We start from the raw sequence: 55,290 nt of genomic DNA, 5'->3' as shown, positions 1-55,290 counted from the left end.
GACCAAATGTTTCCTCCTAAGGGGAAATCTAGGTCACAAGTATAGGTTGAGAGGTCGTAGATTTAAAGCTGAAATGATGAGGAACTACTTCTTGCAGAGAGTGGAGGATTTGTGGAACTCACTGCCCTATAGCACAGTGGAATCTGAATTGTTGAATGGTTTCAAGAAGTAGGTAGATATATTCCCCAATTTAAAAAACAGGATAAGGGGATATGGGGAACAGGTGGGGAAGTAGATTTAAGACCAGGGAGAGATCAGCCACGATCTGATTGAATGGTGGAGCAGGCTCGAAAGGCTGAATTTGCTGACTTCTGCTAATTCTGATGTTTGCTCCCATGCTTATGGGCCGTTTTCTCCTGCAGGTCGGTTGGGAGGATTGAAAGCCTGATAACTGGAAGGGCCATGGACGTCGGAGCGATCAGGTGGTGTATGTTGGCAAGCATGGGGGGTTATGATGGGGTTGTTAGAGCAGTTGGAGGCAGGCGCTGGGGGGTGGGTGGGGTCGGTTGCTGGGAGGTCACAGGGTGTCAGGATGTGGATCGACATGGAGATCCCAGGGGCAACAGACGTGCCTGATGCCAGGACAGGATGGACTCTCTTCCTTGCTGACCAAAGGAGGCATTCAGTTTCCTCCGGTACTGGATCCCGGTCCATCACACCAGTACGTAGGCACTCACTGTCATTGCCATGGCCTCCCAGGCCGCATTGCCGGCCTAGCCCCTGGGCTGTTCACCATCCAGCGGGAAGAAAATATCTCTCCTCCACGACGTCCAGCCACAGTCTCAGCTCTCCTTCTGTGAAGTGTGGTGTTGCTCTCTGCAGTGACATTTTCCTAGTGTGACTGACTGAGAGTTTATCATTCGCGTTTAAATGCAGCTTGGTCTTGTTAATGACGTATGGTCACTTTGGCCAGGTCATACACCTGGAAGGTCCAAAAGTGAGAATTGTAAGATGGCTCTTTCATTGCACTAAGTTGAAAGATTGCGATGCGGGAAACACCAAAAACAAACCAGTGCACTGGACTCCTGTTTTCTCACTGTTATGACACTTCGAAGCTTTTTTTGTAAGATCGTGCCCAAATTGTCATAGAAGTCTCGAAAAGTCTAAACCTAACCCTGACGTTCCACACTGGTTTTCTGGGCGAATTTGGCACTGCAATCTTCCCATACTCCATCCGTTTTTCTGACAGCAAGGAAATTTGCATCAGTGGGAGGGGGGTGGCGATGGGGTGTTGGGTGGACACAGCCTGAGTGACATCTACAGACTGCTCGGAGCGCCATTGCACAGAACTTCCCGATCTGCCAGTGAACTGGGAGACTTCTTCCCCATCATTGGTGGCATTGTTACTCCCATGATCATGGGGGCATAGTTTCCCCCCCCCCCGCAACCCCACTGACCAGTCGCTTTGCAGAACTACCCCCTGCATAAGCCATCCACTTTCATAGCCCTGCCCCCATCATCTCAGCACTGCCCTGGCTCACTTATGGTGCCCAACTGATGCTCAGTGACCATTGCCAGGCCATGCCCCCTACCACCCAGGAGCTTCGACGGCCTTCCCCTCACCGTTGAGGGGGAAGATTGCGGAAGGCTGGGAGAAGCCATGCGGGAGCAGGCAAGTGGTGTTAACTCTCGTTAGTTTTATGTTAATCAGAAGCTGATCCCACTGGCAAAACAGAGCCGGAAGCAAACCATCCTTGGCACTATCTTCCTGGCTCGCCACACATCTGGCGAGCTGGTAAGATCATGCTTTAAGTGTCTATTCAGTACCTTTCAATCATATAGACAACTGTCTTAGCGATTTCAAATTACACATGGACACGAGGGTGTAAGCAAATTTTTGTATGTCTTCATAAAGAAATGCATTTTCAAAATATTAAATTTGTTCTCACGATTTATAAGTCGTTTTTCTTTAAAACAATGTTGACAGTCTTATTTTGTATGCCGAGGAACCCTTGGAACTGCATCTTTTGAACTTCTCTCAACAGAAAAGTCTGCATTTAGCGAACTACTCGAGGATGGAGCTGTAATTACAACTGTAGGAGGTGTTAATTGTCTGTCTTTCTTGTCTTTATGTTTCTGGAGTTTACCTAAAGAGATTATTTTAAAAAAAAGTCATCAAAGCCCAAGTACCACCAAATAAAATGTTTAACAGAATTCCCTAATATAAGTAAGTGGTGTGGCCTTTGACTTTCTTTGCATTCTATGGTCTGTATTTCTTTCCCATTTTATTCAATGAACTGTGCTCTAATTCTTAAAATCAGATGAAATGGCAATTCCAAAACTATTCTGATTATTTACCCACTGGAAAATCTGAGGTGATGCTCCATCTACTTGAATTCTGCTGACCTAGCGACCAACAACATTGACAGCCTTAACTTGCTTCAAAAAAGTTACCCTTCATTGAGTGAAATATGACTTTCACTTGCACTTATAATCTCTACTTTTTAATACGAGTTACCAAAGTAGTTTGCATTATACTTTACAGTATGTTTAGTCCATCCAAAAGGTCCTGTTTAACAAACTTCACACTAGATTGAGGAGGTTATACATTTCCTGGATGCACGTCCCCCTGAGGACTAAGTTCTTATTCTTCTCTGCATTTTCTCCAGTATTTTTACATCTCTTTGTAGAATGAACAAAATAGTCCAAATGTAGTTCGATCCAGGCTCTGTATGATTTTGGTGCCACAGTGGTTAGCAATGCTGCCTCACAGTGTCAGGGACCCGTGTTCAATTCTGATCTTGGGAGAGTTTTCCGTGTCCGTGTGGAGTTTTCACATTCTCCCCGTGACTGCGTTGGTTTGTCCAGGCGCTCTGGTTTCCTCCCACACTCAAAGATGTGCAGGTGAGGTGGATTGGCCATGCTGAATTGACTCTTCGTGTCGGGGGTAGCAGGATAAATGTGTTGGGTTATATAGATAGGGCCTGGGTGGGATTGTCTTTGGTGCTGGTTCAATGAGCCAAATGGCCTCCTTCTGCACTGTAGGGATTCTATAATTGTGCACACATTTACTATACATGCAGTAAACTATTGTTCTATTATTCTGCCAATATTTTATTAGCTTTTATTAATTACTTCACCCTATTGTCCAAACATTGACAAAAGCACAATGACTTCAAGGTCCCTCTCATTTTTCCTGTGTTAATTTTCTTCTCTTCCTTCTGTACTTGTGTCTCATTATTTCGCCCATTGTGCAAAAGTTTGAGCCATAATATTTATTTTGCTCTTTGGTTGCAAATAAAACTAAGCAGCAATAGCAGTCCAAGTACTGACCTGTTGTGGAAATCCATTCTTCACTTTCTTTCTCGACTCCACTCTTCTCCAAGAAAACACATTTCACTAACATTTCTGGTTTCCAAATCTTCAAGGCACCTACCTTAACAGTCCCATAACCTACTCTGCATTCTCAAGGCTCAGTTTAATTGGAGGTTGGTCACACAGAAGCTGGTCAAAAGTCTCCTAAGGACAAATAAGTTGATAATTACCACTTTCCTAGTTTGGGTGACACTGATTCTGAGGCCACTATTTGAAAATGTCTGACGACCTGCTGGCTGGGAGAAGACTGGAGCAGGGAGGATAAAATATCAGGAAGAAACTACATTAAATTGTAATATGTAGAAATCAGGCCATGGACAAAGTTCACAAACGAGTGAAATGGGGGCCTGATTCATGCAAAGTTGTGACTGGATCACATCATGACTTAGTACATGAGGAGGCACAACCTATGGGAGTTCCAGGCAGCTGATTTGAGATGCAGATGCTGAGTATCCAAGCTAAATGGTTCTTTAAGCACACCTTGTGGGTCGAAAGAATAGGAGTGCCTCTCTTCCCACTGAAGAAGCAGTTGGCTTCTCCCAGTCTCATTCCATAGCACTCTACTTTCCCTTCTGATCACCAACCATCCCCAGCCCTCCAAACTGGAGGTGCTCCCCACCCCCACCCCAGCAACCTCCTGATAATCTGAAAAAGACGGATTCTGAGGGTCCTTGGCCATGCCTGCCTGCCACAAGTGTACTTCCCCTTTACATAAGAATATAAGAAATAGGAGCAGGAGTAGGCCATCTAGCCCTACGAGCCTGCCCCACCATTCAATAAGATCATGGCTAATCTTCCACTTACCCGCCTGCTCCCCATAACCCTTAATTCCCTTATCGATCAGAAATCTATCTACCTGTGACTTAAACATATTCAACAAGGTAGCTTCCACCGCTTCAATGGGCAGAGAATTCCAGCGATTCACTACTCTGAGAGAAGTTCCTCCTCGACTCTGTTCCAAACTGACCCCCCCCCCCTTATTTTGAGGCTACGTCCTCGAGTTCTTGTTTCCTTTCTAAGTGGAAAGAATCTCTCTGCCTCTACCCTATCTAGCCCTTCATTATCTTATATGTCTCTATAAGATCACCCCTCAGCCTTCTAAACTCTAACGAGTACAGGCCCAATCTACTCAATCTCTCCTCATAAGCTAACCCCCTCATCTCCAGTATCAATCTGGTGAACCTTCTCTGTACTCCCTCCAAGGCCAATATATCCTTTTGCAAATAAGGGGACCAAAAATTGCACACAGTACTCCAGGTGCAGCCTCACCAGTACCTTGTACAATTGCAGCAAGACCTCCCTGCTTTTATATTCCATCCCCGTCGCGATAAAGACCAACATTCCATTTGCCTTCTTGATCATCTGCAGACTGAGTTTTTGCAATTCGTGCACAAGGACCCCCAGGTCCCTCTGCACCGTAGCATGTTGTAATTTTTCACCGTTTAAATAATAGTCCATTTTACTATTATTCCTTCCAAAGTAGATAATCTCACACTTGCCAACATTATACTCCATCTGCCAGATCCTCACCAACTCACTCAGCCTCTCTGTAGACTTTCCACACCCTCTACGCAATTCGCTTTCCCACTCATCTTCCTGTCAAACTTTGTTACCCTACACTTGGTCCCCTCCTCCAGGTCGCCAACCTACTTAGTTACCTGTTGGGAGGGAGACGGTCCGACAAAATGCTAAGAATTGGCAGAGCCTCCACATCCCTGGTCTTCAAGTTGATTTCAGCTTTTCCTGCACCACCCCTAGCATGCCGGCAATATCCGGGCCCAAGTGTCTGTTTGGGACGCTTCATAGAAGAGAAACATACTGCCTCTGCTATAGGGAGACTTGATAAAAGGACTTTATACACTCTACTCACCATCCTAACCCCATTTCACTGTTGATGGCAGTGCCTTTGTTTGCTTAGGTCCTAAACTGCACAATTTTATCTCTATGCCTCTCCATCTCCATTAAGACACCCCTTAAAATCACAGATCTGAGGCCAGAATTGAACCCGTGTCCCTGGCGCTGTGAGACAGCAGTGCTAACCACTCTGCCACCGTGCCACCCATATAACCACCATCTCCCCAACTGGCTTCTGTGATGGTGTGGATTTCAAAAAAGGGCCCAGGTAGATCACACTTCTGGTTGAAGGTGGTTGCAAATGGCTTGTACTGTCTTCTGCACTTGTGATGGCCTCGCCCATCATTAAGAGTAGAATAATAATTTATCCTCCTCTATCTGCCAGTTGTTTAATTGTCCATCACCATTCACAACTGGATGTGGCAGAACTTTGATTATGGAATCACTTAATTCTATCTATAGCATGTTGCTTCCTCTCTTAATCATGTATATGGTGTTATAGCTTCACCTAGTTGGCATCTAAAATTTATGTACTGCTGGCCTGCTGTCAATATGAAGAAGTTGCAATTCATCAGCTGAAGTGGGTGCAATACGTAGCAATTAGAAGAGATCCTTGCCCAAATTAAACATGATGCCATAAAATTTCAGCATCTGTGGAGTCAATGTTGTCCACTCCTTGGGCCATTCCGTCACAATAGTACACTACTGTGCCACCACCATTGGTGGACTTGTTCTGAGAGTAGGAGTTGATGGAGGAATCTAACATATTGGCTGAAAGATATGATTCCGTGAATATTCATATGTAAAGTGCTGTTGGACTAGTCTGGTCAATATTACTAATGCTGGCTTTTTAATTCCAAATATTGACCAGACTAGTCCAGCAGCAGTTTGAATGGATGTTATGTTAAGATTTGAACTAATGTCTCTGGATCATCAGTCCAGTAATACAATCACTAGATCACGGTGTCTGTGCATGCCCTGTCTATTCAGAATCTATCTCTGCTTCTCTGCTTTCAATGAAATAAATAACCCAGCCCCCACTGCATTCTGGAGAACAGAATTCTTCAGACTAATGACCCACTGAGGAAAAAAAATCTCTGCCTTAAAGGGGAGACCCCTTATTTTAGAAGTAAGGGGAAGCATCCTCCCAGTATCCACTCTTATCAGGTCCCTTCAAGATGAACTTATATGTACTATAAGACCTCGGATATAAGATCACCTCTGATTCTTTAAACTCCAATGGACATCAGCCCAACCATTTCTTCATAAGACAAGGCCTTTATCCCAAGAATGAGTTAAATGAATCATCTTTTACTGCTTTTGATACAAGGAGCTTTGCTAAGAACATGGACCAATTGTGAGGATCCCTCTGCCTCAAGAGTTGAGAATGGCAAATTGATATAAGGGGAACTCTCCCACCATTTTCCCTTTTTGGCACAAATCCACCTTGGACCTCACATCAGCTGGAGGAAGCTAGCTCTGCCATTCACAAGAGACTGTGAACTATGAAGCAGAGCCTCTGCCTTTGAATCCCATCTATATTGCAAAACTATTATTCCCTTCTGTCCTGGTCATTTCCCAACTAACATTTTTTTATCCTATTCTATTGAGTACACACAGAATCCCACAGCAGGGAAGGGTGATGCTAACCTTCATCCCAATGGGACTAAAAGACACAGAGGTGAAGATTTTCCTATTGTTGAGTAAAGCTTTGGTCAGGCCACATCAAGGGAATTGCACTCAGGAATGATAGGTTGCTTTGGAGAGGCTGTAGTGTAGTCCTAGAATTCTCCAGAGAATTCTAGCACTAAAAGTGTTAAATTATGAGGACAGGCTGCATGAAGGGGAGCGGGAAGGGCAGGCAGAAAAGTGGACTTCAGATCACAATCTGGTCAGCCATGATCTTACTGAACAGCAGAGCAGGTTTGAAGGGCTGAAATGCCTACGCCCGTTCCTGAGTCCTTTGAATTGATTAATTATTGTCGCGTACTGGTATACATTGAAAAGTCTGGTTTCTTGCACCGCTATACAGACAAAACATTGTATTCATGAAGTACATACGGGAGGAAAGGACAGAGTGTAAAATACAGTGTTGCAGTTACAGATGGGGTGAAGAAAAAGATCAGCTTAATATATATGATAGGACCATTCAAAAGTCTGATGACAGCAGGGCAGAAGCTGTTCAAGTCTGTTGATCCATGATTTCAGACTTTTGAATCTTTTTCCTTACAGAAGAAGGTGGAAAACAGTATATCCAGAGCGGTTGGGATCCTCGTTAATGCTGGTTGCTTTCCTGAAATGTAGACAGAGTCAATGGATGGGAGGCTGGTTTGCATGATGGACTGGGCTACATTCACTATCCTTTGTAGTTTCTTGCAGTCTTGGTCAGAGCAGGAGCCATACCAAGCTGTGATACATCCAGATAGGATGCTTTCAATGGTGCATCTGTAAAAGTTGCTAAGAGTCATAGCAGACATGCCAAATTTCCTTAGCCTTCTGAGAAAGTAGTGGCATTGGTAAGCTTTCTTAACAATAGCATTGGTGTGGAGCCATCAGGACAAATTAGTGATCTGAACACCTAGAAATTTGAAGCTCTCAACCGTCTTCACTTCAGCACCGTTGATGTATACGGGGCATGTCCTCCATTACACTTTCTGAAGTCGATGACAATCTCCTTCATTTTATTGACATTGAGGAAGAAATTACTGTCATCACACCATTTCACCAAACTTCTTCACTCAAAGGGTGGTGAATCTCTGGAATTCTCTGCCCGTTGAAGTGGTGGAGGCTGCCTCGCTAAATATTTTTAAGAAGCGGGTTGATGGGTTTTTGATAAGAGAGGGGATTAAGGGTTATGGGGAGAGGGCGGGAAAGTGGAGCTGAGCCACGACAGATCAGCCATGATCTTATTGAATGGCGGGGCAGGCTCGAAGGGCCAGATGGCCTACTCCTGCTCCTATTTCTTATGTTCTTATGTTCTTATTTCCTGTACCCCATCCCATCGTTGTTTGAGATCCGACCCACTATAGTGGCATCATAAGCAAACTTGAAAATGGAGCAGAATTTGGCCAGTCATAAGTGTAAAAAGAGTATATTAAGGGGCTGAGTACATAGCCTTGCAGGACACCGGTGTTGAGGATAATCATGGAGGTGTCACTGCCTATCCTATAAAGACAAGAATCAGACCATTATTAAGCATTAATCCTGGTAAGTAGCTCTGGGCTGGATATCTGGGATTACAGGGTGACAATTACAATGCAGGATGCACTACACAGATGTTCTGCTACACTAAATATAAGATAGATGAGGAAACCTTTGAAACGTGGCATATTCCCAGGCAACTGGAGGCTTGGTACTAGGCTACCTAATCTTATATATTGTTTTGGTGTGTGTACATATTCAAGATGATGGTAGCAATGGTTATTATTATGTTGAATCATGCTGCTCTCAAGAAGATGCTATTTGTAAGAACTTCCTGCTATCTGGCCATCTTGAAGGACTCTAACATTTGCTTATTGGTTCTAAAGATAAGCTAGTAACTACCCTCTTGGTAGAGGGATAAGAGAAATCTTTTGGGTAAAGTTAACTCTCAGGAGGCATTCCCAGCAATACAAGACAAAAAGAGAAAATGCTGGTAAATCATAAAAATCCCACAGTGCAGAAGGAGGCCATTTGGCTCATCGAGTCTCAGTCAACATCAATCCCACCCAGGCCCTATCCAGAAACCCCACACATTTACCCCATGAACATATACATCCCAGGACACTAAGGGGCAATTTAGCATGGCCAATCAACCTAACCAGCACAACTTTGCACTGTAGGAAGAAACCAGAGCACCCGGAGGAAATCCACACAGACACGGTGAGAACATGCAAACTCCACACTGACAGAGAGTGACCCAAGCCGGTAATCAACCCCAGGTCCCTGGAGCTGTGAGGCAATAGTGCTAACCACTGTGCCACCCTGACAGCATCTGTAGGCAGAGAATGGAGCCAACGTTTCGAGTCTAGACGACCCTTCATTAGAGCTCTGCATTGCAAGATCGGAAGCAAGTTAAACCTCCCTAAGGTAAACTCAGTAATAATGCCGAAAGATCAGTGGCTTGAAACATTATTTCTCTCTCCACATATTCTGCTTGACCTGCTCAGTGTGCGTCCCAGAGCCGCTGGTTATTCGTCCCAAATTCTTTTGGGGTCTAACCCTAAGGATGAAGATTCATTAAAATATAGAAACCTTACAGTGCAGAAAGAGGCCATTTGGCCCATCAAATCTGCACCAATCACAATCCCACCTAGGCCCTACCCCCATATCCCTACATATTTACCTGTTAATCCCTCTGATTTACGCATCGTGGGACTCTTAAGGGGAAATTTTTAGCATGGCAAACCAACCTAACCTGTACATCTTTGGACTGTGGGAGGAAACCAGAGCACCCGGAGAAAACCCGCGCAAACACAGGGAGAAACTCCACACAGACAGTGACCCAAGCCAGGAATCGAACTCAGGTCCCTGGAGCTGCGAAGCAGCAGTGCTAACCACTGTGCCACCACGCCGCCTGATTGTAGGCATTGAATTCTTCACAAGACTACGATGATGAAAAATAATTCTGCTGAGGAAATCTTAGATTGAGTGTCTCTGAAAATGTCACTTGTGGAAGGTAAAAATTGTGCAAGAGACAAAAAGTACAGGTGAAAGAAAATTATATTAATCTGCAACACATTTTTTTAAAAAAATACTTGCCTTTCAGTTTACCCTTGCCGTGTTTCACATGGCTGACTGCACCGCCCATGGTGAGTGACCAGGGGAGTGCTGTCACCACACAGCCGACCCACCACCGCCGCCGCGCAGCACTGTCGCTGTGACGGAGCCCTCTGTTGCGCCATCGATGACGTCGGCCCGGGCAGGAGGGGGCGGGGTATTGACGTCATGCGCCGGGCGGCGCGGCGCCACCGCGCTGGTGGGCGGGGCATAGGCCGGGAGCGGCGGTGACGTTACACGGTCTCGCGAGAGCTGGGGGCTGGAGGAAGGAGGAAGCAGCAGCAGCTCTGGGCAACTGGTTCAGTCACTCAGACACCATGGATGGTAATGGGGAAGAGGGGTATGGAGTTAGGTTAATGTTCAAGCTGGGGTAGAGGGAGGGGTATGGGGTATGTATGTGGAGGGGGGAGGCTTGAGGGGTATGTATGTATGGATGGATGGATGGAGGGGAAATGGCTGGGGTGGGATAAAGGGAGGGAATGTGTTGGGGAGTAGGGAGTTAATTTAATATTGACGCTGGCCTGGGGAAGAGGGAGAGAGGGAGTGTGTATATATGTGTATATGTAAAGTGAGGGGGTGTGTATGTGGGGGGACCGTGGGTGGAGTGGGGTGGGCAGAGGGAGAGAGGGAGTGTGTATGTATGTGTTGACCATTCACCCTGTTGTGGCTGGTGGACTCTCCTGTCACTGTGTTTATTTAATCAGCCAGCTTTGCGTTCTGGGGTTAATAGTCAATTGTCAGGGGGTGGATGGGAGACAACATCTGCCCTTGTACTCCATGAGTGAGGGAGGTAAACCAACATCTGCCCTTGTGCACCATGTACTCCATGAGTAAGGGGGGGAAATAAGAACAATATCTGCCCCTGTACACTATGTACCCCCTGAGTGAGGGGTGGGAGACAACATCGGCCCTTGTACATCATGTACTCCCTGAGTGAGGGGACAGGGGTAGAACAACATCTGCCCTTGCACACCATGTACTTCCTGAGTAAGTTGGGGTGGTGGGAGACAACATCTGCCCCTTGTGCACCATGTACTCCATGAGTTTGGAGTGGGGGTGTGGGTTGGAGGGTAGATTAATAGCTGCTCATGTACTCCATGAGGAAGGGGATGTGAACTCCTGGGTCAGATCTGGTGCAGGGAGGTGGTGGAAAGTGTTCTAGGGTGAGGCAGGGATAGAAATTACTTGCATTTGTGCAATGCTTTTCATATAAACATGGAATATAGAAGCAGAAGTAGGCCATTCAGCCCTTTGAACCTTCTCAGCCCTTCATTTTGACCGTGGGTGATCATCAAATTCAGTATCTTGATCCCTCCTTCCCCTTATATCCCTTTAGTCCCAAGAGCCATATCTAATTTCTTCTTGGTTCCTTAATACTCTTTAGCCAGTAAATTACAGTTGAAGTTAAGACATTGTTGTTGTCCAGGGGAACACAGCAGCCAACTTTCAAGCATCAGGTGTCCCATAAACAGAAATAAATTGGATGACCAGACAATGATCTTTGTTTGATGTCCTGGTTGTAGGTTATGTGTTGGCCGGGACAACACCTTGCTCTTTTTGCTTTGTTGAATGGTGCTGGGATTCTGTACATCTTTACAGAATTCAAAATCATGAAGGGCCTGGATAGAAGCTGCTCTCATTGGTGGAAAGGTTGAAAACCAGAGAGTATTTATTTAAGGTGATTAGCAAAGGAAAGAATGGTGAAATGGGATAAAACTATTTTTAACACAGTGGGTGATTAGGATCTGGGAATGCGCTGCCTGATTGTGTGGTGGAGGCAGATTCAAACATGGCCTTCAAAAGGGAATTGGATAATCCTCTGAAAAGGAAGGAATCACAGGGCTACATGGAAGAGGTGGGAAAGTAGCAATGGGTGAATTGATCCTGTAGAGAGCCAGCACAAACACAATGGGTTGAATATCTTTCAGTGCTGTAACCATTCTATGATTCTGAGAAAGCCTTATTTTAATGTATCATCTGAAGAACAGCATCTCGGACAATGCAGCACTATCTTGGTGCTGCACTGCAGTGTCAGCCTCAATAATGTGCTCCATGATCTCATGTGGGGCTTGAACCCATGACTTTCTGACTTAGAAGTGAGAGTACTAACATTGAGCCAAGGCTGGCTGAAACTCAAAGCAACTTTCATTCGTATGGTGCCTTTAACATCAAATCAGTGCGTTATGGTACTACACAGCCATAAGGGAAAATGAACAATGTCCCAAAGTAATAGATAATGGAAAGAGTGACCAAAAACTTCGTTGAAAAAGTTACTTTAATGTGGGAAAAAGACAGGTTTAGGAATAGTCTTTCAGAGTATGAAATTTAGGTGGCAGAAGGCACAGTGGTCAGTACTGAAGAGAAATGAGTCTGAAATGTTGCGTCTGAGGAGCAGAGTTTTATTTATTTAAATGCTTATTTATTTATTAGTCACGCGTAGGCTTACATTTACACTGCAACAAAGCTACAATGAAAGTCCTGTAGTCGCCACACTCTGGCACCTGTTCAGGTATCTTGAGGGAAAATTTAGCATGGTTAGTGCACCTAACCTGCACATCTTTGGACTGTGGGAGGAAACCAGAGCACCCAGAGGAAACCTATGCAGACACTGGGACAACATGCAAACTCCACACAGATGATGGGAATCGAACCCAGGTCCCTGGCGCTGTGGGGCAGCAGTGCTAACCACTGTGCCACCATGCCACCCTGTATGAGTTTGAGTTTGGGTATAGGATTTTTTAGCACGAGAGAAATGATGAAGAAATCTGAATACAATGATAAGAGTATGAAATCTGAGCCATTGAAGGGCTAATGTAAATCAGAGAATAAGGGAAATGTGTTTTGGGCCAGGTGCAGGATGGACTCGAGCAGAGTTTTACACAACTACTGTGTGTGGTGGATGGGAGACAGGTCAAGGTGAATATTAGAATATAAGAACATGCAGAAGGTATCAATGAGTGTTTCGGTTGCAGGTAGACTGAGATAGAACAAAGATGGTTGATATGGGGTTGGATGTTGGTGGTTTTTGTGATGTAGTGGATGTGAGGTTTGAAACTCAGCTTGTAATCAAATGGAACATAAGAACATAAGAAATGGGAGCAGGAGTAGGCCATCTAGCCCTTCGAGCCTGCCCCGCCATTCAATAAGATCATGGCTGATCTGTTGTGGCTCAGTTCCACTTTCCCGCCCTCTCCCCATAACCCTTAATCCCCTCTCTTATCAAAAACCCATCAACCCGCTTCTTAAAAATATTTAGCGAGGCAGCCTCCACCACTTCAACGGGCAGAGAATTCCAGAGATTCACCACCCTTTGAGTGAAGAAGTTCCTCCTCAACTCCGTTCTAAACCGCCTCCCCTTTATCTTGAGGCTGTGCCCCCTAGTCCTACTGTCTTTTTTGAGCGGGAAGAGTCTCTCCACCTCTATCCTATCCATCCCATTCATCATCTTATACGTCTCAATGAGATCTCCCCTCATTCTTCTAAACTCTAGCGAGTACAAGCCTAGTTTATTCAGCCTCTCCTCATAGCTCAACCCCCTCAACTCCGGTATCAGCCTAGTAAACCTCCTCTGCACTCCCTCCAAGGCCAAAATATCCTTGCGCAGGTGCGGCGCCCAAAACTGCACACAGTACTCCAGCTGCGGCCTCACCAATGCCCTATACAGCTGCAGCAAGACCTCCCTACTTTTATATGCAATCCCCCTCGCTATGAAGGCCAGCATCCCATTCGCCTTCCTGACCACCTGCTGCACCTGCAAGCTGGGTTTTTGCGACTCATGCACAAGGACCCCGAGGTCCCTCTGCACCGTCGCCTGCTGCAGTTTTTCGCCACGTAAGTAATAGTCCTTCCTACCATTCTTCCTACCAAAGTGGACCACCTCACACTTGCCAATATTAAATTCCATTTGCCATTTCCTGGCCCATTCGCCCAGCCTATCTAGATCCTTCTGCAGACTCTCCACACCCTCCGCACAATTTGCCTTTCCCCCAATCTTGGTGTCATCAGCAAATTTCGACACCCTGCACTCGGTGGGAACACCTTGCTGCTTACCTTTCCAGGAGGTGATTATCATTAGAATATGACATTGTTCATTTGTATATGTAATTTTCAAACTCTGGTGGTACTCCTGAGCTTTCAACAAGAATAGGCAGCAGGTGCATTTTCCTGGGATGGCAATCCAGGGATTACAGTTCAGCAAATAAGCAATGGTCTTACTGTTTTAATTGTCCAGTGCAAAGTGTTGTTCTGTTCATAACACAAGCAAGAAAATACAGCAATGCCAACCTGGGGATCGAGAGATGATGTCATCAATTCTGATAGCAAAACATTCGGGTACAGTTAGACAAGAAAAGGTGAACTGCATTCAGTTGAATAACACTAAGTGTAATCTTTGGACTTGGAGTTTTTCCTGTGATTTCATGAGGAAACACTTCATTGTGCACTTTGTGGCAGGCTAGCCATGGGAACCAGCCAACCTTGCCAATAATTTAGACTTGTATTTTGCTGCTCTAATTCATGTGACCGGAGCAGCTCCATAGAATGATTTCCAAATATCATCTTGTCGACCAGGTTTACTTGTGATTCTGGAGCTAGGAAATGTTAACACAAATGAGTATGTAACAGCATTCAGCTTGTGTGCTGGCTTTTCTTGGTATGTTTTTTTTTCCCAGATTGACAGATCAGCCACTCCCTGGTTTCCATCTGAAACCACACCCTGTAAGGCAAAGGTGGAGTAAGAGCTATGACCAATTTTATTATTTAGCATACCATTTGGCAAAATATGTGGCAAGGTCTGCAGTATAATGTCTATTGTAGCACCCACTGGAGCACCTTTAATTAATTTTTCTGTTGACTGCAAGAAGGTTTGGTATACAAGACAGTATCCAGCTGAAGTATTTTTATTTATGGGTGCCCCAGATTCTGAATTTTTGTTTTAATACTGAAATAGCAGTTGTGATTAGTGTAATATATATCAAAACATAATGGTGGGAGATCTTTGTATGCCACACATTTAGAACTAACTAGAATATCCAAAATACTGAAGTTAAGTAGTTGGAAGACTGGCTTTTAGGATTGACTAGTAGCAGAAGTAATGCGCTTCACTGGGGGGAAAGAAGTAAAGGTATTTGATTTAGCTTTTAAAAAAAAGCTGGTCATGAAAGTGAGTAGATAACGTAGTGCTGTCTGATTGGAGCTGAAAATCATATTTGCATCGTGTAAATCTAGCTAGTGATGATGTGGAGATGTCGGCATTGGACTGGGGTAAAACAGAAAGAAATCCCATAACACCAGTTTAAAGTCTAAACAGGTTTATTTGTAGCAAAAGCTGCAAGCTTTTGGGACAGCTTGTCCCTTTGTCAGGTGGCTGGGAGTTCTGATCATAAAAAGGACACAAAGACACAAACTCAATTTACATGCTTAATGATTGGAATGTGAGTCTTTACAGCTAATCAATTCTTAAAGGTACAGACAATGTGAGTGGAAAGAGCTTTAAGCACAGGTTAAAGAGATGTGTATTGTTTCCAGGCAGGAAAGTTAGTGAGATTTTGCAAGATATCAGATTACAGATAGTGTGACATGAACCCAAAATCCTGATTGAGGCCGTTTTCATGTGTGCAAAACTTGGCTATCAGTTTCTGATCAGCGACTCTGCACTGTCGTGTGTCCTGAAGGCCACCTTGGAGAATGCCCACCTGAAGATCAGAGGCCGAATGTCCATGACCGCTGAAGTGTTCCCCGACAGGAAAAGAACAGTCTTGCCTGGTGATTGTCGAGCGGTGTTCATTCATCTATTGTCTTAACGTCTGCATAGTCTCCCCAATGTACCAAGCCTCGGGACATCCTTTCCTGCAGCGTATCAGGTAGACAACATTGGCTGAGTTGCAAGAGTATGTACCGTGTACCTGGTAGATGGTGTTCTCACGTGAGATGATGGCATCCTTATCGATGATCCGGCACGTCTTAGAGGTTGCTGTGGCAGGGTTGTGTGGTGTCGTAGTCATTGTTCTCCTGAAGGCTGGGTAGTTTGCTGCGAACAGTGGTCTGTTTGAAGTTGCGCGGTTGTTTGAAGGCAAGAAATGGGGGTGTTGGGGTGGCCTTGGCAAGATGTTCGTCTTCATCAACGAGATGTTGAAGACTCCAGAGAAAATGTCGTAGCCTCTCCGCTCTGGGGAAGTACTGGATGATGAAGGGTACTTTGTCCACTATGTCCCGTGTTCGTCTTCTGAGGCGGTCGCTGCGGTTTTTGGCTGTGGCGCGTCGGAACTGTCGATCGATGAGTCGAGCACCATACCCTGTTCTAATGGTGGCATCTTTCAGTGTCTGGAGGTGTCTGTTGCAATCCTCCTCATCTGAGCAGATCCTATGTATACAGAGGGCTTGTCTGTAGGGGTTGGCTTCTTTAACGTGTTTAGGGTGGAAGCTGGAGAAGTGTAGCATTGTGAGGCGATCCGTGGGCTTGCGGTACAGTGAGGTGCTGAGGTGACCGTTCTTAATGGAGATGCGTGTGTCCAAGAATGTAACCTATTCCGGAGAGTAGTCCATGGTGAGTCTGATGATGGGATGGAACTTGTTCATGTCATCATATAGTCGTTTCAGTGATTGTTCACCATGAGTCCAAAGAAAGAAAATGTCATTGATGTATCTAGTGTATATCATCGGTTGAAGGTCCTGTGTGGTGAAAAAGTCTTGTTCAAACCTGTGCATGAAGATGTTGGCATATTGAGGTGCGAATTTGATCCCCATGGCTGTTCCGTGTGTCTGGATGAAAAACTGGTTGTTGAGCTCTTTAACCTGCACTTAAAGCTCTTTCCACTCGCATTGTCTGTACTTTTAAGAATTGATTAGCTGTAAAGACTCACATTCCAATCATTATGCATGTAAATTGAGTTTGTGTCTTTGTGTCCTTTTTATGATCAGAACTCCCAGCCACTGGACAGGCTGTTCCGAAAGCTTGCGGCTTTTGCTACAGATAAACCTGTTTGGACTTTAAGCTAGCGAGTGTACAGAGTTATGTTGATCTGCAGTGTAGCTGGTGATTCCAGGTGGCTCTTATGAAAGCACCAAAAGTTTCAATTTTTGAACAACCTGTTACGGCCAATGATTGGCATATCATATCATTGGAATTGGGCTTGTGTTTTTCCTCTGTCCCCATTTCTTTCAGGTGTTTTGGAATTTGGGCAGCATGTGCAAGGTGTTCGTAGCCGACTTGCAACTTCCTGCAGCAAAGTTTGAATGTGTCACAGGTCCAGTCATATTATAGTAAAGACCAGCCATTCGTGGGAGTTATGTTTCTGTAATACCTCAAACAGCAAAATTGTGAATGATGACTATGCTTTTCAATGGGAGTCAGTCAGATAGGTTCCAGCAATACAAGGGCAGCATTGTGTTAGTGTGGTTACTGTACAGCAAATTGTGGTACAGTACTGGCATATGACATACATGGGGAGCCTCTGAGCAATGTAAGATGCCTTTAAAAAAATGTTAAGAGACAATCCTAATTTTTTAAAAAAGGGAATTGCCTCAAAACTAACAAGCAAAATCAGTAAACATTTCAAAATTGAACAGAGTCATTATTGCAGCTCTGAACCAAGAGATTCAGATATTTCCAGGCTGGTCCCTCTGTTCAGGCTGCAAACATTACAGGCACCACTTCTTGCCCCTATCAGAAAGGTGCTTCAACAAAGAGAGTTCAACGTCCACGGCCAGGACTAATGGAAGGAATCCTCTTCCAGAGACATCTCCCTGTTAAATCACGTCTAGGTCTCTGCTCTGTCATGGCTGCCATTTCAGAGTGGAAAGAAATTGTGAGTAAGTGAACAGTTGCTCACGATGGGCTATGTGATGTACAAGGGCTTTTGTGTGGGTCAGCGAATACGAGAACAGGCACTTAGGCAGGACTTTAGTAGCTTGTCACACTGTTCGAGGTATGGTAACCTATTTTAGGAATGTAATTAAGATGGTTGTAGCTGGAACAGTATAAATATTTTAAACATGGGGTGCAAATGTTTGATATTTATTATACTATGCAAGTGTGAATAATGGTGGTCATATTTACATTTCCTTTTTTGTTACAGATACTTTGTTTCAATTACGGGTAAGGACAAAAGTTATAATTGCTTTTTTTGGCACTAAAAATGAAAGGTTTTAATATTTCAAAAATGTCAAGCTGGCTATGACGTGATAGTAATACAGAAGTTCTTTATTACAGTGTTTTGTGTGTGTGTGTGTGTGTGTGTGTGTGTGTGTGTGTATATATACAACGTTGATTAATTAGTCCTGATCCACTACCTTTCCTTCATGGTCCACCACCTATTGAGGCTACTTCTGCATTATTGGGATAATGTACCACATGACCTCAAATGCAGGAATGTCGAGGTCTTAGTGACTTTGCTGATTTTAGGCAAAAAAGCCCTTGGTTGCTCCTGTTGGCCTTCTGTGCCTAGGCAACAGAAAGCAAAAGGCCAGGGCTGCTCGACTTACCAATGACCCAGTAATCTCTTCTACCCTCTTTGCCACTGGCATGTTTCTGTATGTGCATAGGATCTGCCTCAAGTCTGCTATCCTTCAGTTGACACTCATTGTTCAGAACCTCACATGTAAAATGACCACTTGAATGATGCACTGGGGATCATGCCAAAAAAAAATGAGGCATAGAAGACTTCACTGAAGAATTTCATGGAGTGTCATAGAATCTTACAGTGCAGAAAGAGGCCATTCGGTCCATCGAGTCTGCACCAACCACAATCTCTCTGAGGCCCTATCCCCATAACCCCATACGTTTACCCTAGCTAATCCCCCTGACACTAAGGGGCAATTTAGCATGGCCAATCCACCTAACCTGCACATCTTTGGACAATTTCTTTTGTCATTGTTTTTTGCTCTATATTGCAGGAAGTTACTTTATAATCTTTTTACAGTTTACATCAAAACAGCTCGAGAGATTGGCGAAGAAGGCAGAAAAAGACTCCAAAGCTGAACAGGCAAAAGTGAAGAAGGTTAGTGCTCACTTTCCATATCTTTATTTGAAGTTTTTCCAGCTACCATTGGCATAGTGGTTAGCACTGCTGCCTCTCAGTGCCAGAGACCCAGGTTCGATTCCCAGCCTCGATTGATTATCTGTGTGGAGTCTGCACATTGTCCCCGTGTCTGGATGGGTTTCCTCCGGGTGCTCCAGTTTCCTCCCACAGTCCGAAATGCTAAATTTTGGCCATGATAAATTCTCCCTCAGGTGCTGAAGTGCGATGACTAGGGGATTTTCACAGTAATTTCATTGCGGTGTAAATGTAAGCCTACTAGTAAACTTTGATTCATAGAATGTACAGTGCAGAAAGGGGCCATTTGGTCCATTGAGCCTCCACTGACAACAATCCCACCCATTTCCTATCCAGGTAATCCCATGTATTTACCCTCTGACACTAAGGGGTAATTTATCATGGCTAATCATTTGCATTAACATTCTATATTCCAAGAATTTTGGTCATGCAGTAAATTCAGATTGGACAGCATTCAGATCCCATTTTGTCACCGTTGGGAGCAGGACTGAATTGTCATAAATATTTTTTAAGTTTCACAAATAGAAATTGTATATAATTAAGTATTACTGTCACTTATTGAAGGATGTCACAGGAAAGGACCATGTAGGTTCACTCATTTAACCTGTACAACTTTGCTTTTGGTGTTATTTAAATTTAACATTTGTCATTTTTTTACTGTGGCTCACATGTATTTTGTCAGCACATGTGTAGTTTCAGTTGTAGCCTTCTGGTTTTAAGCAGCAAAATGCGAAGGTGAAATATTAGAATGGTAACCACCTTCTTTCTTCCTCCAGGCCCTTCAACAAAAAAACATTGAAGGAGCAAAGATCTACGCAGAAAATGCCATCAGGAAGAAAAATGAAGGGTTGAACTGGCTCCGGACAGCTTCTCGAGTCGATGCAGTTGCATCAAAGGTTCAGACAGCAGTCACGATGAAAGGGGTATGAAGTAGCTGTCAGGGACTTGATTTTCTCAAAGAATTCATTATCACGTTACATATATTGATTTTGATATTAATTGGTGCCTATGCACTGTAGTTACACAAATTGTGCTGATGGGAGCTAGAATGCACGAGATAATTATCTCTTTAGCGAGGGTGCAAAGAAGGCTTGCCAGGGTGTTGCCTGGTCTGGAGTGTTTTGGGTATGAGGAGACGTTGGATGGTTTTAACTGGAAGGACAGAAGCTGAGGAGTGACCTTATAGAAACCTACAAAATGACAAGAGGTATAGATGGGGTGATGGATAATCAGAGGCTTTTTCCCAGGGCGGAAGGGTCGACTACAAGACGGCACAGGTTTAAGATGAGAGGTGGTAAGCTTAGAGGAGATGTGCGGAGGAAGTTTTTCACACAGAGGATGGTGGGTGTGTGGAACACACTGCCATTGGAGGTGGCGGAAGCAGGCACGTTAGCAACATTCAAGGTGTATCGTGATAGATACACGAACGGGAAGCGAACAGAGGGATAGAAATCGTATATCAGCGCAGGCTTGATGGACTAAAGGGCCGATTCCTGTGCTGCATTGTTCTTTGTTCTACCCAATGTGTCTCTATTACACTAATCTTATTCTCAGGTAGCCTAGCAAGGTGAAATTAGCCTTTTACTGAAACTTATGTCAGAATGCTAGGCAAATCAGCTTAACTTTGTATCTAAGATAGTATTATCATGTCACTGCTCCCTCCTCATACATGTTAAGAGTTTTGGTGAAGCAAAGAGATTTGCAAGAGATGGAGAGAAAGCATTGGGTCCTTGGAGGCAGTTACATCAGTGGAGAAACAGTGCAGGGTGAAGTGAAATTTGTTGAAGATGTTATCATTGTTACTATGCTGTCTCAGTTTTGTACCACAGATGATTCTCGATAACTCTAACAAGGGGGCATAATGAATTTGTGTTTAACTGTAGGGAAAGTTAAACCAAAATAATGTACACTTAAGCTGAGTGTGTAAATTGGTTTTGAGACAAATGCAATGTTTTTGCAACGTGATTCATAATTGAAACCTAGGCAATGGGACCCATAGACCTGTTGACGATATCTGAGACTGACCAACTTGGAATCAGACTTGGACGTATTTTCTTCTGATTTCCAGGTTACAAAGAATATGGCGCGCGTAACACAAGGACTGGACAAGGCACTGAAATCGATGGACCTACAAAAAATTTCTGCTGTAATGGACAAATTTGAACAACAGGTTCAAAACCTTGATGTCCATACTTCGGTGAGTACTTTTTATATAGTTGAAGATGACAGTGAAATTTGTATGCGTTTTTGATCCTCTATTTGTCTTTATTTTCTCTAATAAATGTTTTAGTTCATTGTATGCATGCTGTTGGGAAGGTTCTTACTGTTTCCCTTTATTTTCTACCTGTCTCTATTGTTCAGCATAAATGCTTGCTTAACTTTATTACTGCCAGGTTTACTAAGTGGCATATCTATACTTCTAGGTGATGGAGGACTCCATGAGCTCTGCAATGACACTGACCACTCCTCAAGAACAGGTCGATAGTCTCATTATGCAAATTGCAGAGGAAAATGGTCTGGAGGTCATGGACCAACTGAATCAACTTCCAGAAGGTGCAGCGTCCCTTGGTGAATCCTCCGTTCGTGAACAGGACAAGGAGGACCAGCTTTCAAAAAGGTGGGAACTGTGGGGCTCTTGCATTGGTTAGGCTTGTCATTTCACCATCTACCATCGAAGGACAGCACAACTATCAATCTTGTTCCAAGACAGAGTCCTTGTTCAGATTTGATATTCTGTGCCCCCATCATTACAACTACTTCTCCCTTGACTCGAAGTCTGTGCCTACAGGCCTGCCTATTGGAGTTGGACTGTGTAGGAACTCTGGAGGTTATAGACTCTAATCACTGTGGGGGGGGGGGGGGGGTGATGGGATTTTCCAGTCCCACGCAGAGGTCCGTTGACCTTGGAGCTGGATTTTCCAGTTTTGGGGGTGAGCGTGGCCGGAAAATTCCGCCCATCGTTTTTGTCTACGAAATCAGCACTGATCTGGCCGCTTTTCCAAAACTGTCATTCAAACCTAGTGAATCTTCCACTTTTTGCACAAAATTTAGCATTTGAATAAACATTTTCCCCACCATTTTGCCAATTCTGTCATCTCCCTCCCCTTTCTTCCTGTCCCAACCTATGTCGTAAGTCACAAATCTAAGCTTTGTTTAAATACTTGAAAACTACAATTTGAATAAGTAATTTTAACTTTTCCTAATGGTCTTGTTGCTTTTCAATGTTCCCTTCCAGATTGGCTGCTCTGAGGAATTGATGGAGTTGGTGTCTAATCCTGAATTACTGACTATATGATCCTGCAACATCTTTTGTACGTGTTCCAGTGGTACCTAACTGTACAATCTGTAATAGCCAAAAAAATTACTTTCACTTACTAGTCTGGTTGCTTTCCCTTTTAAACGCTTATAAAAAGCTAACCTGAATTAAAGCGAATATGTATATTAAAGGGTGAGCTTTTATGGGATGTGTAGATATTAAAAATCATAATTGCTACCAGTGAATTTAAAAGAAAATGGTTTGTTTCTAACAGACAAGTCCTATATGCTCATTGATATGATGTACAGATGCAAATTGACTTACAAGCATGCTTTAGACCTGCAGTGAAAGTACGATGTTAGGCTGCACACTTGTAGCCTTGATTCTACGAGCCACATGACTTGACTATTATAAGGACTGCATTGTCACAGAATCAATGACCACCTGAAGTTTTATTAGATGCTTTATAAAATTGTTTTTCAGACTATTGATTTGGCAATTTTTGCAAATGTCTTCATGAGCTGAGGGTGGGGGGGGGAATGGGGAAAGGAAAAAACATGAAATATCTGAAGATTATTTATTCTTCTGTCTATGCCTTCTGAAGTGAACTTTTCCTGCAAAATATGCACACTCTTCTTGTAGACTGTCATTTCCAATGAGATGTGTTGATGTCTCTGCATGAGCAATAGGCAAAAGAGCGGGTAACAGAATCTCCTTTTATGCTGTAGAGAATAGGATGGCGGCCTACTCAAGCCTTGCATGCTTTTGGTAGATATCTTTTGTTTTAGAACTTTGACAAACAATTGATTTTATCCTGTGAGCAGTCCCAAAGCCTCTAATATCATTTATGAGGCAGGTTTGGTACCATTGCTCTGTTGACTGAACAGGAACTCTAACAGAGTTGAAGAACTGCAGTTCTACAAGCAGCTAAGAAATTTGAACAAAATCCGGCCTTATTTTTAAAAAAGTGCCTCCTGTGTAATACCTGCCTCTTTTTCTAAAAATGCCGATATATTAACAATATTAATTTGAAATTTTTACTTGTGCAACTACTCACTGATTGCAATTAACTGCTTTCTGTATGATTTGTTAACTCAAGTAGTTGGTGTATGATCCCCTTGATAACCTACAGCATAATTTATTTGCATGAACCTGTCAAACTGTAATTTGAATGTGTACAGTTGAGACTTGGAGAAATGAGATCATTCAGAGTTGGGGAAGCAAATCAGAGATAAAATCCCCTTTCAAGAGTCCCCTGTTCAACATGACAGTAAGCATGGAGTCGCAGGTTTTGTAATGGTGCTTTTGGAGATTGTCTACAAAAGTTTAAACCTTTAGGAAATATTCATTGTCATGTTGAAGGCACACTAAAATTATCGACTCTAATGTGATATCAGGTTACAAGATTTCACTGCTCCATGTAAAATCTTGTCAGAAATACTTAACGATTTGTTTTATTTACGGGGTATCTTTGATTTTAAGCTGTAGCCCATAATCAGTTCAACAAGTAGCCTAGGCCTGGGTTCATCCAATTGTGCTTTAACTGCAGTCTTTAGATTATGGACATTGCAACACAGCCAAGTCCATCTCAACACTATCTTTGCCTCATTCAAAAGAGCTATTGAGGTGAAATCAAGGACTAAAATTGTCGGTTTTTTTAAGAACTCAGTGGTCTACTAATTTATTTTTTATACAAGGTCACCATGATAATACAGTGAATTCTACATGTAGACAATTTGCTGCTCAATTTTCAACAGTTTAGGTCAAACTTTTTTTTTGGGTAGAATTCCTTTTCCAAAATAGGCTGCAGTTTTGAAAATAACTTAAAAATGTGACTGAACTAACCAGGATATTAGCTCTCTTTAGGGTGGCACAGTGGTTAGCACTGCTGTCTCACAGCACCAGAGACCCGGGTTTGATTCCCGGTTTGGGGTCACTGTCTGTGTGGAGATTCACATTCTTCCTGTGTCTGTGTGGGTTTCCTCCCACAGACCAAAGATGTGCAGGTTAGGTGCATTGGCCATGCTAAATTCCTCAGTGTACCCAAACAGGCACCAAAGTGTGGCGACTAGGGGATTTCACAGTAACTTCATTGTCGTGTTAATGTAAGACTACTTGTGACACTAATAAAAAAAAAACTTTTTAATCAGCAAGCCTGTTTGATATGCCCCAAAAACAGTAACGCTAAAGTTGCTGGTCGAGTGCTAATAGACTCCCCTCTTAACCTATAAGTAATGCCTTTAAATTATTTCGTTACACGTGTTTCCGGTGGTGCCTGATTACTGGCGTAAACTTGAACGTTGACATAGTCACAGACCATAAAGGTTGCTTAGAGCTACTTCCTGAGAAGCATGTTCAGCAAGATTGCCTAACTGTTGGAAATCCTTTAAAATACTCAAGCTCTGTAGTTCCCTTAAATAGAAGCAGCAAATGCTGAAAATACTTGGGCAGCACTGATGGGAGAATCAAAACTGATGAAAAGTCAGCAAACTGACATTAACTCCCAATAGTATTTCCAGCATTTTCTGTTTTTACTTTGGATTTTCAGCACCTACAGCTTTTGTCTGCTCTCATTAATTCAAGTATATAATAGTAATATCAGTAAGTTTGCTCTTTAGATTCTTTCAAACACTTTAAATAGGTGCCTGGCATTTTTTGTATTGCCTTTTGAGGTAAATATATTCTGTTGATATATTGTGTTCAATATGTTTGTTTTTGGTTGGGTTCTCATTTTTTTTGATGGATAATTTGATTATTTATGTGCAAATAAATGTGGAAGTTAATTTCAGATTTAGTTTTAATGTGTTTATATCTTGAAATAAAGAATTAAATCCTATCTGCAGTTTGCTGTTTTTATTAGTAGAGGTTATTAAGCCACTAGGTGGTGTATGTGTAGCATTCTGGATTTGCTTCAACCAAGTTAGAGCACATTCTGAGACATCAACATCAGATCTAATTGATTAAAGGAACTATCTGGCTTCCAGCCAACACATGTATTATTAAGTAAAACCATGACATATTCTCCCGAGTTATTTTGCCAAGTTTGTTTTTCCATTAGCAATGTTACCAGCGGTTCTAATTTATAAATCTACGCTTTTTATTTGTACTTGTTTTCCACCTTAAGACAATGACTCATTAGATTTAATTTCTATATGCTGCAACAACCTTCGGGTTATTTTATAGAAATAACTATCTGTTTTGGCAGGCTCCAAAGAAAGCAGGCCATTTGGCACAGTAGTATACAGTTGGAAGGGAATTCCCTTGGAAGTCCTTAACATCGACTCCAGACCTCATGAAGTCTCATAGCTTCAGGTTAAACATGGACAAGGAAACCTCTTACTGATTACCATCTTCCTTTGGCTGATGAATCAGTATCCCTCTGTGTCGATCAACAACTTGGAGGAAGCATTGAGGGGACAAGGGCGCAAAATGTGATCTGGATGGCAGATTTCAATGTCCACCGCTCAGTAGCAACACTACTGATCGAGTCCTAAGGGTATAACTGCTAGATTGGGCTGCAACAGGTGAAATAACCAACAAAAAGAAATAGCATACTTGACCTCATCCTTACCAATCTGGTGGCTGCAGATGCATCGATCCATGATAGTGGTAAGAGTGACCATCGCACAGTCCTTGTGGAGTCAAAGTCCTGCCTTCATCTTGAGAATAAGCTCCTTTGTGTTGTGTGGCAGTATCGTGTGCCACTAAACAGGCAGACTTTGAGCAAATCTAGCAACTCAATACTGGGCATCCATAAGGCACTGTGGGCCATCAATGGCAGCAGAATTGTACACCGGCACAATCTGCAACCTCGTGGCCTGGCATATCCCCCACTCAACCGTTACCATTAAGCCAGGGGATCAACACTGGTTCAATGGATGGTGCAGGAGGGCGTGTCGTGAGCAGCACCAGGCGTACCTAAAAATGAGGTGTCAAACTGGTGAAGCTGCAACACAGGACTACTTGCATGCCAAATGGCAAAAATAGCAAGTAATATACAGAGCTGAGCGACTCCACAACCAGTGGATCAGATCTAAATTCTGCAGTCCTTTCACATCCAGTCAAGAATGGTAGTGGACAATTAAACAACTGATTGGAAGAGGAAGCTCTACAAATATCCCCATCTTCAATAATGGAGGAGCCCAGTACATCAGTATAAAAGATAAGGCTGAAGTATTTGCAGCAATCTTCAGCCAGAAGTGCTGAGTGAATGATCCATCTCGGCCTCCTCCAGTGGTCCCCAGCATCTCAGATGCCAGTCTCCAGCCAATTTGATTCACTCCGTGTGATAGCAAGAAAAGATTGGAGGCCCTGATAACATTCTGGCAATAGTACTCAAGACTTGTGTTTGAGAACTTGCTGCTCCCCGAGCCAAGCTCTTCCAATATAGTTGCAACATTGGCATCTACCCAACAATATGGAAAATTACCCAGGTATGTCCTGTACACAAAAAGTAGGACAAATCCAACCTGGCCAATTACCACCCAATCAGTCTACTCTCGATCATTAATAAAGTGATGTAAGGGGTCATCAACAGTGCTATCAAGCAGCACCTGCTCAGCAACATACAGACTCCACACAGACAGTGACCCGAGGCTAGAATTGAACCTGGCTCCCTAGCACTGAGGTAGCAGTGCTAACCACTGTGCCAACATGCCACCCAGATGCTTGGCCATCAACCAAAGAACTATTTGTTGGCCAATTTTCAATACTTTTGTACTCTCTGTGAATGGAATGCTTTGTCTGTATAGCGTGCAAGAAACAATACTTTTCACTGTATGTTAATACATGTGACAAAATAAAATGAATCAAACCAAAGAGTTGTTCAAAGAAAATGAAGCAAAAAGGAATCTCTCTTTTAATTTCCCTATGGTGTTTCTCCAGGATTACACATTGCAGTGGTCTTCAATCCTGGAGGGTTGACAGCACTATTATATGTCAGCATAATCACTCAACTACTGCTCCTGTTCAGAGTGCCATCGTTTATTGTGTATCAAATAAGGAACTTGAACAATGCTCATCTCCACTGCTCTGCTTTCCAGCTGGAGAATCCGTGTGGAGTATTTGTGGTGGTCACAGGCAAATCTTTTAAAGTGACAGACATCAGAGACACTGGGAAGTAAACAACTTTTTCTTATTTTAGCTGTTCTAACACTGCTTGTTGTACCAGAACCTTCAGGGTTTTTCAAATCGTGCAGGTTAGTTTGGAAGCAATCTTTCTGTAAGCAGGAATTTTGACATCTCAACAATTATTTCTCTAATATTTAAAGCAATGGGTTTGGAAATTTGATAGGATCGGGGTAAGAAGTCAGAGCGGCACAGGAGAGGCCATTCGGCCTAGTGAGTTGGTGCTGGAAAATCAGCAAGATTGTTGTTAGTTGAGTGTTAGAAGTACCTGTTCTAAACAAGACTTTTATGTAAAACTTCTTCTTAAAATTGGGCATGACAATTTGAAATTGGTGGTAGGAATAAAGTGTGACAGAAAGAAAACTCTGCACACTGGTTAGCACTGCTGCCTCCCAGTGCAAAGGACCTGAGTTCCATTCAGGCCTTGCGAGACTGTCTGTGTGGAGTTTGTAAATCTTCCTTTCACTATGTGGATTTCCTCTGGTTCTCCGGTTTCCTTCCTTAGTCCAATGATGTGTAGGTTGGGTAGATTGGTCATGCTAAATTGCCACTTCGTCATAAAATCAAAGAATCCCTACAGTGCAGAAGGAGGCCATTTGGCCCACCAAAATTGCATAACAAAAATCTCATCCAAGCCCTATCCACATAATCCCCCTGACAGTAAGGGGCGATCCCACCCAGACCTGTTCCCTGAATCCCAAGTATTTAGCCCACAAATCCCCCTAATATCTTGGGATACAAAGGGACAATTTAGCATGGCCAATCCAAATAACCCACACATCTTTGGACTGTGGGAGGAAATCGGAGCACCCAGAGGAAACCCACACATACATGGAAACGTTAGCCCTATTCTCTCTCCACAAACGCTGCCAGACCCACTGAGATTTTCCAGCATTTTCTGTTTTTGTGTCACCCACCACACGCATAACCGGGCACATTCACCAGCAGGCTATTCCTAAGAACGTGCGACCTCCACACATTCACCCCAGACCTGAATTGAACCCAGGTTCCTGGTGATGCACAGCAGCAGTGCTAACCACTGTGCTGCCCCTGCATTCTTAGACTCCAACGCTGCGTAGGTTAGGTGGAATAGCCTGCGGGTCAATGTGCGGGGTTAGGGGTGTGGTGGGTGACACAAAAACAGAAAATGCTGGAAAATCTCAGCGGGTCTGACAGCATTTGTGGGGAGAGAGAATAGGGTTAACGTTTCGAGTCTGGATGACCCTTCCTCAGAGTTGTAGTGGGTGGAATGGGCTCCTGCTGGTCTGCAGGGATTCCGTGGTTTAATATGGGCGGAAAGCAAGTTTTTAGTGCGTGCTTTCACTTAGCACGGGACTGTTATCAGCTGTGCTTTGCCTTTTCCTCCACATTAGGAAATCAGTGCATGAAAGCAGATTTTTTAAACTCCACAGTTTGGTGGCGCTCTTTTAGTGAGACTGATAGCCCTATTTCCAGAGAGAGAGAGAGCTGGGTAATGCAGACACTAAGAGAACTCGTACCCTGTTGCTGCTGTCACAATGCAATCGCTCTTCACAGGAAATAAAAGGGAAAATCCAGAGCCAGTCAAAGCAGAAATTCAAGGTGAGAGTTACAGCTCTTTACGGTATAACCTAGCATTGTTGGTAGCTGTTTCGTTTAATGGCAACTTCTTATTGCAAGATCAGAATAAAGCCATGGCGTTTTAAAATGCCCCAGTTGTAAATCCCCGGGGTAACTGGGTTCGATCAAACCCTGCAACATTATTGTCCCTGTGTGTCCTGTTAGAAAAGTAACTGGGACTTTGCTAATTTGTTGCTCTCTGTGAGAACTCCGTACGTACAACAGCCAGGACCAAAAACTGGTTTAATAAAAGGGGATGGGGGGAGTGTGTTTATTTTGGGCATTTCATAGCAGGGGTGCGAGGAGTGTAGACATAATGGGAGACCAAAATGCCCCCCCCCCCCCCACCCGCTATGTGAGATTCAGCCCCGCTCCAAGGAAGATTATATCCCCTTCACTCCAGAGTGAAACTGCAACTGTATCGCAAGCACAAAGTTTGGGGAAGTTGACTTCACTTGTTGCTCGTCGGTGCGTGCTTGTCAACACCCGCTTCGAAGTTGGGTTAAGTTTTTTTTGTATCTTGTTTTCTTTCCCCCCGAGCTTGCTTTTAAATCTGGGCAGAACCAATGCCTCGGATTCTGCAATATTTATACTTTTTTTGTGGGGGTAATAAATCTCACAGAGACACAGACACACACACATATTGATCTAACGATGTTATGTAACGAGTTTCTTTTTATCATTATGCATTGTGAGCTCGACTTCCATAATTCTGATTTGATGGCAGTGCTTCTTTTAGATTTAGAACCTTTTGGCTAAGATCAAAACGTCAGAGCAAGCCCAAGACGGGTTTATTCTGTCAGCTTGGATCTTCTCCCTCCTGTGGGGGACCTTGAACTGGATTTTTGAGTTTGGTTTTTTGGAGTAAGAAAGGAATGCATTTGGGTCTACCCAATCCATTCTGAGCATTGGCTTTCAAACTTTTTAAAAATTTATTAGTGTCACAAATGCATTAACACTACAATATAGCTAAGCCGAAATAGCTCAATTGGGAGAGCGTTAGACTGAAGATCTAAAGATCCTGGGTTTTGGCACATGCTGGTTTTAGAAAATAGGAGTAGGTCCTTTGAGCCTGCTCTGCCACTGATTTTAGGGGTGGCACAGTGGTTAGCCCTGCTGCCTCACAGCAACAGGGACCAGGGTCTGATTCAAGGCTTGGGTTACTGTCTGTGTGGAGTTTGCATGTTCTCCACATGTCTGTGTGGGTTTCTTCCAGGTGCTCCAGTTTCCTCCCACATTCTAAAATACATGCTGGTTAGGTGCAGTGATCTGCACAGGCGCCGGACTGTGGTGACTAGGGAAATTTCACAGTGATTTCATTGCCACGTTAACATGAGCTTTACTTGTAACTAATAAATAAAATTTTCTTTATGAAGTTACTGTCCTCTGGCGCCTGTTCAGGTACACTGAGGAAGAATTTGGCATAGCCAATGCACTTAACCCGCATATCCTTTGGACTATGGGAGGAAACCGGAGCACCCAGAGAAGACATGGAGAAGACACCTCAGGCAGACATGAGGAGAACGTGCAGACTCCACACATGCAATGGTTCAAGCTGGGAATTGAATCCAGGTCGCTGGCATGGTGAGGCAACAGTGCTAATCATTGGGCCACCGTGCCAACCTGTGTTGCACCCCATCATGTCCAAGATGGGGTGTAATGCCTTATGCCAGCTTGGATCTTGTTCCTCTCTCTTGTGAGGACCTTGAATTGGATTCAATTGGATTTTTGAATGTGGTTTTTGGAACAAGGAGGGAATGGACTCGGGTTTGCCCAGTCTATTACGAGCATTGGCTTTGTAACTTTAAGGGTGGAATGAAAATAAAAACAACATCTCTTGTGAAATTTGAATTGAAGTTTCCACTTTGGAAAGGTGCTTAGATTCGCAGGTTAGATTGAGCGCCTATGCTAAATTGCACTTTAATAACAGGGGGACTAGGGGGGTAAATACATCAGGTTATGGGGATAGGCCCTTGGTGGATTGTTGTCGGTGGAGGCTCAATGGGCTGAATGGTCTTTTTCTGCACTATAGGGATTCTATGATTCTACTGCACTGTGACATTGACTAGGCGAATTTCACAGTAACTTCATTGCAGTGTGAATGGAAGCCTACTTGTGACTAATAAGTAATGTTTAACCTTAACATTGATATTTTCAGGTACAAGTAGGTCCTGCTTCTTAAAGTGCATAAGGTATTACTGACCTTGCATTGATTTGTAATCTGCACCATGAGTGGTGAATAAAGATACATTTTAACCCGTGTTTATTTTGAAAAGGCCGGATTCCACAATGGCTACACGGGACACTCATACGAAATGGACCAGGAATGCACAAGATTGGGGACACTGTCTTTAACCATTGGTTTGACGGGATGTCACTGCTCCACAGTTTCACTTTTGAAAATGGTATGTTACTGCTTGCTTCTGAATGTGAAAGCGATAAGTATTAAGACAGTTATGGACATCCGCACAGTGTTCATCAATTTAATTAGGTGTGCACTTCTCATCCGGCACATAATCTATTTGTCAAATCTAAATTACTGATGGTCTTCAATAAAGGAAAAGGAGCAGGCGGAAGAATGTTTGTCACATGGCACTGCTGTACAGAGATTTCACTCATTTGGATTTGAAAACTGTTGAGCATCAGTAACTTGATGTGGTCTCGGGAATGCAATTTTGTTTCTCATGGATATTTTGTCACTAACCATCCTTTCTCCACGCATGCAACAGTGCAGTGTAATAACCTCTGAAGTAAAGAACTGCCTCCAAAGATTTTTGGTGCAGGTTTTATTTGGATAATGAAAGAGAATTTCATTTCTCTGTAGGTCTGCACTGTTGTCGTGAGAGCAATGACTGGATCATCTAGAATTATAGAGTAGAATGCAGAGTCTGCACGATCTCCCCGTATCTGTGTGGGTTTTCTCTCAGTGCCCTGGTTTCCTCCCACTGTCGGAAAGATGAGCTAGTTGGATGTATTGGCTGTGCTAAGTTCTCCCTCAGTGTACACAAATAGGTGCTGGAGTGTAGCGACTAGGGGACTTTCACAGTAATTTCATTGCAGTATTAATACAAGCCGACTTGTGACAAAAATTTAAAAACATTTTCAGTGAAGAAGGCCATTTAGCCCATCAAGCCTTCTGCAGCAATAGTCCCAACCAGGCCCAATCCCCTTCATCCCACGTACTTACCCTGCTAGTCTCCCTGACACCAAGGGGCAATTTAACATGGCCAATCCATCTCCGTCTTTGGCGTGTGGGAGGAAACAAGAGCACCTGGAGGAAATGCACGCAGACACTGGGAGAACTTGCAGACTCCACACAGACAGTCACCCAAGGCTGGAATAGAACCCAGGTTCCTGGCACTGTGAGGCAGCTGTGCTAACTACTGTGCCACCCTATCTAACATGACAAGAGCAGCAGAAGAGTGGATAGTCTTGACAGTTGGTTTTTGTCTGGTAGCAGCAGATGAGAAAAGAGGGATCTGATTTATGTCACAAGTGAAATGAAAGTATCGGACTTTAGAATTAAAAAGTGAAATGATAGATGACGTATAGCGAAAGTAAACCTCCCTTTTGGCTGCTATTAGACCAGGAACACGAGAAATAGGAATGGGAGTAGACCATATTATGGCCTTGTGGTGTTATCGGTAGACTATTAATCTAGAAACTCAGCTAATGTCCTGGGGACCCGGGTTCAGATCCCACCATGGCAGATGGTGAAATCTGAATTGAATAAAAAATTTCTGAAATTAAGAATCTACTGATGACTGTTGATTGTCAGAAAAACCTATCTAGTTCACTAATGTCCTTTAGGGAAGGAAATCTACTAGCCTTTGCCAGTCTGGCCTACGCGTGACTCCAGAGCCACAGCAAGGTGGTTGACTTTCAACTGCCCTCCAAGGGAAACTAGTGATGAGCAATAAATGCTGGTGAGCCAGCGATTCCCATGTCCCATGAACGAATAAAAAAAACGACTTCCTCTGCCATTCAGTTGGATCATGGCTTATCCTGAACTTCAGTTTCACTTTCCTGCCTGTTCCCCATAAGACCTGAGACTAAAAATCTGTCTATCCCATACTTAAATATATTCATTGATGGCGCATCCAAAACCTTGTTGAGTAGAGAATTTCCAATGATACAGCTGGCTCTTTGATAAAGATATCCAATTTGTCCTGCTGTCCTGTTCTTTTCCATAATTCTCTACTTTTTATCAAGTTTAAAAAAATATATAATTATAAAGAAGCCAGTGTTTTTGTTTCAGGTGAAAATAGGAGGGATGAAAAATTGAGAAGATGAAGAAGTGTTGTAACTATCATCCTCTGAACATTCTGTGCTGGGTCCCATACATGCGAGGGACATTATCCTTAACTATTCTTATATACGTGAGTTAATTGTCTCTCTGAAGCTTAATTCAGCAACTGGCGCCAACACAACACCCAAAAGAAAGGGATGTCAATGACTGACACCTAGTTGGAGTATGGAATGCTCCCTGAGATGAATCAAGCAGTGACATTTATTCCACATACAGATTTTAAAAATACATTTTTAACTCCAAACATATTATTATTCTCTATATATTTACCCGCATTCAGCTGTACTGTAATGAGTCCCAGTCATTTCCAATCCTGAATTAGATGTGCTAATTAGACGTAGGACTACTGTTTGAACCAATTGAGGTAGTGCAATTTCAACAGATTACATAACCTACAACTGTTTGATTTTTTTTAAAAAGTGGATGAACATCACAAAGCTCCAATTCTAAGTTTCCTAGACTAGAATGGAGAATTGAAAGTGCACTTCTGCTAATCACAATGATGACTGGTTTTTATGTTCTTAAATCTAGGTGAGGTATCGTACAGAAGTAAGTATCTCCAAAGCGATACTTACAAGAGTAACATAGAAGCCAATAGGATTGTGGTGTCAGAGTTTGGCACAATGGCTTACCCAGATCCTTGCAAGAATATCTTTTCCAAGTAAGCACAGAGTGAATTACTGATGTTCCTTAATTATGTTAATGATCAAATAAAACTGTACCATAGAATTACAGAAGTGTACAACACAGAAGGAGGCCATTGTGCCATGCCAGCTCTTTGCTGGAACAATCTTAAACTAATCTTACTGTTCTATACTCTCCCCTATGGCCTAATGTCTTTCTCTGCTTCTAATGTTAATTCTACTTCCCTTAAAGGAAGCAATAGGTTCTACTCAACTAATCCCATTTGCAAGCATTCCGTGTTTACAAATGGCCTCTGGCAAAGGTATTGGGAAAATGTCTATAAATGCTGCACACATACAGCACTCGAACGGTAGCCCAAGCAAGTTATTTATATAAATTCATCATTGCTCTTCCATTCTCTGTCCTTACTTATAAAACCTAATCTCCTTTAGCAATAGTTTTAAGTTGATGATTTTAACTCCAAATTTGAGAAGATAATCTTTGCCTCTTCACTCCATTGAAGTTGTGCATAATTTTTAAAAATATTAAATCTTTGAGAACTTGGGTTAAATATTGAATATTCTGTGTTCCAGTGTAAATGGTACTAGTACCCCAAATACCTCCTAGAAACTAGAGTTTCTCATATATCTGACAAACTTGTGATAAATGCATCAGTGGCTTTAGTGCCTTTGATATGACAAAGTGTCCACAACTGCACTGAATTGTGGCCCAACCCAGTTACTTATATAAATTCGTCATTACTCTGTTAGTCTGCATTCTCTGTCCTTACTTATAAAAACCAAGGTCCTATTTATGGTTAATCTATCTACACTGGCACTTTGAGGAAATTTTCTATTTGAACCCTTCGATCTCTGCTCGCCACAGCCTCACGGGCTTTTGCACCAAGTATGTACATTCATTCTTTGTATTTTTTTCTCTCCCTTTCCTCTAAAATATTTTATCCTCTGTGTATAAAACTGCATCTTCTAATCTCTTGTCCATTCCATTTATGGCCATCTTATTGTTTTCTGGATCATCTGTGTGTGTGTCATCAGCAAATTGAGTCTGTATTGCTGGCAATCCCAATTATCTGTTCATACCAAGAATAAAAAATGATCCATACTTCCCTTGAGGTACACCACTTCCAAGCAAAACCCAGTAGTCCTGTTATTTTAATTTCTTATTTGCCACCAAATCTATGTTGCCATACTCCCTCTAAATATATGCACCTGAATTATTCCAGTGAAATGTATTATTGAATGACTTCTGATGACTCAAATACTCTACATCCACTGAACTCCTTTTACCTGGCCAATCTGTAAGTTATTCAAAAATAACTGTTAAGTTAATCCAGTTTGGCCACAATTTGCATTAAAATCACAGACAAAAGTTGCCTATTTTGCCTTTCCTTCACATCTTAAACAGCTGTCCAGTCACACAGAAAAAATTTGCATGCTTAGGGTAGATTTTAAAATTATGTTCAAAGCTTTTATTGTGTCATCTCTGACCTCTTTCAACAACCGAGGTGCATACCAAAATAGCTTATCCACCTGAGTTCCACCAACATTGCAGAAACACTTCTTTTGTAATGTCAGCTCTCATTGTACGCTGACTCAAAATGGAAAACAACTGAATTGAACATAAACAAGTAACGTGCCTCTGTTTTTATTTTACAGGGCATTTTCCTATCTCACACATGTTATTCCCGATTTCACTGATAACTGTTTGATCAATATAATTAAATATGGTGGGGACTACTATGCTTCATCGGAGGTCAACTATATCAGGAAGATAGATCCTAGGTCACTTGAGACATTGGATAAGGTGAGATCAATTTAAACGAAACTCTATCCCACCGTCGGGTGACTGTCTGTGCGCAGTGGGTTTCCTCTGGGTGCTCCCATAGTCCAAATATGTGCTAGTTAGGTGGATTGGCCATGCTGAATTGTCCCTTAGCGTCAGGGAGATTAGCAGGTTAAATGTGGGGATAGGACCTGGGTGGGATTGGTGTGGATGCAGGCTCAATTGAAGGGCTTCCTCCTGCATTGTAAGGATTCTATGATTCTATTGAACATAAGAACATAAGAAGAAATAGGAGCAGGAGTAGGCCATCCAGCCCTTCGAGCCTGCCCCGCCATTCAATAAGATCATGGCTGATCTGTCGTGTCTCAGTTCCACATTCCCGCCCTCTCCCCATAACCCTTAATCCCCTCGCTTATCAAAAACCCATCAACCCGCGTCTTAAAAATATTTAGCGAGGCAGCCTCCACCACCTCAACGGGCAGAGAATTCCAGAGATTCACCACCCTTTGAGTGAAGAAGTTCCTCCTCAACTCCATTCTAAACCGCCCCCCCTTTATCTTGAGGCTGTGCCCCCTAGTCCTACTGTCCTTTCTGAGCGGGAAGAGCCTCTCCACCTCTATCCTATCCATCCCATTCATCATCTTATACGTCTCAATGAGATCTCCCCTCATTCTTCTAAACTCTAACGAGTACAAGCCTAGTTTACATAAGAACATAAGAACATAAGAAATAGGAGCAGGAGTAGGCCATCTAGCCCTTCGAGCCTGCCCCGCCATTCAATAAGATCATGGCTGATCTGTCTTGGCTCAGTTCCACATTCCTGCCCTCTCCCCGTAACCCTTAATCCCCTCTCTTATCAAAAACCCATCAACCCGCGTCTTAAAAATATTTAGCGAGGTAGCCTCCACCACTTCAACGGGCAGAGAATTCCAGAGATTCACCACCCTTTGAGTGAAGAAGTTCCTCCTCAACTCCGTTCTAAACCGCCCCCCCTTTATCTTGAGGCTGTGCCCCCTAGTCCTACTATCCCTTCTGAGCGGGAAGAGTCTCTCCACCTCTATCCTATCCATCCCATTCATCATCTTACACGTCTCAATGAGATCTCCCCTCATTCTTCTAAACTCTAACGAGTACAAGCCTAATTTATTCAGCCTCTCCTCATAGCTCAACCCCCTCAATTCTGGCATCAGCCTAGTAAACCTCCTCTGCACTCCCTCCAAGGCCAAAATATCCTTGCGCAAGTACGGCGCCCAAAACTGCGCACAGTACTCCAGCTGCGGCCTCACCAATGCCCTATACAGCCACAGCATTGCTGGATTTCTAGTTTACAGCTCAGTGAATAGTTGTGTTTACAAAGAAATGATACAAACGTGTATTCAACAATTAAGTATTTTAGATGACTTTTTGTTGCATCAATTGATCAGGCATTTTCACCTTCCTCCTGAATTAAAGCTTTTAGCCCCATTGACATTGCACACTATTGTCTGGAAGGGAGGGTGTCTAGGCTAAAAGCAAATTACTGTGGATGCTGAAATCTGAAACCAAAAGAGAAAATGCTGGAAAATCTCAGCAGGTCTGGCAGCATCTGTAAGGAGAAAAAGGAGCCGTCATTTCGAATCCAGATGACCCTTTGTCAAAGCAGAGACATCCACTGTCCGCTAGGCTGTCCACTTCCATATCCTGTTCACATAGTAACATAGGAATTAAGAGCAGAAGTAGGCAAATTCAGCACTTCGAGCCTGCTCCACCATTCAATCAGATCATGGCCGATCTCTCCCTGGTCTCAAATCCATCTCCCTACCTGTTCCTCATATCCCTTCTTTTGTTAGGAATATATCTATCTCCTTCTTGAAACCAATGATTCAGACTCCACTGCGCTATGGGGCAGTGAGTTCCACAAAATTCACCACCCTTTGTGAGAAGTAGTTCCTCTCATCTCAGTGTTAAATCTACCGCCTCTCAACTATACCTGTGACCACTTGTTCTAGATTGCCCCAGAAGAGGAAACATTTGGTCTACATTTACTTTATCAATTCCTTTTAAAATTTCATACAACCCTATCAGATCCTCTCATCCTTCTAAACTCCATCGAGTACAAGCCCAAACTATTTAATCTCTCTCCCTACGTCAACCCTTGAATTCCCGGAATCAATCTGGTGAACTTCTGAGCGGTTAATACCACTGTTAAGTCAGCCAGTTGCCAGTAAACAAATCCACTGTGCTTGAGCTGAGTCAGCCCTTAGAATGTCTCATCCTCCCTATGAGGAAAGGCCTAAACTTCACTCTTACAGGTGTTATAATGTGGTACAGACATATTAGAGCCTTGAAAAATAGCAGAGAAGTAGGAAGACAATTGGAATCCTTCTGGAAGGCTGCAAATTTCACCACTACTCAGTCTTTTATGTCTGTATCCCTTTGGTTTCATGGGACAATACCTAGCACCATGCGCCATCACTTTTGTTGTCAGAATCTTTATAGATAGTTTAATTTTTAATTTCTTTAATCTTCTATTAACCTCCACTTGAACTTATACTAAAACAGTGTCCCAAGTGCACGATAATAAAGAGGTGTGTGTTTTGAAACAGTAATTGACAGTGCATCTTCAGAGGTGAAGATTGGCTTAATTTACTTTTGGCCTATTTATATAGGTTGACTACAGAAAATATCTTCCTCTGAACCTGGCGACGTCTCATCCACATTATGATAGGAATGGAAACACTTACAATATGGGCACCTCTATAGCTGAGAAAGGCAAAACAAAGTACCTGATTGTGAAGATACCAAATATCAAGCCAGGTAATGGATCACAAAAATTGTAACAGCACGGAGGGAGGCCATTTGGCCCATCATGTCTGCACCAGCTCTTAGAATGAGAAACTCATCCAGTGCCAGTCCCTCTCTCCCTAACTGTGCACATTTTTTCTTTTTGGATAATTGTCCTTAAATGCTTCAATTGAACCTAACCCCACCACAATCTCAGGCCTTACGTTTACAGCCCTGATCATTTGCTGCGTGAAGAAATTTTTTCTTGTATGGCTTTTGTTTCTTTTATAAATTAGTTTAAACCTGTGCCTTCTCATTGGTCCTTTCACTCGTGGGAATAGTTTCTTCCTATCTACTCTCTCTCCAGAACCTCATGATTTTGAATACCTCTGTTAAATGTAGTCTCCACTTTCTTTTCTTGAAGGAAAATATTTCTAATGTCTCTAACATCTCTTCATAAGTAAATTTCCTCATCCCAGGAACTATTCCCATGAACCTTTTCTGATCGAGATTTGTCTGTTGTTTTAACATTCATTCAAGGGATGTGGGTAGGTCACCATTTATTGCTCATACCTAATTGTCCTCGAGAAGATGGTGGTGAGCTGCCTGCTTGAACTGCAGCAGTCCATGTGGCGTAGGTACCCCCACAATGCTGTTAGTGAGGGAGTTTCAGGATTATGACGCAGTGATATAGTTCCAAGTTAGGACGGAGTGTGACTTACAGGGGAACTTGAAGATGTTGGTGTTCCCATGCCTTTCCTTCAAGGTAGTGGAGGTCACGGGTTGGAAGGTACTGTGGAAAGAACCTTGGTGAATTGCAGTGGTCCATCTTTTAGATGGTACATACTACTGCCATCGTGTGTCGGTGGTGGAGGGAGGGAATGTTTAAGGTAGCAGATGGGATGCCAATCAAGTGGCCTCTTTGTCCTGGGTGGTGTAGAACACCTTATGTTTTTGGAGCTGCACTCATCCAAGCAAGTAAGGGGTTTTCCAACACACTCCTGATTTGTGCATTGTAGATGGTGAACAGGATTTGGAGAGTCAAGAATTAAATTAGAAGTTGCAGGATTCCCAGCCTCTGATCTGTTTTTGCAGCCACAGTATTTGTACGACTTGTCCAGTTCAGTTTCTGGTCAATGGCGACCCCCATGATGTTGATATCTGGGGAAGTCTGAAAAATTGGTTTGGTTTTAGTTTGCACATTTTGTTCAGTGGGATATTGATAATTCCTTTCGGCAAAGTGTTTTATCAATTTCTTAAAATAGATAATGTCTTGAAGAAATAGCATCTGACAGGACAAGGGTTATTGAGCATATCTGGGTTCTCTGGCTTGTCTCATCTCTCTCCCCCTCCCACCACCCTACTCCTCACCAGTTGCCAGGGACAGGGGAACCAATGTAGTGCCCCTCACTGTGTTGCAGCTGTAGAAGCTGGAGTCCGAATCAAAGTCCTTTTAGCTCAGTTATTACTGAATAATTATTCCATGTTCAAAACGTTGTGAAATATTCCATTTTAACAACATATCACGACTTGAAGTTCTAATTATTTATTTATATCAGGACGGCATGGTAGCAGAGTGGTTAGCACAGCTGCCTCACAGCGCCAGGGACCTGGGTTCGATTCACGGCTTGGGTCACTGTCTGTGCGAAGCCTGCACGTTCTCCCCATGTCTGCATGGGTTCCCTCCGGGAGCTCTGGTTTCCGCCCACAGTCCGAAAGACGTGCTAGTTAGATGCATTGGCCATGCTAAATTCTCCCTCAGTGTACCCGAACAGGCACAAGAGTGTGGAACTCAGGGATTTTTCACAGTAACTTCATTGCAGTGTTAATTGAAGCTTACTTGTGACAATAATAAAACTTAAAGAAAAATTGAGGACTGATTGAGAAGAAAAGGTTACTTTGGCTAAAAAGAACCCCAGGAAATATAAGTAAAGAATCTACTTGCATTCAGCTAGCACATTGTAATATCCTTAGGCTGTCCCTGAGTGCTGTGCAGTCAATGGATTATATTTGCAGTTCAGTTATCGTTGTTTTGCAGGCTCACCCATCACCTTCGCAAGGATAATTAGCTTTGGGTAATAAATACTGCCTTTGCCAGCAAAGGCTACATTATCTTGCAGATATGATAATGACTTTTAAGGGGCACCTGGATAAATACATGAATAGGATAGGAATAGAGGGATATGGTCCCCAGAAGGGTAGGGGCTTTCAGTTCAGACAGGCAGCATGGTCAGTGCAGGCTTGGAGGGCCAAAGGGCCTGTTCCTGTGTTGTAATTTTCTTTGTTCTAGCTGAACGAATGGTGTCCATTGAAGGAAGCGCATTAACCAAGTTGACTCATTGCTGCACTCCAGATAGCTACGTTGAGGTTCAAAAATTGGGCTGCACTCATATCGCAGTGTGATCCTGGTGTATCACAAGCTGCACTTGTCTAATGAGGCTGATGGCCCCATCAAGATATTATTAATGAGCTGAAGACATCATTCACAATCCCTAGGACAACTAGGTGGTTGTCGTGTTGTTTGGGGATCAGTGGGGAGGGCAGCAATGGGAAATGGTAGCTCGCTGACCAGCCAGGATCTTTAAGATCCAGTGCAGGGTGCAAGGAACAGACATAATCACAGCAAGGTAACTAAACTCCCAGGCCCCATGCTTGGCTGAAGGCCCTGGAATAGGTTCTGGGTGGGACTGTGGTTGGTGCAGACTCGATGGGCCAAATGGCCTCCTTCTGCACTGCAAGATTCTATGATTCTATGAAATTGGCCTCTACCATCGCTGTTATCTATAGCTCCACACTAGAGGTTTCATGTAAGTAGTGTTTGTTGCCGGAGCAGCTTGGCCTCCCTGACGGAGCTGTACCAAGCCATTGCCACCTTCTTTTCTGGGGACTTTTCTCCCATTACTTTGCAGATTATGAAGTAGCAATGTTAGCTTTGAAAGTTGTGATTTGCTGCAATTTGGTAACTATTCCTTTATTTTAGAACAAACAGATGACAAAAAGGACACGTGTTTTAAAAATTGTGAAATATTATGTTCCGTCCCTTGTCACTCGCTCCTCCAACCCAGTTACTACCACAGTTTTGGTATGACGGAAAACTACATTATCTTCATCGAACAGCCGCTTAAACTGGATGTACTTAAAATGGCTACAGCCTACTTCAAAGGAGTGAACTGGGCCAGCTGTCTGACATGGCAACCAAACAACAAGGTAATCTTATTTTTTATTGTACTCCAGATAAAGTAAATGGATGTTTTATGGACCCAACACACTCTTGATAACCACAAAGATGAATAACTTACTTCGATTTAAGCTAGCAGATTTCAAGTACTACGACTCTTGGGTTGTTACCCATTCCATTTTGAAATTTATAGCCTGATTTTGAAACATGATCAGAAGCTTCTCAAAGTTAGAAGGTTCTCGAGTGTCAAGCCCATACTGGGGGACCTAACCCCTATGGTGCCCATTATGTCTTGCCCACCTCCAGCAGTGCCATCCAAATGGGAATGGCAGGTACATTTGGCAGGCAGGCAGGGTGGCCACCTGAGGCTGTGGACAATTGGCAACCCCATCAGAGAGGTAGATGTGCCGATGCAGGTGGGAGACCACAGACTCCTCCACAGGATGGCCTGCAACTGAGACCCTCAGGCACCCAAGACTCTGGGAAAGAGGAGAGTTAAAGGAGGCCTGTCAGGACTCTGCCAGCAGGCCATCTCTGGGCACCTTTAGGACTTTGGCTGCAGTAAGAAGTCTCTACAGTGCTACCAATTCAAGAGCAGCTTCTTCCCTGCTGCCATCAGACTTTTGAATGGACCTACCTCATATTAAGTTGATCTTTCTCTACACCCTAGCTATGACTGTAACCTACATTCTGTATGCTCTCCTTCTCTATGTACGGTATGCTTCACCTATATAGTGCGCAAGAAACAATGCTTTTCACTGTATGCTGATAGGACGTGACAATAATAAATCAATTTGTTTCCATGGACACTTCAATTATTTTAATTAGTTACTTGTCCTGCAAGAGGGATAGACCATGCCAGTCAGTGTCAGTGCAAGGTCGAGCAAAATTGCTTGGAGATAGGAATTTGCCAGCTCGATAACCTGACATTGAAATTTCTGCATTTCTCCACACTCTCATCTCCAAACCTGCATCAGGTTGATAAGGTTCTGCCTAAATGAGAGGTACGGACAGGGTGAGTAGGGAACAGCTGTTCTCCTTGGTTGAAAGGCCCATCACGAGTTTTAGGATAAGGGGCAGGAATTTCAGAGGGGATTTGAGAAAATAACTTTTTCCCTCGGAGGGTGGTGAGAATCTGGAATGCACTGCCTGAGTAAGTAGCGGAGGTTGGAAACTTTACAACTTTTAAAAGATATTTGGATGAGCATTTGAAATATCATAACATTAAAGGATATGGGACAAGTGCAGCAAAATGGGATTAGCATGCCTATAGCGGTAGTTATTGTTAATGCAGGTTCAGGCTGAAGGACCTTTTCTGCACTGTATGACAATGACTCTATATATTGTACATGGTAAGTACACTCCTCCAGGTCTCAAATACAGCCCACATAAAATTTAATTTAATTCACAGTTAATTTACATTTAACTTGCATTGTCTTTACGATGGGGAGACCATTGCTCACCATCCTTGAATCTAAAGAAAAAAATCACTCACTACCTCTCTGCTTTCTTTCGGCTAATCTCACACCCACACAGGAATTGCCCCTTTAATCCCATGTGCTTCAATTGTACAAACAAATCTATTATGTGGTACTTTATCCAACATCTTTTAAAACTCCAGGACCATAGTGAGTAAGTGCCATTGCTACTGCCTTGAGATTCCCTTCATTGCGTAACAATGGAAGTGCCAGTGCTGCTGGGGGAACAGCTATGTACACCGTGCAAGCTTAGAGGCTGAGAGAGTAGTGACCACAAACTTTATAAAGGGAATTTGTATGGGGGTGGTGGGGTTGTAGGCATGGAAGGGGAAGATGGCTAAAACTAAGTAAATTTCTGCTCCAGGGTTCCCGGGCGTGATCTAGATCTGGATTCTCAAGTGAGCTCTGCTCTGCCCTTCGGTTCACTGGTGAACTGGGTTTCACCTGGTATGTGACATTCTATCCATAGTATCCATTAGAATCTCTACAGTGCAGATAAAGGTCACTTGGCCCACCCAGCCCACATCAACAGCAATCCCACCTGGGCCCTATTCCCGTAACCCCACGTATTTACCTTGCTAATCCCCCTGACACAAAAGGGCAATTTAGCGTGGCCAAACAACCTAAAGTCAAAATCAAAAAATACATGTAATTTTATAAGATCTATACATTCAGTGACACAGGAAGAATTTAATGAATCATCCATCTTTATGATAACCTAGCTATCCTTTAGTATTATACTGCCTTAGATTGTTAGTTCAAATTCCACATATAGTTAAATTCAAAACTTGTTCCGAGGCATGAGGCTGTCCAGAGAAACAGCAGAAAGCATTTCCGTTGATTTTTCTTGAATTAACGATGATATCAATTCTATGTTTTTCAGACTTATATTCACATCATAGACAAAAAAACAAAGAAACATTTGCCCACAAAGTTCTACACGGATGCATTGGTCGTTTACCATCACGTCAATGCATATGAGGAAGACAATCACGTTGTCTTTGATATCATTGCATATGAAGACAACAGTTTGTACCAACTGTTCTATTTAAAGAACGTAACTTTGTCTGACTGTGAATTTGAAGCACATGGCAAAAGCTTAAGTCTTCCATCCTGCAAGAGATTTGCAATCCCCGTGGAATATGACAAGGTAAAAAATTCAGCCATTTCCCTACAACAAGTTAGGATTGCACGGAGAACTCAGTAGTAAAACTGGTTAATCAATCAAACAGTTCTCAGAAAACATGTGCTGCTTATTCTCAGTAACCACACTGGGTTCCAGCGCAATAAAGTGGGACTTTGTTTCTCTATGTTGCAAGCTTTAAAAGAAAAACAATGTAAAAGCAACTCTGACATGATTACATTGAAGTTATCTCATGCAAAACCTCTCCAAGTTGGAAAACTTTTCAACATCTCTCCTGGGAACTGAATTTGTTGAGGCTACCTTTTTGGGGGAATGGGTCTGTTTGTGCTTATTAAGGTGAGGAATTTCATAGCTCAGAAAGGCAACACTGACCAGAATTGTCCAGTCCCCCACGCACCACCACCACCATGCCCACACCTGGTACTGCCAGCGAGAGTGGAGAATTTGGCACTCAGCCAAATCGCCGTCCACTGCAGCAGGAACAGATAATCCAGGCCACGGGCAATGCCGGAGAATTCCGTGTCAACTATGGCCTGGAACAGGGATCAAGCCAGCAGGGGACAGAATGAATGCGAAACATACTCCCTGTTCTCATTTAAAGTTGACTCACAAATTTCCTACTCAAATCACGCAGCAACAAAAAGCCGCCTAATTTCTGGCTGTAATTTCCACCAGGCATACCAAGTGTTCAAGAGGTTATTAAGCAAGCTTGTGCTTGGGTTCCATCTGCTACTGAGCACTCTTGTCAGCGAGCGGGGTAAAAATTCACCTGGGCCTATTCCCATTCTGGTTGCAGAAGACTTCCAGTGAATTGGCAGAAATTAGTTCTCAGGCCTTGATGGAGTAATCGTGCAAGCCATTTGCCCGAGAGGGTGACCTACCTTGCCAACAGTGGCCATCTGTAAGGACTGGGAGGTGGAGATTGGATCATGGGAGCATTTCTAATCCTCCTTCTTCCACAGGGAAATGTTACCTCAAAAATAAAATGTTAATATTGACCCTGAGGTCTGAGGTAGCCATTGAATAGTCTGACTGAGCTGGGCCCCAATTGCATGTGTTAATCATTGCTGATTAATTGCTCAATAGGATAGTTTAATAAGCACGGTGCCTCTAATTTATATGCTTGAGGGGACTGTTGCCTAATTAAGGCATTGACCTGGGACATGTAAGAAGGATCCCATCAATTTGGCAGTGGGCCAATGCCTGCACAAATTGAGCGTAGACCCTCCCACTAATGAACTGACCTGGATCAGGAACACATAAGGATCAGGCATTTTTTTTTATATTCATTTGTGACGGATGGGCTTTGCTGGCCGGCCAGCATTTATTGCCCGTTCCCTAGTTGCTGTGGTGGTGAGTGGCCTTCTTTAACAGGTGAGTTGTTTGTTAGACCATTTCAGAATGCAGTTGAGAGTCAACCACATTGCTGTGGCTCTGGAATCACATGTAGGCCAAACCAGGTAAGGACAGCAGATTTCCTTCCCCAAAGGACATCAGTGAACCAGATGGTCTTCTTCGAAATGGTTTCATTGTCATCAGTAGGTTCTTAATTCCATATATTTTTTATTGAATTCAAATTCCACCACCTGCCATGGTGGGATTCGAGCCTGGGTCCCCAGAACATTAGCTGGGTTTCTGGATTAATGATATAGCAATAATATCACGAGGCAATCACCTCCCTGTAAATGATGGGAAGGATCTTTATTTGGTGCATTACTGTATCTTGCAATTAATTATTATACACTGGTCTATATTTAAGCAGATGTGGAGAAAGAATGGGATAGGGATGATGCGAGACATGCGGAAGGAATTGACTGGACATGGCATAGGAGGGATGAAGTGACTTAAAGAAATACTGTTGCAGTAAAGATACTAATGCCACTGCAGTGGTGTTGTAAATCTCTGTAAATTTTAGTAAATTTGTTTTGTGCATTAAATTTATCGGAAAGGAAATTGTGAAAAGTGTGTGTGCTGGGTTGACTAAGCTTCATGGTGGAATCACCCATGTGATTCCAATGTTTAGCACAGCATTTGATAAGAAAATTATTTCAAAAGCAAATGAATGGAAATGCCGGAAATTTAATTAAAAATAGGAAATGCTGGAATGAGCTACTTGCCTTTGGAATTAGGCTTAAAGGGAAGAAATGCAAGGAAAACTCCTTTCTAAGTGTTCATTATCTTTACAGAACACAGATATGGGTGTGAATATGGTCAAACTTCAAGATACAACGGCGTATGCACTGAAGGAAAAAGATGAATATGTGTACTGCAAGCCAGAAGTGTTATTTGAAGGTAAAAACAATAATTTGCATTTATATGGTATATTTTGTTCCAGTCCCAGTTGATAATACTGGACAATTCAGACCCCAAAGTAAAATGTAGCTTTTTTATTCATTCATGGGACTTGGGCATCGCTGCCTGGCCAGCATTTATTGCCTATCCCTAGTTGCCCTTGAGAAGGTAGTGGTGAGCTGCCTTTTTGAATTGCTGCAGGGTTGACCCACAGTGCCGTTAGGGAGGGAATTCCAGGATTTTGACCCAGGGACTGCGGAGGAATGGTGATATATTTCCAAGTCAGGATGGTGAGTGGCTTGGAGGGGAACTTGCGAGTGTTGATGTTCCCATGTATCTGTTGCCATTGTCCTTCTAGATGGAAGTGATTGTGAGTTTGGAAGGTGCTGTTTAAGGATCTTTGGTGAACTGCTGCAGTGCATTTTGTAGATAGTACATACTGCTGCTACTAAGCGTCAGTGGTGGAGAGGTTGAATGTTTATAGGTGTGGTGCCAATCAAGCGAGCTGCTTTATCCTGGATGGTGTCATGCTTCTTGAGTGTTGTTGGAGCTGCACCCATCCAGGCAGTTACGGAGTATTCCATCACACTCCTGACTTGTGCCTTGTAGATGGTAGGCTTTGGGGAGTCAGGAGGTGAGTTACTTGCTACAGCTTGATAGATCCTAACTTTCTTTTCTTTGACCGCCATTTTTTTTTCAATTACTGGAAACATTCATTAGAGTCTGTCAGCATACTTTTAATACAAAGCATTAAATGTTTATTAAACAAGAAAAAGTAATTGTATTACATTAGTCAAAAAGGTAGGAAAGATATTAATAGAAACACCAGAAAAATGTTCCTTTTACCCCAGCAATCTCCTCACAGACACAGAACTCCAGGGAAGATTTACCACTATTTCAACACCAAGGCTTCTTGCTTGGGCTGGCTCAGTTGCAAACTGGTTTCCTGCAGGTGGACTTCTGATCCTTCACTCAATGCTTTTCCCCCAACTGGTATCCCTCCCTGAGGCGTCCAAACACAGAATTATCTGAACTTCAGAGCAAACGTAAGATCACAGTCTTATCCTGACAGAAGGTGGCAGAGTGCAACCAATATCATAGAGTTAATCAAAGTGAGAAGATTTCGGGTTTTTCATGACTTCGGCACAAAACCTAGATTGATATTTTATGGCTGTTGGTCAGAGCTGCTCTCCTGGCTCTACTGATCCAGGTGGATTCTACAAAGAAGTGTGGTTTGATCCTTCCAATGTCCTGGTTAACATTTTTTCCAGCTGTCATCACAATAAATGAATTAACTAGTACAGTTTGGGCAAAGTGGCTCACAGGATAGGAGTGACTGATTCTCTGAGGTATTTGTTGACTGCTTGAAAATATTGGAGCTGTGATAGTATATTGTATAAATGCACATCCTTTCTTCTCGGCTCAGAGCGTTTAGAACATATGAATTAGGACCAGGAGTAGGCCATTCAGCCCACCCCAAGTCTGCTTCACCATGCAATAAGATCATGGCTGATCTGAAAGTAACTTCAACTCCACATTTCTGCTCACCCCCAATAACCCATCAACCCCTTGCTCATGCAAAATCTATCTACTTCTGTCTTAAAACCATTGAAAGACTCTGCTTCTGCTGGTTTTTAAGGGAGAGAATTCCAGAGACTTGCCCCTCTGAGAGTAAAACATTCTCCTAATTTCTGTCAAAACTGGATGACTCCTTGTTTTTAAACAGTGACCCAAGTTTCTCGATTCTCCCACATGAGGAAGCATCCTTTCCACATCCATCCTGTCAAAACCTCTCAGGATCTTGTGTGTTTCAATCAAGTCACCTCTTACTCTTCTAAACTTCAGTGGATGCAAGTTAATTTGTGCACCTTTTCCTCATAATACAACCTGCTAATTCCAGTTTTTAGATGAGTAAACCTTCTCTGAATTGCTTCCACACATTTATATCCTTCCTTAAATAAGAAGACCAATAATGTACACAGTACTCCAGAAAGTTAGATTGATTGGCCATGCAAAACGGCCCTTAGTGTTAGGACGACTAGTGGGATAAGTATGTGGGGTTACGGGATAGGGCCTGGATGGGGTCGTTGTTGGTGCAGACTCGATGGGCCAAATAGCTTCCTTCTGCGCTGTAGGATGCTATGTGGCCCAAAGGGCATCTCGGAAGCCGAACTGGCTCTGTCCCACACCCTAGAAAGATCCCACCGTCCTGAAGAGTTTCTCTCGTGGTGACTGCAGCAAGTTGGGAAATTTCCCGGCTCACTTGGGAGTGAAAATCTGGGCCAACCTGTTCACAATCAGGTAGTAATGGAGTGGCTTTGAGAGTACAAATTGGCTTTCCCCAAGCACAAAGATGCATAGATAAACAAAATAACATGAAATTGATGCTTCATCTGTATATTCTAACATTCAATTATTATTAACTATATATTTGCTGTATAACTTAACTGTAATAAATTTCACAACATATTTGTTTTTCAGCTTTGGAACTACCTCGAATAAATTATGATTACAATGGCCTCAAGTATAGATATATTTATGCACCTGGAGTTCATTGGCAACCAATTCCGACAAAGGTAGAATATTAAATATATACATGAGGTGGGCAAACATGAATTGGAGAATGTGCTGAGCACTGAGTTACTTGTAGTTTCTTCACAACTGGCTACAATTTTTGATTTTTACAAATGGGATGATTTTGAGTTGATTTGTGCCTTTAACAATATGTGTTGAGACTGATCTATCATCTGCAACTGCAAACACTCCAGCAAAGCTTTGCCCTTTACTTATCTGTCTCAACAGGGACCATGGCAACTACATGTGGACGTGGTTTCTCAGGAGATCTAATTGGGAGGGGTTGATTTGTCTTTAAGGAAGGGATGTGAGTTTGCTCTAAAGTTGATTGTCCATCCTGTGTGAATGTTAATGTTGAGGTGATGGACAAGTTTCCATTTATTCACTGCACGAGTACGTTTTCCCTTGCTTTGATTTTGATTTGATTTATTATTGTCACAAGTATTTGTATACAGTGAAAAATATTATTTCTTGTGCACTATACAGACAAAATATACCGTTCAAAGAGAAGGAAAGAAGAGAGTGCAGAATGTAGTGTTACAGTTGTGGCTAGGGTGTAGAAAAAGATCAATGTAATGCGATGTAGGTCCATTCAAAAGTCTGACAGCAGCAGGAAAGAAGCTGTTCTTGAGTCGGGTGGCATGTGACCTCAGATATTTGATGTGGAATAGAGTATATCTGGAGTGTGGGGGATCCTTAATTATGCTGGGTACTTTTCCGAGACAGTGGGAAGTGTAGACAGAAGCAATGGATTGGAGGTTTGTTTGCATGATGGATTGGGCTACGTTCATAATTTTTGTAGTTTCTTGTGGTCTTGGGCAGAGCAGGAGCCATACCAAGCTGTGATACAACCAGAAAGAATGCTTTCTATGGTGCATCTGTAAAAGTTGGTGAGAGTCGTAGCTGACATGCCAAACTTCCTTAGTTTTCTGGGGAAGTAGAGATGTTGGTGGGCTTTCCTTTTTGTGTCAGCATTGGAGGACCAGGACAGGTTATTGGTGATCTGGACACCTAAAAACTTGAAGCTCTCAATCATTCTACTTTGTCTGCATTGATGTAGACAGGGACATGTTCTCCATTATGCTTTCTGAAGTTGATGACAATCTCTTTCATTTTGTTGACATTGAGGAAGAGATTATTGTCATTACATCAGTTCACCAGATTCTCTAAATCATTCCTGTTCACCATCTCGTTATTGTTTAAGATCCAACCCACTACAGTGGTGTTATCAGCAGACTTGAAAATCTTTGGCGGGCCACGCAAAGATATTTCTAGGATTACCTGTATTTTTAATAAGCTTCATAATTATCTGAGTTTTGGTACTTCAAAGCATAACCCCAATGAGCATAATGTTTTTGTCACTTAATTATACAATCTATCATTTGGCCTGCCCGCCATAAGGAAGGTTTCAGAAGAAGATTTCTGTCCTTGAATGTAAAACAGAGTTTATTTTCATTTGCACTGCTTCAAACTCCACGAGAATTACAAATGGTAATGCAGATTTTTGTCTAACCTTATTTGCCTAACTGTTTACAATTCTCGGTGTCGGTTCAGTGCTGGTAGGAGACAGAAATTATATGAAAGCCAAATGTGAAGAACCAGATTGAGTTAGCGAGCCTGACCATTTCATTCCTCCAGGTGCCAAGAGGATAGTCATGTTCTCCCATGCGTCAGATTTCCACCTTCTCACATTTTAAGGATGGTCTTTTTTGATTTATTATTGTCACATGTATTAACATTCAATGAAAAGTATTGTTTTTTATGCTCTGTACAAACAAAGCATACCACTCACAGAGAAAGAAACAAGAGAGAGCAGAATGTAGTGTTACAGTGGGGTGAAGCGAAACCTTTAAGCTGCAGCATTCATTCTGTGTGTCCAACTATCAAGTATTAACAAGCGGACTGGTATAAATGTTTCTGTACAGAATTGATTCAGTCCATTCACTGTCTATTTTTGGAGTTGGATAGTCTGAATATTTCCTATTTTGCTGGGGTTTTTTGCTGTAAGGTTTATTAATTTGATATGGAAAATGTTTTATTAGGGCTCCATTACCTCTGCACGCTGTTGTAAATGAAGTATCTTCTTCCAGATATTGAAATGTGACATTCAGACCAGACGCTGCCTTGAGTGGAGAGAAGAAAATTGCTGGCCAGCAGAACCAGTGTTTGTCAAAGCTCCAGAAGCTAAAGATGAAGATGACGGTAAGTTTCCCTTAACCCAAAGCAGCTCCACAATGGCAGCAGTTAATACAAGTATTAGGAGAAGGTTCCAGGAACAACGGAACACAAGTAGGCAATTCAGCCCATCGAGCCTACTCCGTCAGCCAGTTAGATCATCCATCTCAGCACAACAGGGACCTGAGGGGCATAGAGGGTGGAGTTCAATGCCACAACAGAATAGACCGGGAGGTGGATGGCATCTAATAGGGCAGGAAAGTGTCGAGTGGTGAACGCATCACCTTCCCAGTTCCTGACCTCACCTCCCCCGGAATGAAGTCCAAGTTCAATGCAAATTTAAACTTACACAATAAAGCAAGCAAGAAAAATATAAGATTGACCTAATCCTTAATTAAGTAATTTTGTGATCAAAGTACAAAACAGTAAGACAAATTAAAGATAAAGAATGATTTTATACAATGATGTATATGTAGAATAGATCTGAAATCGATTGGTACATTGGAAATGGAGCTGGATTTATACATGTGAAGGGCAAAAATTAATTTTAACTCTGGAATTAAAAGTCAATTGTTATAAAAACCCATCTAGTTCACTAATGTCCTTTTAGGGAAGGAAATCGACCTTCCTTACCTGGTCTGGTCTGGCCTACATGTGACTCCAGATCCTCAGTGATGTGGTTATCTCTTCAATGTCCTCACGGATGGGCAATGAATGCTGGCCCAGCCAGCGATACCTACAACCCATGAACGATGGAGGGGAAAAAAAAATCTTTGACAACAAAGCCTTCTTCTTTTATCATCCCTACAGCCTCCCTGACTGATCCCAGCGATTCTGCTCATTCACCTTGCCTGGGATGCTCCAGCGGTGATCCAGGCCCTGGTAATGGCCATAACATTAGCCCATAAAACTTGGAAATGGGATATCGGATCCTTTAAGGAGGTGTATTGATTTAAACAGCTCTAATTTCTCCTCTCAGGGAGACGGTGGTGTTGTGGTTTTGTTGCTGGACTAGTAATCCAGAGAGCCAGCATATTACTCAGGTTCAAATCCCACCACGGTGAAAATTTGTATTCAAATTTGCAGTTAAAGCTTGCCAATGGTCTGAGACCTTGCCAAGCTCACAACAAGCTTTAGGGGCAGCATGGTGGCACAGTGATTAGCACTGCTGCCTCCCAGCGCCAAGGACCCGGGTTTGATTCCCGGCTTGGGTCACTGTGTGGAATTTTCACATTCTCCCCATGTCTGCATGGATGTCCTCTGGGTGCTCCGGTTTCCTCCCACAGTCCAAAGATGTGCAGGTTAGGTGGTTAAATTGCCCCTTAGTGTCAGGGGAACTAACCTCATAAATGCACGAGGTTATGGGGATAGGGCCTGGTTGGGATTGTGGCCGGCGCAAACTCGATGGGCCGAACAACCTCATTGTGCACTGTAGGATTCTACAATGATTCTACCTGTCCATAAACAGAAAGATGCTTTTGATTTTTGATTTTCCCCTTTTATAAGTATTTCCCCCAGATCTTAAATTTAGAATGTTCCAATCATCTATAAATAATTCACACACAGACTCGAGGCAAGTTAAAATAGAAGGATTAGTTCATACATGCACAAAACATGGAATAGAAGTTTGCAAAGCCCCTTTTGCACTTACACAATAAAAGAGGGGTAAGGTAAAGAAAGGGGTACAGGGCAAGACCAAAGTAAAAATAACAGCTGTGGTTGTGAAAGTCCAGAGTCAAGCAGCTAAAAAAACATTTTCTCCAAGATAGGTTGCGTGGTGATCTGTCTTTCCCAGAAATGAGTCTTCCACAAGGGGAAGTTCATCTGCTATGAGTCATGGCACAGAGGTTAGCACTGCTGCCTAACAGCACCAGGGACCCGAGTTCAATTCCAGCCTTGGTTGACTATCTGTGTGGAGTGTGCACATTCTCCTTGTCTGTGTGGGTTTCCTTCAGACGCTCCAGTCTCCTCCCACAGTCCAAAGATGTGCGGGTTAGATTGATTGACCATGCTAAATTGCCTCCTAGAGTCAGAGCGACTAGCAGGATAAATCTGTGGGGTTAAAGGGATGAGGCGTGGATGGGATTGATGTCAGTGCAACCTCAATGGGCCAGATGGCCTCCTTCTGCACTGTTGGGATTTTATGATTCTAATTGTGGAAATTAGAATCTAATTGTGGATTCTGATTGTGCATTTTTCAAAATGCTTGTTTTTACAGCATAGTGACATAGACGTGTGCTTATTTTCTGTCTGGCTTCAGGAATTCCGTTGGAAAATTCCCCTGTCGGATCCGAGAATCCTGTCAGCAGGCTGTCTGACTGGGTCTTAATCCCAAAGGGGCTACGAGGAATGAGCAATGCACTGTTAGACTTCACTCGTTAACTCTGTTTCTCTCTCCTCAGATGCTTCAGGACCTGCTGAGTTTTTTCAGAATTTGTAGTATTTTTTCAGTATTTGCTATTTTAATTGCGCACCATACAGACATGGGACGGAATTTTCCTGTCCCGCCTGCCACAGGAATCATAACAGGCGGGACACGGACCATGCAAAGATCTGTCGACCTCGGGTGGGATTTTCCAGCCTTGGGGCGAGCACGGCTGTAAAATCCTGTCCGCGGTGTCGATTTGCGGCTGAAAGCATTTTGTAAAATAAATACTTTAACAAGATCGCCAAATGTGTAATACGTTGAAGCTTACATTTGGAGTCTTTTTTTCAGGTGTTCTACTTTCTTCCATCATTTCTACTGATGCCAAGAAATCTTCCTTTTTACTTGTACTTGATGCAAAGACCTTTAAAGAACTTGGCCGTGCTTCAATTAGCGCTGATTTGCATCTTGACCTGCATGGCATGTTCATCCCTGAAGAGGAGCTCAGTACAAAACAATAAAAATATATGGACTTTGAAGGGGAGCAGCAGCTGTTTACAACTGTCTTTCAAGTTTAACAAAAAAAGGTTGCTACTTGACAGAAATTAAGAGGAAGAAACCTGTGGCCATCGCAACGTGCTGATATTATCTTTACTGTGCATTTCTAGATTCAAATCTCAGTGCAAATTTTAATCTGCGTAGTGTAACAATCAAGCAAAGTGCCTGATTTAACTAATCTTCATTCTGTGATCAAAGTGCAAAGCCTTGTGATAGATCAAAGATCAAAAGTAACTTGCATCATCGTGGAGAAGTGGACTAGATTGGAGATCAGTTGTTACATCAAAATGGAGCTGGGTTGATGCTTATGAAGGACAATCATTAAAGGTTTTGGGATATTAAAATATTGCTGGTGTTTTTCGGTGTAAGAATAGGTTCAAATAAGAGGTTAGTGGAATGATGGGACTGAATGTTTCAGGCCCAGTGGATTCAGGGTTAGAGATGGGAAGGCTGGCAAGATAGTAGGGTGCTGAATCAGGTTGGCTCCATAACACATTCCCACCTCACAGTGCCCAGGACCTGGGTTCGATTCCAGCCTTGGGTGACTGTGGAGTTTGCATGCCCTCATGTCTGTGTAGGTTTCCCCCAGGTGCTCCCATTTTCCCCCCCCCACAGTCCAAAGATGCTGCTCCTTAGTGTCAAGAGGATTAGCAGGGTAAATACGTGGAATTGCAGGGATAGGGCCTGGGTGGAATTGCTGTTAGTGCAGGCTTGATGAGCCGAATAGACTGTTTCTGCGTTGTAGTGATTCTACGATAGTTGATTTCCAGAAACAATTGACAAAACTCTTACCACTACTGAGTACCAATGCTACTAATGTTGTGTTAACATGTTTGATGAGTACATGAGACTTAATGGGATTGAGAGTTGTAGATAGGCCTGGTAGGTATGGATATGATCGGCACAACTTGTGGACTGAAGGGCCTGTTTGTGCTGTAGTGTTCTATGTATATAAGAGGTGCTAAGAACATTGGTGAGGAGAGCTTTTATTATACTAGGGATATGTTCAAAGTCATAACTTGTTACATGTGCCAAACTCACCAAATCAAGAAAAACAGAATAATA

The 55,290-nt window shown here is 42.9% G+C and overlaps 2 protein-coding genes and 1 long non-coding RNA gene across 3 annotated transcripts; 2 read left to right on the top strand and 1 right to left on the bottom strand.

Annotated features, from left to right (window-relative positions):
* Window positions 1-1,873: 1,873 nt before the first annotated feature.
* On the bottom strand, window positions 1,874-10,009 carry LOC145342520 (uncharacterized). The gene is made up of 2 exons (XR_013886551.1): window positions 9,910-10,009; window positions 1,874-2,021 (listed from the first exon to the last, which is right to left on the bottom strand). It is a non-coding gene; the product is annotated as an uncharacterized LOC145342520 (long non-coding RNA).
* Window positions 10,010-10,169: 160 nt separating this feature from the next.
* On the top strand, window positions 10,170-25,072 carry chmp1a (charged multivesicular body protein 1A). The gene is made up of 7 exons (XM_080186768.1): window positions 10,170-10,251; window positions 18,003-18,022; window positions 18,846-18,923; window positions 19,757-19,903; window positions 21,049-21,177; window positions 21,404-21,597; window positions 22,216-25,072. Exons 1-7 carry the CDS (start codon window positions 10,245-10,247, stop codon window positions 22,235-22,237), a joined length of 597 nt encoding a protein of 198 aa, XP_080042894.1. The 5' UTR covers window positions 10,170-10,244; the 3' UTR covers window positions 22,238-25,072.
* Window positions 25,073-28,838: 3,766 nt separating this feature from the next.
* LOC145342518 (beta,beta-carotene 15,15'-dioxygenase-like) lies at window positions 28,839-54,397 on the top strand. The gene is made up of 11 exons (XM_080188079.1): window positions 28,839-28,944; window positions 31,239-31,367; window positions 33,803-33,932; window positions 35,572-35,719; window positions 38,347-38,494; window positions 41,442-41,668; window positions 44,001-44,267; window positions 46,448-46,553; window positions 49,035-49,129; window positions 51,218-51,329; window positions 54,019-54,397. The coding sequence occupies exons 1-11, from the start codon at window positions 28,881-28,883 to the stop codon at window positions 54,186-54,188; spliced, it is 1,596 nt and encodes a 531-aa protein (XP_080044205.1). The 5' UTR covers window positions 28,839-28,880; the 3' UTR covers window positions 54,189-54,397.
* Window positions 54,398-55,290: the final 893 nt, after the last annotated feature.

Source organism: Carcharhinus amblyrhynchos, chromosome 4 (assembly GCF_965287045.1).
Source record: "Carcharhinus amblyrhynchos chromosome 4, sCarAmb.v2.hapA, whole genome shotgun sequence".
Lineage (NCBI taxonomy): Eukaryota > Metazoa > Chordata > Chondrichthyes > Carcharhiniformes > Carcharhinidae > Carcharhinus > Carcharhinus amblyrhynchos.
The sequence above is the reverse complement of the archived record's forward strand: the minus strand, read 5'-3'. Positions and strand labels throughout refer to the sequence as shown.

Excerpts from the sequence above, each read along its gene's own strand:
- chmp1a (XM_080186768.1), top strand. Across the intron at positions 21,178-21,403 it reads ACCTTGATGTCCATACTTCG|GTGATGGAGGACTCCATGAG; the intron begins GTGAGTACTTTT and ends CTATACTTCTAG. Across the intron at positions 21,598-22,215 it reads GAGGACCAGCTTTCAAAAAG|ATTGGCTGCTCTGAGGAATT; the intron begins GTGGGAACTGTG and ends GTTCCCTTCCAG.
- LOC145342518 (XM_080188079.1), top strand. The coding sequence starts at position 28,881 with ATGCAATCGCTCTTCACAGGAAATAAAAGGGAAAATCCAGAGCCAGTC. Across the intron at positions 28,945-31,238 it reads AGTCAAAGCAGAAATTCAAG|GCCGGATTCCACAATGGCTA; the intron begins GTGAGAGTTACA and ends TATTTTGAAAAG. Across the intron at positions 49,130-51,217 it reads GGCAACCAATTCCGACAAAG|ATATTGAAATGTGACATTCA; the intron begins GTAGAATATTAA and ends ATCTTCTTCCAG.